The 72,089-nt window shown below is 39.3% G+C and overlaps 1 protein-coding gene across 4 annotated transcripts; it reads left to right on the forward strand.

Moving 5' to 3' along the window:
* The first annotated feature begins 25,676 nt into the window (after window positions 1-25,676).
* LOC148031511 (zinc finger (C3HC4-type RING finger) family protein / BRCT domain-containing protein) lies at window positions 25,677-54,596 on the forward strand. 4 transcript variants are annotated; one of them, XM_087685025.1, is made up of 7 exons: window positions 25,677-25,811; window positions 25,899-26,059; window positions 26,136-26,269; window positions 51,460-52,444; window positions 52,562-52,750; window positions 52,869-53,029; window positions 54,096-54,595. In XM_087685025.1, exons 2-7 carry the CDS (start codon window positions 25,907-25,909, stop codon window positions 54,148-54,150), a joined length of 1,677 nt encoding a protein of 558 aa, XP_087541151.1. In that variant the 5' UTR covers window positions 25,677-25,811; window positions 25,899-25,906; the 3' UTR covers window positions 54,151-54,595. The 4 variants fall into 4 exon arrangements, with proteins under 4 accessions (XP_087541151.1, XP_087541154.1, XP_087541155.1 ...); XM_087685028.1 differs by lacking the exons at window positions 25,677-25,811; window positions 25,899-26,059 and having other exon boundaries at window positions 51,452-52,444; XM_087685029.1 differs by lacking the exons at window positions 25,677-25,811; window positions 25,899-26,059; window positions 26,136-26,269 and adding an exon at window positions 41,841-42,124.
* Window positions 54,597-72,089: the final 17,493 nt, after the last annotated feature.

The following is a 72,089-nucleotide window of genomic DNA, read 5'->3' on the forward strand; positions in this document are numbered from 1 at the left end:
ATCCTAGGAAGGATTCTTCTCAATTCCAAAGGAGAGGGGGTAAGATGAATCAAACATGTAAGGTGAATGAAACATGCAATGAAAAAAGCCTCAATCAATGTCCAAAAGTGGAAAAGAGTGGATGAAAATCAACCTGTGATTGAGGAAAAAAGTCATAACTTTTTTAAAGTGAATGGACCGCTTGAAGGAAAATTATATTTTTGTACTTAAGCATTTTATTCTTTCCATAAAAGCATAATCAATTCATGCTTACCTTTTAGCAAGAAATCATCTTAAGGACACTAATGGTGAACTATGGTATCATGGCAATAACTCAAAATGGCAACACAACAAGATCAGGCCCATCAGCTTCCATTCACAAAAGAAAAAAGGGCAAGGTACCACATCTCCCTCACGAGAATCGTGCCTACAATCAGTAAAGTTCAGAACTATCCACAACATTGAAGAAGTTGTGGCCAAGGAGGAGGCTACCAAAAGAGTCGTAGAATAGTGTAAATTAGCAAAATACATCAAGAAATTTGGGCAAGAGACTGACCACACCAAATGCGTATAGTTCTTGAGAACCTACGATCCTGACAGAGAATGTGGTACGGTGACAGTCAGAAGAGGAGAAGGAGCCAAGCAAGTATAGGTCCAGTTGAGTAAAGCCTTAGTGAAGAAAGCACTAGGGTTGGAGCACAAAGTGGAAAGGAGGCCCAAAAAGGATATCTATGCCATGTTGAACATGAATCCATGTTGAACATAAAGAAGGACCAAGTTCTGACCAACGATGGCAGCATCCAAGACATCCTAGATCTAGAAGTAAGGCTTCAGGCACTCCCTATTCTTTAGCTAAACGTATAATTCGCTTATGCATAGAATCAGTGTGCCCATGTTGGAGAGCCTGGTAGCCCATTCATTGGAGGAGGTTGATTGGAATGGGTTTGTGAGAAAGATGATTGGCCAATCACCCAAGGCACTAGGCCTAGGGAGCAAACTAGTTGGTGGGGAATCCCCAGCATCAAAGGCAGGAGCTAAAAGAAAGAAACCATCATCGAAAGCCTCGTTCATTGGATATGGTGGTGTGTTAATTGCTCTTAACCAATAGGCAATGAAAGAGGCACAGAATGAAGAAGGAGAAGGAGCCAATGGATTGCCTCCCTACCATGAATGAGAGCAATCCAGTGAAAGAACAGTAAGTGATGAAGAGGATGAAAAGGAAACACAATCTAGCCATGGAAGGGGTAAGAAAGCAAAGAAAAATACCACATAGGAGAAGCAAGAAGAAGAGAGGAGGAAAAAGAAGAAAGCAGATCTGCAAAAGGCTCGAAAAGAGTCTAAGAAAGACTAGGAAAAAAGAAAGAAGAAAGAAAAAGAAGATTCTGACAAATTGAAAGAAGAGTCAAGAAGGGCCAAAGAAGAAAGAAGGAGGAAAGCAGTTGAAAAAGAGAAAGAATTGAGAAGAAAGGAAGAAGAGGACATCACGCTAACAAGGCTCATGTCAATAGAACAACAGTGCAAACAAGATGAGCTGGGTGCCATGAGCCCACCATGAGATGAAGGCCCAAGCTCAAGTGCCCAAGTTCCAGAGATCACATTGCCTCCGATGAAAGAAGGCAAGGGCAAGGGCCTAATGGATTCCATCCCTACTCACCTAGTGCTCACCACTCCCCCTACAACCACAACCACCCAAGGCTCCACACCTAAAATCGATGCCAACAATGACTTGGCCTAGGTGCAATTATTGGTGAATAAGGAAATGGCCCAAGGGGTAGGTGAAGGAACTCTTGAGGCAGGAATTAAGAGGCCGGCAATAGTAGATGCCAAGTCGAGACATAACTCTAAGAGGCAGAGGGTGAAGGCTCCATGACTTCCATTCCCACAATGATGATGCCACCTACAAAGTATGATGAGCACCACGTCCAAGAGCTTCTCTCGCAATTAGAGAAAGCAAAGGATGATAAGAAGGTAGCAGTGGTGGCTGAGTTGGAAACCCAAAAGGAATCTATGGCGGCATTCCAATTAGAGAAGATCAGCCAAGTAGCTATGTGCCAAAAAGACATACATGAGCTAAAGGTGAAGCTCGAAGCTAAGGAAGGAGAAGAAGGAAAGTGGGAAGCAATGCTGACTAGGGAGAGACAGAACATCATGAGGATGCAACAACATATTGACGAGATGTCAAGGTTGTATGAAAAGATGCAAGAGGAAATGGAGAATGTCCAAGACGCCAGAAAGATGCTAGAAGCAGCAAGAGAGGAAAGGGTACGCAGATATCAAAAGGAGATAGAAAATTTGGAAAAGGAGGCAGCCTTGGGGCAAGAGGAGCAAAAGAGATTGGAAAGAAAGATTGAAGATCAAGAGCAAATATTGATGGTCCTGGCTAAAAGGCAAGGGGAGAGTCTTAATGAAGGCCAATAATGGGCCAAAAAAAAAAACGAATATGAGATCCCAAGAAGAAAATCATAGGGGAAATGCACCATACATAGGTTACAGTCGCTACACCTAGGGGTCCTCTAGTTAGAAACATTTGGTGGCTTCGATCAGCCAGCTCTATCCCTAACCCCCTAGCCCATTTTGATTCCCCACATCACACTTAGGGCACATCAAGGACAGGACAACATACCTAGGGAGGTCACACTCACCTACAGTTAGACCTATCAAGTGTGAGACAACACCGCAAGCTCGACCCAACTTTCAAATCCACTGGCACCTACACCATGCACTACACGAAGAGATAGATACACCCCTTTAGGAAGTGCAAAACTTTGTCTTGTAGATTAAGATCACGTCGTATCGACCTTAGAGGGCACACGAGGAGGGATCCATCCAACACCATCTTCAATTTCAAAGAATAGATCTCTCATCCGCCATTCTCCAAGAAGGATCCGTCCAACACCATCTTCAATTTCAAAGGACAGATCCACCCACCATTGGTGTCAGGAGGGAGGAACCCGTCCCAACACCATCTTTAATTTCAAGGGCAGATCCATCCAACATCATCCTCAGCAAACAAGGGCTTATATACAAACTCAAAAAGCCATCCAGCTACACCCACCCCACCTTCCAGCTACTACCCATTAGTGCAATGGGATTGGCACTCGGCTAGGAGGGGATAATGTTAACCCTAGTTTGAGACAGAGAAAAAGAAGTCCAAGACAACTCCAAATGTGGACACAAAGGAAGAAGCGGAAAGGAAAATGGCCAAAAGTGCAAGAGCAGCCTCAAAAGCTAAGTCAAAGGCAAAAGTGCATTTTTAAATGTAAGGCACCCATAAAACTTTTGAAAAAGAGCACCAAGCTCCCTCTTATGCAAGTTCTAAAGTCTAAATGGACATGGGTGAAGGGCTAAGGCAACTAGAAGGGAATAGAGAAAGAGGACCTTGGCAAGATGCCCAGTCATGTAAAAAAAGGGGATGGATGCCCAAGGGATTTAGGGTTTTGTATATAAACTCAAAAAGTGAATGAAAGGCTCGTTCTTTGGTGTGGCTAAAGTAGACTCTTCTTCTTCCCTTCTTCTCTCCTTCTTGCTTGCTTGTGTGTGCTTGAGAGAGGGAGTGTGAGAGTGTGAGGGAGTGAGTGTGTGAGGGTAAGGAACCATGGAGAAGAAGCTCTCCATCATTTCCTCTCTTCTTCTTCTTCTTCTTCTTCTTCTTCTTCTTCTTCTCTTGCAAACGGCTATGGAGGATGGAGCTTGAAGGTAGAGGCTTGAAGTTGCTTGAGCTTCCATCTCAAATCGTGGAGCTACTGAGTTGCTTGAGGGAGGAGGCTACTCATTCCGGCATCAAGGTAAGCTCACTACACCCCCTCAGGATTAAAGGCATGTTGACTAAGTGAGAGATAGCCATTTGTGCTTGCTTGAAACGCTTGAAAGAATAAGTGGTCCATAGGTCTTGGCGGTTGAGTGTGAGCTCCCACTACAAAAAATGATAGTAAAACTGTGCTAAATATGCACTCAAATCAGCCCAAAAGCATTTCAATACATTGGTCAAACATTCCTCAAGTGTCTAGCATCAATTGAGCATCCTGGGAGCATCACATAAGCTAAGAACATGACATTTCCTAGATAAATAGTATTCAGGCCTGTTATGACAGCACTGATATCTATGAGAAAACTGTGCTAAAAGAGTGCTCAAATTAGTCCAATAGCATCTCAAACCAATGACATATGATCCCCCAAGTATCCAAAAACAAAACATAGGTATATGGGCACCCCAAGAAGCATATACAAAACGCTAAAGATATGGCTATCCCTATTTTATGGCAGCAAGCTATTGTGTTTGCACAATTAATAATTGAAGCTCGATGTTAATGGTGAATGTTGAGAGGAGTGGTAAACAATCCCAGAGCCTTTGTCCAATGCCGAGGAGTGCTTGAAAGTGGCCAAGTTCATTGTATTGCCCTCTTATGATCATCCTTGTCATCCAAGAAATGCAAGTCTATGGTTGCAATGGTGTGAATCCAATCATACTCTCCTCTCAACATGGGATGTATTTGGTGAGAGACCCATAGTTAGGCATGCTTTGCTAGTCTCCTTTTAGCATTGCAGAGATGGATTATGGATTGATTGGGAGGTCTTCAATGTGTCCATTTTGATGTGGACTACTTTTGTTTGATTTTCAAAGAACGTTGACTCATTACACCAATTCTCAATGACTCAAGTATTCCTCATCCAGAGTCTACATAGCCAGGTGTCATAATCCACTCCCTTTGTGATGTTGAAGTCATCACACCAATCCCCAATTACGTGATCATTCCTATCTAGGATCTGCTTGTCATAATCCACTCCCTTCATGATGATGAAGTTTACAAAATATTATATGCTTACAACTTTCATTAGTAAGTCTTTTAAAACTCCAAAAGGCCTAAAGTTTGTTCTATTGGCCAATGTAACAAAAATGTCTCCACAAGGGGATTGCCCCATGTTTGCAAGACCATGTGACACTGAATACTTACACTAACACCAATGTCTTGACAATTCCCATTGGATTTTGTCTCCTCACTTCACAAATAGTAGGTCTATATTGCATCTCTATTCCTTGCATGAATTTGCAAATTTCTAAGAATTGGGCTAGGTGTCGGGTGAGGTATGCATGTGTCAAAATTAAGCTCCTACATATTTGCATTAGTCCATTAGTTTTGTCGGTCCATCTATCCAAGCCTTGAAGGGCTACCACACCATTGGGTTTTGCTTCATCAATAAACTAAGAAGCAATGAGATTTGAATGGAAGCTAGGGTAACCACATTAGTCCTATATCTACCTAATCAAAATTATTTCTCCTATTGCTCTAAGTTGCATAACCTTGCCCTTGAAAATACATGGTTAGTTCTACTTAACAAGCAAACAAAATAGATTTTGGACACTTGACCGACCTACAATAAGTTAAGGATGATGGCAGTTCTACACTTGAAATTTTTTTAGTATGATCTTTACTAATCTATAGTAAATTAGGGATGATGGTGGAAAAAGTTTTGTGTATATTTATGTAAATCCATATATACAATTCTAAGGTATACTTGGGCCTATTCTACCCAATCATTGTCCTTTTCCATATTTTTCTTTTGATGGTTGGGGTCGTGATATTCTCTTATTTTAGCAATTCCATTCTTTTCAATTTTGGGGACTGAGTTTTTTGCCTGGGTATTCGTGGTATTTCACTTTTTGAGCATGGTAGCACTTGTTTGGTATGGAGCTCATGTGCATGACCAATAGGCTATGGTGGATGGAACTCAATGGAGTAGAGAGAGAGAGAGAGAGAGAGAGAGAGAGAGAGAGAGAGAGAGAGAGAGAGAGAGAGAGAGAGAGAGAGAGAGAGAGAGAGAGAGAGAGAACTCTTGCAAGTACACACTAATTGAAATATAGATTGATAATAATAGAGAGAGAGAGAGAACTCTTGCAAGTACACACAAATTGAAATATAGATTGATAATAATAAGTGGGATATTTAAGATATGAAAGTACAAGTGATAGGGCTTGAATATATAGGCTAGATTGTGTAGTTAACCCTTTGACCCTTATTTAATGCTAAGTGGTGTAAAAGGTATTCACATCTAAACACACATTTTCACACACAATAATGTGTGTTCATGCACAAGAATAAATAAAGATAATAAACCCCCCTTTAGGTCATGGGTGACTAAACCCATGGCATGAAACATATGAAAGAGAAAAGGGAATGTCTTAGCTCGAAGAGGCAATGTCTAATCCTGTACAAGGATTCTGGAAAGGAGATACATAAGTGAGAGAGATGCACAGTATGAGGAAAATCATGAGATGGTCTACCTAAAGTAAGGCATGGTTTAGTGGTATGTGGGCATGGCTCTGAGGCTGATCAAAAGCCTGCATGGCTTAGAGGCATTAGGTATATGACTAGAGGCCAAATACATGGGTATAACTTTCGGATGAACTCAAAAGTCACTAAAGAAGTGGTTACAATCCCCTCCCTTCTGAAATATAATCTCTTTGTGAATCCAAAGAAAATAAAATAAAAAGAAATACAATACAAATTGTTTTAAAATCCGAGCAAATGACCCCACACAATTCTTTAATAAGTGATGGAAAGGTCTTAACACCATGTGCGAGCATGGCCATTGTCTAATTCCAACCACACATTTGTATGTTTTACTTTTTTTTATTTTTAAAAAATCAAAATAAAAATCTACCCTCGATGTTGATGTCGAGGACATCGATTTCTTGCAATGGCATTGCCAAATCTTGAATACTTTGGTGAGTCATTTTTGGCCTGACATTCAAGGCACGAGCACTTGGGTGGTCTGTAATGTGTCATCAAAGGCCCCAAATTGATGGAGATAGGTGCTGATGTGAAAAGCTCCAAATTTTGGAGAAGAAATCTTGAGAATTTGGGCTCAATTTGAAAAAGGCCCAACCTTTATTCATAAACTTTGAAGGAATTTCAAGCAAATTGCAAAGCCCCAATTTCATATGAATTGCCCTTAAGGAGAAAGGAAATCTAAACCTTAATAGAGTAGATGTAATTAAAAGACCTTATTTTAATACCAAGCTTATCAAGACAAATCTAATGGGTTGATGTGATGGTAGAATTGACAAAAGCATGACCAAAATGGTAGACAAGCAGTATATTTTTTCACAACAAGTGGTCGATGCATCGATGGTCAACACAATGGGTAGGACACGCATGTCAGAGACAAGTGTAGGGCATGCAAGTGAAACATGCATATGGTGACAATGGGCTGGAGATTGCTGATTGGCTACAGCAATTGATGGGCAAACAAGCTAGGTGTAGGTCTCATGCCCACTTTTTTTTGCTTGCACTCAAGTCATGACATTAAGTGGAATTGGAGTTGCCTCTTTATAAGGGATTCTATTCTAAAGAAACCTAAAGGCATAAACAAGATGATTTCCTTATCAGTGGAAGCTTTTAATTTTAAGCAATCAACATATAGATGTTTGACGTCACACACTCATTGGATCATTGTTCTACCTTGCCTCTATTGGTTTCATCTTCTTCTTTTTTTGGCTTTTCCTATTTCTCACATTTGTCAAGAATTTTATTCACTCGCTACATATAGTGGCTCTCTCATGTTGTGAATCATGATAATGTTTATTCATTGAATAGTATATTGTTTCACTCCGGGAATAGGTCATCTACTCTCATGGCCTCTTCACATACATCTACCAATATGTCATGTCTCAAGCTAGAGCTGCTCACTAGAGCTTTGTATAGTTCTTTTTTAAATCCCATTTATGAATATCATTGATATAGCCTTCTAATCAAGTCATTGAGACATGGGGATTCTTTTATAAAACGATTATAGACATATGCAATGTAGTCTCAAATTTCCTCTTTGTCTTTTTTATTCACATTCATGAGTTTGACAATAAGGTTATATGTACATCCTATTTGAGCGTAGTGTTACTCCTAATCTATTTAAGATTGATGCAATCAGAGTGATGTTATTTCTTTCTACTATCACTATATTAAAAGTAGCTACTTAAGTAGGAGTTCTAAGGTCTATGGTTGATGGTCTAGTGCCCTCAAGTTGTTTCTCATGTGGTTTAGGTCCACTTGCTAGGTCTAGGATTCATTATATTTGTTCTATCTTCATTTCCTTTCTAAGTTCATCAAACCTCTATGCTTGTGTGAACCTAGCTAATTGTCGGAAGAGGTCCCTACCTATCCTTCTTTCTATTGCCATATCTATCAATATATCCTCCATTGATTTCCCCATGCTCTCGATTCTTATTTATTGATCATATTGTGTGATATGTTAGATGTTCTCAATGCCCCACTCTCATAAGGTGCCACCAATGATCCATGGTACTCTAAGTTGTAAGACCCCCATTATGAGGAGAAGCCATGTGTGAGCACGGGTGGGTCTTGACTTGTATATTAGATGAGGTCTATGTGACCAAATGGCAAAAAGATGACCTTCGTGGATCTAGCCTTTGGGTTAGATAGATTCCTTATGTTGGTAGCAACTCGAGGCACAATGCATCGAGTTGCATATATATCTAAGGTTGCTCCATTGTGGGAGTTTCTCTAGTTACCCCCCTTGGACGATTGAACTAGTTGGTATTATGTTAAGCTCTTATAGTGTTTAGCTATACTTGGCAAGGTGCTTGGTAATGTGTAGTTAGAAGAGTTTGCTTTTTTAGATCTAAGAGGTGATCCTAAGAACTAATTAATCCCAAGTGAGGTGAACCTTAGTGGAACCTATCCTAGATATATGTAGGTGTGTCAAAGGACATGGGTGAGTGCATATTCTAAGGTGATGTTTTTCATTGATATGGTCAGTAATCCTATCCTAAAAGTGGTGATAGAAATGTTATATGAGAAATAGGGATGACCTCCACACTATTAAAAGAGACATGACACATCAAACCACCATGTACATAGAGCTTGTCGATGAGTGCAATTAGACCATGTCTTTCTACATATGTTGTTTTGACACCTATAGGATTCCAATTTGTGATGGAGTGCTGCAACAAACAAGATAAAATAGTATTATTAGAATTAGGTTAGTACTATGATAAAAAATAGAGAACTTACAAAATCCTACAAGTAGTTCCTGTAGTGGCCATCACTCCCAAGGTGATGTGCGACTCTTGTCGTGCCCTGACTGCCTCTGACTACAGCCACCATCATTATGGAGGGAAAGTGTCCTTCTCTCTAAGCTTCCTCCAATCCTCTTGATCTAGCCACTCAGGCTTTTGAGTGTCATTTTTTACTACCTTTTCCATGTATTCGATCACTTGTGGGACATGTAGGTGCACATTTGCTCTATCATGCATCCCATAGAGAAATAATTGCAAAAGGTATAGGAAACTCCTCATGCAAGGATGCTACCAGATAGTCCTTACTAGCCTCTAGCACATTTTCCTTTTATCCAATACATTATGTCAAAAAACCTATTGGCATAACTCACACATGTGTGCTATGAGTCTCCTCCCCTTATAATTCATATACACAATACCAGTGGACGTCTCCATCACAAGCACCTAGAGCCTAGTAGGGTAGGTCTAGCATATGTCCTCTCCCACTTTGGGTGTAAATTCTTGAGCAAAACTAACATATACATATACATCTAGTGTACCTATAGGAGTGGCACCTACAAAAGTGCCACTTGTATATGGCTGAGCAAATCCAAGTGTCACAAGAGTGGCAGTGCTTATGTATAGTAAACATAGGCAACATGTACCTACTTGGTCGATGGGAGGGGGATATTGCATCTATATCTTTGCAACAAACACCAGAGCCACCCTCCCCAAAACATTGAGCGGAGTGAGGAGTACCAATTGGTAGGGTCATAGCATCTATATCTCCAAAACATCCTTGAGAACCAATCTGAGAACAATGAGGAGAGAAAGTCTTTGGCTCTCCATAGCATCCACCAAAGCCACCATCTCCACTTGAGCTACCTCCCTCTGTAGCCAACCTAGAGCATTGACTATTGTGCTAGAGAGTGTTGGAGTGTATCAAGGTAGAATTCAAGGACATCAATCAAGATAACTTTGTATTTGCTTTGCCTCTAGAGTGCACCATCAAATTTGAAGACATACATACAAAATGCCCTCCAACTTTTCATATGTAAAAAATGATCGGCTCATACTACTCTCTAGACCAAATGTGGTGACTTGCATAATAAAAAATAGATATCAATTAATTTAATGTAGAAATGAAAGTAAAGTACAATAATAACATATATGAGGACTTGCATAAAAGTTTAAAAACATGTAATAAAGCACAAACATAAGTAAGGGGTCAATGGGTTTGACAATAAACTATCATAAACATTATCAGCTCTATAGCTCCATAGTTTCAACTTGGCATGGATCGGCATATATTGAAAGGTCTATGTAGAGGTCTCCACAAAAAGAAAATTTTAATTTGCTCCCAAAAAATTCTTATACGCTTGTATCCTCCACTAGTTGTGCTAGATTTACCAATCTTATCTTCTTCATATCTTGCAAGCCCTCCTCATCCTCCACTTCTTGCAAGTCTTTCTTCCCCACTTGTATACTCCCATTGTGCACACTAGGGACATTACTTTCATTATACACTCAAGCTATCTGAGGTGTTACAAGCATAACATACAACCAATGAGGTTATTTTAGGTTAGGATAAAAGATCACATGTATGAAAATAATTAAGAACTAATCACTAATAAAATATATTTGTGGCTTTCAATTTGCTAAATTTATTTTTAAAAAAGGGCCTACACCTACATCATAGTGACTCAACAAGACAAATGTGTCTCACAAATCATTTTACTTCTTTTCAAAATTTGCCTTAAAGAATCCAAAAAGCCCTCATTGAACGGTGGCCCTTGCTCCTTTCAACACCACTTTAAACCGCTGCACATCAAATATGATCTATTAAGAAGAATCAGAGTGGAAGCACACATTGAAATGTGTGTACAAGAGGGAGAGGAGAGCTCAGATTACAAGAACAAGAGTGGAAGCAACATTGAGATGTGTGCACAAGAGGGAGATGAGAGCTCAAAGTACAAGAACAAGAGTGGAAGCAATATTGAGATGTGTGCACAAGAGGGAAAGGAGAGCTCAAAGTACAAGAACAAATCTCACTTATTAAGTTACTTATGAAAGTACAGCTTGAGTCGCCTCACTCAATCAAATGATGTAGATCCATGGGCTATTTATATAGCCCCAAATGGCTAGGTTTAGGGTTTCCCTTCCCCTCATGACCATTCACACTCAGCTACTCCCCTTATCCTCTCTAGCATAAGGAGGATTCACATGCTTACACTCTCAACACCCCCCTCAATGCCAAGTGGCATTGAATTACAAAGCATGAAAGGATGCCCCCCTTAATTCACAATGAGATGCCTTTATAAATCAGGCTACAAAGATGGTTATAGGTAGAGAGTTTACAAGACTTAAAAAGAGCCAATCATCAAATAATTGAGAGGCAAAGTTAGCCTCCAATTATTTAGGTGGTTCTGGCACACTAGGACACTTATTGGTAATATGCCCAGTCTTCTTGCATTTATTGCATTTCATCTTTTTCAGGTACTTCTTCTAGCAATAACTTACAATATGCCCTTTTTTGGGACAGAAATAACATTTTGTAGAAGTTGTATGGATCAATAGTTGATCACAAGAAGTAAATGTTGCAGTGCCCTCCTTATGCTTTCTCTTCTTTTCATTATATTGTTGATCACAAGAAGTAAATTTTCCCAGATCCTCCCCTTGATTATATTGTTGATTGAAAAACTCAATTTAAAGAAAATTTTGTGAATTTTTTCCATGGGCACCATAGAAATTTTCCAACTCATCCCATTTGTCCTTGGCAATAGAGTGTTGATCTACATGTTGTATTAAGGATTCATCAAGGTGAAGCATGATAATAGCTTGAGCTAGTTGATCATCTTTCACATCATTTGGGTGGGAAGGATCAACAGATCTAGTCCTCATAGTAAGAGACCAGTAATCCCTCTCCATCGTCTTGTATTTTATAAGCACTTGCCATGGATGGAAGTCATTTCCAACAAATTTCTGAATTTGTGGACAAATGTTAGCATAGGCTAAGACCATAGGAAGGTCTTAATCCTTGTTAAATGCAAGTAGTTGTCTAATCATTTACAATAAGGGCCAATAGATGCAAACCAAATGAAGAAAATGGTTTATGTGTTCATAGATGCCACATAGCCCCACAACAGTGTAGACTTAACAATTAAAACTACAATGATGAGAAAGGCTGAAAGCCATACATGTGGAGTACTTCAAAATAAGACTTTGTGGTCCTTTCCTTTGAACAACCCTTTTTTTAGGTTTGATTTTCTTCTTGGGCTTCAGTGAAGTGAACTTGGATTGAACTTTTGGCTCCTCCCAATCTTGTGGTCTAGTGAACGAGTATTTGGTTGAACAAGGTCAATCGAGAACCTCAATACTTGAAGAGGGGTCCAACGAGATTTCAATCAATTAATATTTGGTTGAAAAAGGTCAATCAAGAACTTCAATACTTGTAGAGGAGGCTGAGCAGATTTCAATTACATTTATACTTCTATTTTATCATAAAACAACAACAAATAATGACAACCAAATGCATTTTAGTACTAAGAAGCACTCATCTCAAAGTGGAGACCACTTGAGATGATAAGTATCCATCCTTGCAAGCTTAATGATGCCCACCAAATGAAGAATCACCATTGAAATGAAGACCATAGATCATTAATTGACTCTAGAGGCACTGACTCAATGATTAAAATCAATGTTAATGACATCAAAAGGTGAAAAAAGCAAGAATGTCAAGCTTTCAAGCTTGTGGCTATGGTTGCCACTATGACCCACAATTAGGGTTTTGTCAGCATGTAATAGGAAGAGAGTTAAGCCAAGCCCTTTTAGGGGGAGATGGCCCACTAGGGGAGCTAACAAAGCCCCACCATGGCCATTGAGATTGTGCCGCCTCTACTGCATGCACACTCGTACGAATTTGCACGATGTCTCAGACTGTGCTTGTCCGCACTTTTCAGTAATGCCATCTTCTACTATTGACAATGTCAATGTTTTAAGTGATGGACGGCTACATGAGTAGCTAATGAGCAACTCCACAGAAGAATACAAAGCCCAATATGGCTTCTATTGCCCACACCAAGTCCTCTAAGCATTACTAGTCAAAAAATGGCTATGGTGAAGAAGAGGATAAGATGGAGTGACAACTCATGTGCACTTAGTTGAGATGTGGATAATGGAAGCTGAAAGGATCAAAGGAGGCTCTGATACCATGTTAAGAATATGAGTGGAAGCAACATTGAGATGTGTGTACAAGAGGGAGAGGAGAGATCAAAGTACAAGAACAAATCTTATTTATTAAGTTGCTTATGAAAGGACAACTCGAGTCACCTCACTCAATCAAATGATGTAGACCCACCCATGGGCTATTTATATAGCCCTAGATGGCTAGGGTTAGGGTTCCCCTTCCCCTCAGGACCATTCTCACTTAGCTACCCTTATCCTCTCTAGCATAAGGAGGATTCACATGCTTACACTCTCAACATGATCATGGTGGAAAAGCTACAATAATATGTTGATATCACACTTTGCCATTTGTCAAAGTACTCCATCTCATCCACTACAAAATTTAGCATGTGGCATGCAATCGACTTTCTTGCTCAAACTTTGCCATGATACCACAATTCATCATTGATAACAAGTTATCAATGTGCTCTACTCAAAAAGATTGCCCATGTGACCATGCTATGTTGTAGACTTTGTACTATATATTAAAACTTTAGGGTTAGTTGTCACTTATACTTACTAAATACAATAATGACAAAAGCACACATTTCCCTTTGGACTTCATCCCTTAAAGAACTCCCACTCCTCTCGTGTGACTACCTCACCTTTATGTGATGCTTTTCTTAATGTATAAAGCAACAATCTCACATGCATGAAATGTGGCAACTCCTCTAAGCACTTGGGATATTGAATAGGTTGCTAACGTGTACTACACCAAAATTTTGACCACCATTGAACTTTATCCCTTAAAGAACTCCCACTCCTCTCATGTGACTACCTCACCTTTATGTGATTCTTTTCTTAATGTATAAAGCAACAATCTCACATGCATGAAGATATTGAATAGGTCGCTAATGTGTACTACACCAAAATTTTGACTACCATTGCCTCTCGTTACCATTCGGGAACCTCATATATATGAAGTCACTTCTCCATGGATGTATGGTATAGCATACAAAAACCATTCACCTTGTCCTCCATGTTTCCAATTATCATCTTCTCTATCCCATTTCTAAGTGCCTTGTCTCTAGTTAGTCTATCATCATCCTTAAGGGTCCATAGGAATCTATTGTCTGTATCCACTATCACAAGCCACTCAGAAATATATACTAAGGCCTTTGACACTAGCCATCATTCAACCATGCTACTCTCCGAATGAGCCCATTGTTGCACAAAGCCTTTCAAGGTTTTTATGAAGCACTCAAAAACAACATCCAGTAGTGGAAATTGACTTGCAGCCTCCACTTCATCCACAATATGTACTAGGAGGTAGGTCTATATCATGAGATTGGTTGTGGGTAAGTACTTCTTAAAAAACAAACTATTTCCACCACTCCTTGCCTTGTTGATTGAATTAACGATGTCTGTATCTTCTTCTGTGAGATCCATTATACTAAGATAGACAAGTTATAAATGACCAAACATATTTTGGGAGTAAGACAACTTGTGATCATGATTGGTAGTACGAACAGTCACAATTCAAATGCATATATATATTACAATTGATGTAAAAAAAAAAATACAAGGAAGACTTAATCAAATCACTAACTATTTTGGCCAAGACAAACCCGGCATATCTTATAACAATCATGGGATTTGAGTCATATTGGCTAGGCATCTTTAGAAAATGTGGTCTTGAGAGAGCACATCATATCCATTGACATGTGGATAGACTTAATGATTTGCTTTGTTGTGTGCTCCTCTTTTGTGGACATGACCCAAGGAGCATGCAATAGTTGTACATGACCAGTAGAGCAAGTTTGTGGCCACTATGCCTCCATCTTACCTATCTATTTCAAGTCCATCCTTGCCCCCAAAGTGTCTCTCTTTATTGCAAGATGGTCCCATAATAAGCTACCAACATTCTAAAAAAATATGTATGGGATCCAAAAGATGATTGATTTGCAAATGAGTACAATATGGTAACTCGTGGAAATCTGAGAACTGTCACATTCCACTTGGAAGTGATTCTTTGTGGACTATCTTCCACTAATGCCTAATTTAGGTATTCATCCTTGCAAGAGGTCGTCCAAGGAATCATTCTGTCAAATCATGGCCCTCTATGAGAAGGTTGCATGCCTTTTATAGTCTATCTTCTTTATCATTTGAGACCTTTAGGAGTGTAGCTTTGGTCCACATACGAGACGTCTATACATGGTAACTTGAGGTGACTAGTCCTACAACAACCATTGTATCGAGTCAACATGAATATGAAAGCATGATATTAGAGAAAGCAATGACAATGGAGATTCATTTACCTAAGAATTATTTGAAACCCAAAAAGTCATACATAGTTCACGTAAGAATGGCTCTTATATCCATGGACTGCATCCCAAAGTCCTTGCTCATATCTTCCACTATTATTCCATCCTCCCACACATCTTAAGCTCATCAATCAATTGACAGGGATAGACATCCATATTTTTGACTTCATAGCATCCAAGCATGAGCAAGTTAAGGATAGGGTGTCCTTAATTGTTGGAAAGCAATGATATAATGTTGTAGTTAATAAGAACTACTATCCACACATTGCAAGAGGTCAGGCATGATTCAAATGGATTCATGCAATCCACAACAAGACCAAACCAAAGATTCATTACTCTCGCAAAGTCCAAAAACATTGAATCAATGTGATCCATGCTTGCGAGTCTACCAATATTTGTTGGATACCATCCATGGATCTATTTTGTGCATGCTATGTTGTCAAGCTTTCCATGCTTGATATCTAAAATATATGATGGGCATGCCTTCTCGGATGGCAATATGACATTTCAATATTCTAAAAAAACACAAAAGCATTGAAGAAATTAGTATATGTCTTTATACAATTAGAAAATCAATGTATTACGTTTCGAAATAGCTTGATCACACTTGCATTACTCTATTTGTACTTTGCTTATATACTCAGGATCACAAGAAACATCTTTAAGCAAGATATTGGACACCCATCATACAATGGTATAGAAGCCTCCCCTCTTAATGAGTCAAAGGACTCACCATCCATCGATAGTAATGTCTCGATTATCACTTCCATCTCAAGCTTGAATATTTGAGGGAGGTCCATTTGGTCCACATTTTTTTTTCCAATGGATGGCACATTAGAAGAAGCGTCTTTTAGAGGATGTATTTGCTCAGGTGCTCCTTGTATAGTATGCCCATGAACTCTACTTATTGGTTGCATAACATCCATTGCTTGTGATGTACCAATATCCCCCTATGAAATTTTTCATAGACAAACAATATATTGAAGAATATTACAATTAGAGCTTGATTATGTACCACAATTAGTGTACAATTTACTCACCACTAACTCATAGTCCAAGATCACTTGATCAATGATTTATAGTTTGTACTTGCCATAGCGTTGTAATTGGTCTATGGATAACAATTTTTTTTGTGAATCGCAAACTTGTACAAAGTGCAAGAATATGAGACGTGTTGATTGAGATATCCCTCTCAATCTCTTGCATTGTAATTGCCACCATTGGTCATTTTTGCTATAGTACAAACAATATATCATCCTCCATGATGCTATATTATGCTCGCACTCTCATTCTCTTAATTTATATTTCTCTCTCCTTCCCCTTCTTCACTTCTCATTTTCACTCTCTCTATTTCTCTCTCTCTCTCTCTCTCTCTCTATATATATATATATATATATATATATATATATATATGTATGTATATATATATATATATGTATGTATATATATATATATATATGTATATATATATATATATATAATTTATCACAACCACTCTCTCTTTCCCTTTGACTTTCTCCTTCTTTGTCCATCTTTCTCTCCCTCACTCTTTTTCTTTAAGATTTTCTATTTTTCTCTCTCCCCTCTCTCTCTTATATTGAAAATAAATCTTTAAATATTTAATCTCATATATTAAAAATAAGTCTTCAAGTATATTTTTAAACAAATAACTATTTTAATTCAATCAACTACCTATCTTTTTATTCAATCAAGTTTCTCTCTCTCTCTCTCCCTCCCTCCCTCCCTCCCTCTCTCCTATAAAAATTACACGGCGTGCGCAACAAAATCTGAGAAAGAGATAAAGATAGAGAGTACACAGCAGATAAGAGGAGAATTAAAAAATTTCTTTAGCTCCAAACAACTAATACATAGATGGCTCTATCCACCCATGCGCTTCCACAGTGAAGCTTAGATGGCGATCTAGATAGAAGATAGGTAAAGAGGTTAAGGCTAGCTGGAACAACTCTAACTGGGTGAAAGATAGATAATCGATGGTTGTGAAGGGGTTTAGCTTTTATAGCCCGTGAAGGCGGTTAGGTTGGCATGATCGACCTACAATATGAGCCTCCACTAGTTGGCCAGGGAATAGGGGCCCCTCTTAACTCCCTTACCTCGCAACTCGATACAATATGCCTCGAGTTGCTACCAGCTTAACTACTCAGTCCAACCCAAATATTAGACCCACAATGGTTACCTTTTTGCCATCTAGTCACATAGACCTCATCTAATATACAAGTTAGGACTCAACCAATGTCTGGGTCTCACATTTGGCTTCTCCTCATAATGGGGGCCTTACAACTTTGAGCACCATGGATCATTGGTGGCATCTTATGAGGGTGGGGCATTGAGCATAATTAACACTCCCCCTCAATGTCCGCCCATAGATGAACTATCTCCTCGGCCCAATGTCGAGTCTCTAAAGATGAACTTGAAGCAGATCCTTCGTAAGTACTTTGGTGAAGATATCTGCTCCATTCTCCTCTGTTGGATCAGTTCCACTATCCCATCCTTCATCAAATCATACACATAGTGATACTGGATCTCTATATGTTTGGTGCGTGCATGAAACACTGGATTTTTGGCAATGGCAATGCAACTCTGATTGTCACATCTCAACACAATTGGTTCTTCATCCTGCACTCCCATATGCCATAGGATCCTTCTCAACCATACTGCTTCACATGCAGTAAAACAAGCTACCTTGTACTCTACTTCGGTAGAAGACAATGCCATTGTTGGCTGCTTCTTACTAATCCAAGAGAAAATTCTTGAATCCAAATAGAAACAATAACAAAAAACTGACTTCCTGGAATCATTGTCTCCTGCCCAATCTGAGTCACAATTCGCCACAAGAGAAGGTTTAGAACTGTATATGATACCATAGTCAAGAGTTTCCTTCAAGTATCTGAGCACCCGCTTCCCAGCCTTCTAATGACTCTCATGAGGTTTTTTTGAGAACCTGCTCAAAATACCAACAGCAAAACCGATATCTGGTCTGGTATTACACAAGTAGATCAGACTGCTGACCATGCTCATGTACCTCCCAATGTCTGCCAGTGATGATGTATCCTCAACGGATAACTTTGCATTCATCTCCATAGGTGTAGCTATCTCCTTGCACTCGGTCATGCCAAATGCCTTCAAGATCTCCCATGCATACTTCTTTTGAGAGATGAAGATCTTTCCTAGCTCTTGCCAAACTTCAATTCCCAAACAATAGTACAACAAGCCCAAGTCTGTCATTTCAAACTTAGAACTCAAAGCCTTTCGATTTTGGTTGATCATATCTTCATAGTCACATGTAATAAGAAGGCCGTCCACATATAGGACAATCACTACAGACTTTTCACCATCCCTGTAAACATACAAGTTAGCATCTGAGGCACATCTTTTGAAGTTTAAGCTTAAAAAGAACTTATATATCCGCTAGTATCATGCTCTGGGGGCTTGTTTCAGCCCATACAATGCCTTCTTCAGCTTACACTTTTTGTTCTCAGAATGGGGAGCCTCGAACCCTGGTGGCTGAGCCACGTACACCTTCTCCTTGAGGTCACCATTTAAGAATGCCGACTTAACATCCATTTGGTAAACTGGCCACTACTTGTGGGTGGCCACTGCAAGTATTGTGCGAATAGTGGTCATTCTAGCAGTTGGGGCAAATGACACTTGAAAATCAAACCCTTCAACCTGTCAAAATCCTTGTGTAACCAATCTAGCTTTGTACTTTTCTAAGGTACCATCAGCCTTGTACCTTCCAGAGCCACTTGGTGCCAACCACTTTGCTGACCGATCCACTAGCTCCTAAGTGTCATTCTTCATTATGCTGTCACACTCGGCTTGCATAGCTGCCTTCCATGCTGGATCTGCAAGTGCTTCTTCTAAGTCAGTTGGCTCCTTTACTTCTCTCATAATCTCAATCGTCAAGGCCATATTGACTATGTGAGCAGAAGCCCTCCTTTGCTCCTCTATTCTCTGAGACCTCCTTGGTCCATCTACCTTCTCCTCAACAGATATGGATATAGGATTATTGTGGTCATAGAGCTGCTTCACCCAATGCGGCAATGGCTTTTTCGGTGGGGTGATGTCAGGTTAGTGAACTTTTTCTTCATCATCTGAAGATGATGCTTCCTCCTCCTTAAGGATAGGGATAGCTCTCGGGACGGGTTCATAGTGGACTACTTCTTCGTTTGATGATAAAGTGGAAGAACTTGCATTCTCCTCCTCCACTGTATGTAGTTGCTCCTTGAACACCACATCATGGCTTGCGATGATCTTCTTTGCCTCTTGGTCATATAATTTGTAAGCCTTCTACTCATCACTATAACCCAAGAAGATACATTTTCTGCTTTTTGGTTGTAACTTGTTTCTCTTCTCATCTGGAATATGTGCATAACATTCACATCCAAAAATTCTGAAGTGTGAGATAGATGGTTTCTTACCAGTGTAAGCCTCATGAGGTGTTTTTCCCTTGAAAGCCTTTGTGTAGCTCCGATTTAAAATGTAGACTGCAGTATTAACAGCTTCAGCCCAAAAATGGTTAGGCAATCCCTTACCCTTTAGCATGCATCTTGCCATCTCCACAATGGTGTGATTCATGCGTTCCACAACACCATTTTGCTGAGGTGTGTGAGGCGTCGTCAATTGACGCTTGATCCCTTTGCTCTTGCAAAAGTCTTCAAACTGCTTTGAGTTGAACTCACCACCACCATCTATTCTAAATTTCTTCACACTTTTCCTTGTTTCATTCTCAACAAGTGTTAGCCATTCTTTAAACTTACCAAAAGCTTGAGCCTTATCACAAAGGAACTACACCCACATCTTCCTACTGTAGTTGTCGACAATCAACATAAAATAAGAAGATCCCCAAGGCCCATGTAGGCATCTTTCCGCACAAGTCAACATGCACCAACTCTAGAGAAGCCTGTACTCTATGCTTGCTTTCTTGTGGAAATATCTTTCTTTGTTGCTTGTCCATCATACAAGCTTCACATGGTTCCTTCAATTCAGTCTCATTGCAGGTAGGTGAGCAACCATACCTTGCTTGTGCATCTCCTTTAACACTGCAAATCCAATGTGTCCAAACCTTTCATGCCAAAGCTTACTTGTGCCCACTCCAACGGTGGCTGTAAGAGTACTTAGCTCATATAGATTGTTCCTTCTTTCTCCTTTGCCAACAACTTTGCCATCATTGTCAAGAATTTCTGCACCTATCTTCTTGAACCTCACTTCATGACCAAGATCAATTATGGCAACAAATTGATAATAGATTTCTCCTAATTTCGAGAACATACAACACATTTGAAAGCTTTTTGACATAACCATTTGCAGCAACAAATGAAATAGTACATGTGCCCACAGTAGAGCATTTTGCATTATTTCCAACCATCACAGCGATGGATTCTTGTAGAGGCTACATAGAATTGTATAGACCTTTCTTGTTGGTCATGTGATGGGAGACCCCACTATCCAACACCCATGAGTCAGTGGTAGATCCTTCTTGCGCCGAGATGAGGAGCACACCTCCTCAATGGTCGCCATGAATAACTTCAACTTTGCTTCAACCATATTGGCTGTCTCTTTCCCTTTATTTTTAAGGGTGCCATTCTTTTCATCTCCCTTCTTGACACAACAATCTGCGATTGCATGTTCTTTCTTCTTGCAGTAGAAGCACTCTCCTTGAAACTTCTTCTTACCGCCCCTCTTCTTTTTGTCACCATCATTTTTTGTGGAGGAATCACCTTTGCCTTTTGCATTGGCAGAGAATGCAGCATCTCCATTGTTGCTTCCTTCTCGGGCTTTCAGCCTCAACTCCTCCTCCAGCAATAATGCACAAAACTCCTCAAAACTCAAAGCTTGAGGTCTCACTTAAGTATTAAGGGCAATTACTAGTCCATCAAACTTTTGTGGACAAATCCAAAGACACCTCTGAGCTGGCTCCTCGTGCTAGTCTTTAGTATCCTAGCACCAGCTATCTTGTCGCGCAGATTCTTAATCCGAGTGATGAATGCTTCAGTTATCTCTCCTTCAGCAAACTTCTCCGCTGCTAGTTGATTCTCCAAGTTTTGAATCCTTGTTTGGTTGTATGTTGAATCAAAGTTAGAACACTGTCAGAACAGCTTGTAACTAAGGCACACAATGCATTTGCATTTCTTCGTTTCCAAGCTCGTAGAAGATCTGCATTCGGAGGAATCATCACATTAGGATTTGATGGGTCAGGGTAGGTTGTGGTTCTACATCAGTCCCCAGCACAATCTCCAAAAGCTCATAAGAATCAAGGATAGTTGTAATTTTGAACTTCCACAATGTATAGTTTGTACCATCTAACTTTCCTTCATTGAAGGTTGGTGGATGAATCCTTAGTGTTTGAATAGCTGGTACAGCAGTACCACCTCCTGCACCGCTTCCTAATGCACCAGAACTGCTTCCGAAAGATGACATTGTTTCTCTTTGCTATTGAAGCCTTTGCCTCTTGCACACTCTTCGATCCCTAGAGCCCCCTGGGCTCTGATACCATGTAAAAATTACACGGCGCAGGGAACAGAATCTGAGAAAGAGATAGAGATAGAGGGTACACAATAGATAAGAGGAGAATTAGAAAATTTCTTTAGCTCCAAACAACTAATACAGAGATGGCTCTCTCCACCCGTGCGCTTCCACAATGAAGCTTAGATGGCGATCTAGATAGAAGATAGGTAAAGAGCTTAAGGATAGTTGGAACAACTCTAATTGGGTGAAAGATATATAATCGATAGCTGTGAAGGGGTTTAGCTTTTATAGCCCGTGAAGGCAATTAGGTCGGCATGACCAACCTACCATATGAGCCTCCACTAGTTGACTAGGTAATATTTTAGAGAATATTTCCCTTACTATCGGGCCGGGGGTGCTGCCCTCCAACCCCCGTCAGGGGGGCCAGCCAAGGGCCGCTTTTCGCGGCCCTCGAACCCCAAAATAGGGGCCTCTTTTAACTCCCTTACCCCGCAACTTGATGCAATGTGCCTCAAGTTGCTACCAGTTTAACTACTTTGTCCAACCCAAAGATTAGACCCACAATGGTCACCTTTTTGCCATCCGGTCACATAGACCTCATTTGATATACAAGTCAAGACTCAACCAATGTCCAGGCTCACATTTGGCTTCTCCTCATAATGGGGGCCTTACAACTTTGAGCACCATGGATCATTGGTAGCACCTTAAGAGGGTTGGGCATTGAGCAGAATTAACATCTCCCTTCCTCTCCCTCCCTCTCTCTCTCTCTCTCTCTCTCTCTCTCTCTCTCTCTCTCTCTCTCTCTCTCAATTTTCTTATTTTTTTCTCATTCTTTTCATATCTATCTCTATCTCTCTCTCTTTACAACTCCCTATCCCTCTCTCCCCCCTTTCCCTATGTGTCTTCCCTTCCCCCTTCTTCTTCTACTCTATCCTTTCTTTTTTCTCTCCCTCTTTATTTTTTAAATTTTTTATTTTCTCTCTCCTTTTCCCTTTCACTCTTTCCCTCTCCACCCCTATTCCTCTCCCCTCTTCATCTCCCTTCTCCTTTCCTCTTCCTCTTTCTATTTTCTAAAATTATTAAATTTCTCTCTCAATCTCTCAATCTCTCCCCCTCTCCCCTCTCCCTCTCTCTCTTTTCCTACCTCCATACCCCTTTTTTTCTTTCCCTCTCCCCCCTCTTCATGCCCCCTCTCCCTCTTTCTTTTTTTCAACATTTTAAACATTTTCCTCTCTCTCTCTCTCTCTCTCTCTCTCTCTCTCTCCGCTTCTCTTTCTCTTTTCCTCTCCCTCTTTCCCTACTTCCATATCCCTCTCTTGCTTTCTCTCTCTTTTCCTCTCCCTCTTTCCCTACTTCCATATCCCTCTCTTGCTTTCTCTCTCTTTTCCTCTCTCTATCCCTCTTCTCCTTCTCTTTATTTTCCAATATTTTTTATTTGTTTCTCTCCTCTCCACCTCTCCCCCCTCTCTCTCTCTCTCTCTCTCTCTCTCTCTCTCTCTCATATGGGCACAATGCACAAAGAAAAATAATGAATGAAGAAAATAAAGGGCTTATCTCAAGGCTTGAAGAAGACTGGGTGCTCCTTTGAAGCTCTCCTTTGTGTTGGTCTTTTGCTTCTCCTTTGCTCTCTCTCTCTCTCTCTCTCTCTCTCTCTCTCTCTCTCTCTCTCTCTCTCTCTCTCTCTCTCTCTCTCTCTCTCTCTCTCTCTCTCTCTCTCTCATCCAAACAATCCACGGCAAAAATGTAGCGAGCAGTTTCAACATTTTCCCTCCCCATAGTAAGAGTCGCTATTAGTGTCATTAATTATGTCAGTATATAGCATCGCATATAGCAATGCATATAGTGACATTGAAAGATAACATTGCTATACAACCAATCCCTTGTAGCATAACAATTTTACAAGCAAAACTTGCCTACAAAGGAATATTGACAACTATAGGCACACAAACAATAACAATTCCAATGAGGAGGTTGTTAGACACATCCTCCGCTACAATGTTCCCACTTCAACACTGGGATCCCCGTCTTAGCACTAACATAACTTGAAGGACCTTATCACAATGGTTGATATATGGGGCATGTCTTACTTCTTCCTTACATTCATTATAGACAAGGTCAGCAGTACAAGGTGGGTCGAGATCAACAAGTTGGAATGCATTACAAAGGAGTTCAATCCTGAAATCTCATGGAAAGACTACATCGTTGAGTGTGCCATCCTCTTCCACACCAGGTTCCACATTTTCTTTAACCAATACATTCTTGGTAGAGCTGCTTGCATTGGGCGCATCCACCAACACCATGTCATTAGGTATGAGATCTAACATAGGGGCTCCTTACATGCACACATGATCCTATGGTTACACAAGGCAGACGACATTGCAAATACAACAAATGATATATGTGTATACATTCCATCCAATGATGATTAGTGCAATTTGATAAGAAAATTAGGAGCCCTTGTCATGGCAAAGCAAATTCATAGGTGCTGTCATGCCTGCTATATAGGCAAAAGTAATAGCCACGATAAATGCAACTATGGATTTCCATATGCCTCATGTGACGATCCGGAATCAACAATAGACCCTAAAACTCACGATCATTGACTCAAACTATATAAGTATACATATTCCCCTTTCGAGATTCTCAATGTATTTAAACAACACTAAATCTTATCTACAAACATACTTCACTTTAAAACACATCGCATGTCTAAACACCATCAGTAAACTGCTACATAACAAATATGCAAGAATTGCATATGGAACTTCATACTCCTTAGCTAAACATGTCAACCTGGTTTATGCTTTTGTAAATTGCAGATGCTAATCTTTAGGTTTGGGAGAAATTCCATAGCCTGTTGTGTGCCATTTCTCTAGGTACCAATTTTATGCTAACATAAGCAATAGTTATGTCTTGAAAAGTAGTAAGGTCAACTTAAGCATTAGGTTACTTGCATGTAAAAAATGTTCAATAATGGATAGTGAAATTTGGTAAAATGGATGCTTTATCCTTCACATCATTGTGATCAATCTAGTTGACGACTGAATGGTTTTTGTAAGTTTGAGCTATAGAGCAATAATGGGCAATTAGCAAGGGCATCAATGGAGATGGCCACCTCAGTCTCATGTCCACTTACTCCAACACAAGGGACATATGGTGAGCAACATGACTGCTTGACTTGACTAGGCCAACATCTTAGATCTGCGCGCATGGTGTCATGGTTGTGCCACATGATGTCTTGGATCTAATCGTGCATCACAACGATGTGGAAATCGTCTATTCTTGTGTAGGAGGTGTTGGACACTATAGAGAAGCCATATGTGGTTTTTGGGGATGGGGGGGGCAAGCAAGTGAGCACGAGCAGGATGATTGCAGAAACGATTCAATAAATTGGTTGAATTTTGATGAATGCATATCTCAAACGTTGCAAAAGCCGCGGATATTTGAAACAATAAGATAAAAATAAATTTATTTTTTCTCATTTTTCTTATTTTATGTGGTAAGAAAAATTATCATTCAAGGTGATCACCACATGGGCATAGGGAAGGCCTAAAAACTTGTTAGATAATAGGAAACGTCGATTTTCCTTGGGCATTGACACGTTGCAAGGACATATTAGCTCGGACCGAGAGTGCGTGTGAACAGGTGCTTAAAGGTAGAGGATATTCAAATTCAAAGAGGGCGGCATCTCTCTCTCTCTCTCTCTCACACACACACACACACACACACACACACACACACACACAAATAGTATCAGGCCTATTATCGGTATTACCAGGAGGCGTCAATCCATCCCGGAGGATGCAGTAGGGTTTCGATTCTTCAGGTCCTTCGTAACGCAGAAGGTAATGACGATGCTCTCGTTTGCTTCTCCCAAGCCTCATCTTCTGACTTTCCATTCTGAATATCATCGTTCCTGTCAAAAACTTCAGGAGCAGATATGGATCTTGCTGGCTGCCACATTCCTGAAATGGATACTGTCATAGCTACCGTGACAGGATACACTGGGGTTGAACGCTCCAACCTCATCAAACTCATCAACTCGTCTGGAGCATTCTTTGTCGGAAGCTTAAGGAAATCAATCACGCATGTGGTAACATCCTTTCTTTTCAGGTAACCTAGTAGAAGTTTTCCAAACAAGTGAGGTAATCGCAGTTTTCTGTCTCCAGGTCTGTTGGAAGTTTGAAGGGGAAAAGTACGAGCTGGCAAAGAAATGGGGAACCATAATCATCAACCACAGATGGTTTGAAGATTGCATAAAAGCAGGGAAACGGATATCTGAAGGCCCGTACACATCATTAAGGTAAGACACGTTGATCAACGATATCTTTTCCTCCAAATAATTTTATCCTGTGCTCACGGTAGGGAATGTGCTGTCTCGTTTCTTATCCGATTTGTTAATTAGTAGCTTCTTGAGGTTTGCCCAACATTATTAGGATCAAGTCCTTGTTGTTCAATTTCATTTCCATTCAAATGCCCCCACCACTTTAGACGATCAGGCTTAAGATTTTGGGTTATAGGGATATTATTTAGGGAAGCAATGGCTTACAATCTTGTAAGGCCAGCCGATTTTACCTAATTTGGGAGACTGCGGGATGAAGATCTTGATGCACACATACAAAGATTTGAAGTAACTTGTGTTGCAAATGAGATAGTCGACGATGATCAAAAACTTCACGTTTTTTCTACAATGTTAAATGATGAAGTAGTGAGGTGGTACGATAACCTAGATGGTCAACATAAAGGGATTTCTTAGTAAAATTTTGACGGCAAGGTTTCCAAGAGCATTATTAGTAAAATTTTGATGGCAAGGTTTCCAAGATAGGTTAGCCCTTCAATTGGACTGCGTATCTCAAGGATTGATTGAGAGTGTTGAGCATTTTATTGAGCTAATGGAAATGATTATTCGAAAGATGAATCCAGTCTTTGACGAGCCTACCCAAAAGCATAAATTTATCGATAGGCTTAAGTAATCCCAAGTCCATTAGTATGTTAGTCTACAAAGGCCAGTATGCTAGTCTACAAAGGTCAGCTACACTAGTAGATGCTAGAACATCTACTAGATGGTGGGAAGAGGTGCAACTTTGCCAACAATAACGGAATGATCTATTCAAGGAACCTCAAATAAAATATCCAAGTACTTTAAGTGGGCTATGTAAGAGCGTGTCATGTGTGACCGTTTCCTTAAATCCATATGCAATTGTAAGTTCTAATGTGCCAAATGTAATAAGAGGTGAGAGTGTTATGCAAAGTCATTGTCAAAATAATCTTGCACGATATTCTTGCTACAATTCCTTAGGAGGGAACTTGTCATATGGATTTTTGTAGTTGCCCTTTTCGATTGCAATCAATGAAATCCACTAGTTCAGCTTGGGAAGCAAATATACCGTCTCATTCAAATGACATCTCATTAATAAAGAGGTTCAGAGGGAGGGTAGAGTTTACAAGGAAAGAAATTAAAATGAAATTCGAAAAAACCATAGGAAAAAATGTCGTGTTTGAGGGAGGCCGTTGAAAAACGTACAGCGAAGGGGCCCAATGGAGGAGAGGTCATCTTCATGTCGTGTTTGCGGGAGGCCGTTGAAAATTGGGAGAGGGAGGAGATCGGGAAGAGGCGCCATCTTCCAAGACTAAAGGGGAGAGAGAGAATGTCATGATTGTCCCGATCATCGCCATGACTATGAATATAAATCATCGTCGCCACCCATTCTTGAGCATTAATAATCTTTGTCATCATCAATTGATCTCCTCATTTCTCCTCTTCAATTTCACCATTTCATCACAAGACATGGTGATAGAATAACGACGCAATTTGTGGCTCATGGCAGCTTGTTATGTGAGGAGAGAGAATTAACGTTCTTTAAACCTTTGGTTAAAAGGCCAGTTAAAAGAAACCTTCACAAAGCTAGTTTATGCGTGGGAAGCTATAATATATTTCGTAGTAAGTATGGAGTTCATCTCAAAGCGGAAATTCAAGAGGATTGATTTGAAGAATTGGCTGATCAAGATATCTTTGCTACTTTGCATAAGATATGAACTTTAAAGGCGCAACTACTAGCACAATATGTAAAATTCCAAGCAGATGTTCGATCGTCTTTATTTAATATGAAAGACATGATGGTTCAACTTTCTAAAATTATAATTTTTCTGCAATGCATTAAGGGTTATCTCCTCATTGCGATTAGTTGTTAACACTTATTAATTTTTGAATTAATTTATAAAAATATAAAAAATACAAAAATTTCTATAGAAATACAAAATGAATATTTACTAAGTTTGATATTTTTTTGATAAAATTTGTATTGTGAAAAGTCTACTAAACTTTTCCAAAATTTTTAAGAGAAGGCTAATTATGACATTTTGGGGAGATGTGAAAAAAATGAATTTTCTTAAAATTTTGGAGTTTTTATAAAGAGAAAAACTAATAAAAATATATTTTAAAAGCAATATTTATTGAAAATCTTTACATTTTAATTGCATGTCAAATTAAAATTATATCCATTCTTAAGACTTATGGCACATGAAGATGAAGGGCTTGCTGAAAATCCTTCAGTAGTATTACTGTTGATATAACTTTATTTATTTTCTAATCAAAAGAAATAATATAGAAACAACTATGCTTACAAATTAAACATAGTATTTTATAAATAAAATTTGATCTTATCTTTAACCAATGTGGTTGTATGAGGATTAAGCCTTAGCATTAATATTGAAATTTAATAATTAATTTACCTATATAAGCATCACTTGGTTGTTTGAGGAAGCTCAAGAGAGGAGGGTCAATAGATTAAGTTATTAATTTAGGGAAAAATCTAGATTCTAAGAATAAATTTTGTTTATACAAGCATGAATGTAACAAAGGAGATTGTTTTATGATGTTTGCTATGTAGTGAAATGAAGGGAGAGAAGGGGTGTTTTTGTTGAAACTTAAAATAAATTAATTATTTGAATATTCAAAGTGCAACGATGAATTATCACTTACAGAGTGGGGTAATGCTTTTGAAAGGGAATTAAGATTTATGGGTATTACTAGGCATTAGATTTGTCTCTTTTGAATGCTTATTTATTAACTTTATTAAAGCCAATTAAATCATATTAGAGGAGAAGATGAAAATATTTAAAAATGAATTGAAACTATGAACTTATAGATTAAACAGATCTATACTTTGAAATAATCTTTTCGAAAGTTAAACAAACAAATTCTTGGATAAGCCATTGCAAAGTGATAGGAGAAAAATTATGAGTAGCCATCCTTGTAAGATGGAGAGAAGCCATAGTTAGCTTAGGGTTAGAATTTTAGTGTCTATCTAGAGATCCAGTTGTGAGTTATGATGAAAAGTGACGTAAATGGAACTAAGTAGCTTTACTCGAGTCCACAAACATTGGGCATTGGTTGTTAGACTATTATGGAAGAGCGCATTGAATACTTGAAAAGTTTGTTAAGTTAATTGAACTTAGCGCTAAACCTTAGCTATCTAGTGAAACAACTCTTAGGAGTTGGCTTGAAAATTTGATTTAAAGTGGCTTGGTCTTTCATTGGTCATAATAGGTTGCCATGAGCCACGAATTGCGTCGTTATGTTGTCTTTATGTCTTGTGATGAAATTGTGAGGAAGGAATGATGAGTTGAAGAGGAGAAATGAGGAGATAAATTGATGATGTTAGAGATGATTAATGTTGAGGAACAAGTGGTGATGATGATCATGGAGAAAAAGATGATGCTCATAGTCATGGTGATGATCAAGACAATCATGGCATTCTCTCTCTCCATTTAGTCTTCCAAGATGGTGCCTCTTCTTGATCTCCTCATGCCCCCTCCTAATTTTCTTTCCTTTTTTCTCTCCCTTATGTCATGAAGATGACGTCCCTCTCCTTCATGGTGCCTCTTCGCTCCATGTTTTTCAATGGCCTTTCCATTAACACATTATTTTTTTCTATGGTTTCTTTAAATTTCATTTAAATTTTTTTCCTTGTAAACTCTACTCCTTGAACCCTTTTATTGGGTGGTAATTTCTTGATTACAACTTAATTAAAGCGCTAGGCATTTATTCAAAAATTGAAAATACTATTAAATGAGAGATGGCAGCTATTAGCTCAACACATAGAGTGTAGATAGTAGAGAGTGAAAGTGTGATCATTGCATTGCTTGATTAGTTAGAAAGTGTGTAAGAAAGAGTACAAAGGACAACCCTTAGACTTTAGGGTTGTGTAAGTACCTTAAGGCGCGTTCATACACATCAGTGTGTAATGTGTAATAAGTGATCGAACTGTGTAACATAAATATACAAATAAAGAGTAATATGACTAGGGGAAAAAACCTCTCTTACGGAGAGTAAAAATTGCCCTAGTGTTTCATGCTAAAAAGTTTAGTCTTTGCGTTCTCACGCGTTCAATTGTAGTAGTGAAAGCTGCCTTGTATTCAACTTCATAAGACAATGTGGCAACAGTGGATTATTTTTTACTAAGCCAATAAATGTAAGAAGAGCCAAGAAAGAAACAATTTCCACTTGTAGAGTGATGAGAATCAAAATCTCTAGCACAATCAGAACCCTTGGTTGAGTAAGAAGACAACAAATTTGGCACATCAAGCTCATGGAGCTTGCTTCAAACCATAAAAAGCCTTTTTTAGCTTGCATACCAAGTGTTCAGATCCTTCAACTACAAAATCCATGGGTTGCTGAACATACACTTTTTCTTGAAATTCCCCATGTAAAAATGCAGTTTTAATGTCAAGTTGGTGCACAATCCGACCATAATGGGCAGCCAATGCAACCATACACCGGATAGTAGCCATATGGAATGTAGGAGCAAATGTCTCCCCATAATCAATGCCTTTCTTTTGCGCATAGCGTTTTGCCACAAGCTTGGACTTGCACTTATCAATGGATCCATCGGCTTTTCATTTCAGCTTATAGATCCAATTAGTACCAATGGCTTTCTTTTCAACAAGCAATGTAACTAAATTTCATGTTTGATTCTCCATGATAGAATCAAATAATCATAATTACAAGTGTAAAAATAGTAGTTACGGTCAATGATGAACGATGCAAACTTTGTAGCAATAGAATAGCATCTGAAATAGACATCCTAGACTTGTTTTCTCCTTGGTAATGCATTTTTTGCATTGTGTAATGTAATGACCTGGTTTTTTATAATGCCCCCTGCTTCTTGTTGTTCTGTGAAGTTCCTAAACTTTCAAAACTCTACGGAGCATTCTTGGACTGATTCCCCTTACCCTTTTGTCTTGCCATAAAAGCTTGTTTAGAGGCTATAACATCCATCCCACTTCTTTCTAACTAAAGGAAGATAAGTGGCTATGGAGAAATTCACATTGTGAGATTTAATGCCGCATGAAAGGTTAAATAAGAAGGTGGCAAAGAGTTCAAAGTAGTAGAGATAATTTGAGCATCAGAATAATATTCATCTACATTCATCAATTGCTTGTGCAAGTCTTGAATTTTATTAAGATGATCGTGGATAGCATCACCTTCTTCCATCTTCACATTTTCAAGCTCCTTTAAGAAAGAAATGCAAGTATCATTTTTTCTAGCAGATATAAGCTCAAGTGTAAGCCATGCTACTCGTGAAGTAGCAGCAGACTGAATATGCCAGATTCAAACTCTTTGAACCACTAGAATATCCATCAAATCCCAAATGACTAGTAGATGGATCATTACCATCAGACACTTTTTTATTTCCTTTGTCTTTACCTGTAACACCTGTAGATACACCCGGGGGGGTACTTCTCAGTCTCCCAGACCAAGGGCTAACTGTAAATGTAGTACTAGATGATGTTTTTGGTCCACTAAAGCTTTGTGATTCTTGCTTTTCTTTCTCCATACAACTATCATGATCATTATCATCATCCAATGCATCATAAGTAGATGCATATCAACTACTCATCTCATAAAAAAATAACATTCCTACTCACTCTGAACTCACTATGATAGGGTTATAACAATGATACCCTTTCTGCTCTAAAGAATATCCAATTTCGTGAATTGCCAATGCAATAAGTGACAATGCTTGGGCATCCTTAGTGTCCGAAGCCTTTTGTGCAGTTGTTCTTTGGGTGGTGGCTGAATCAGAGCTTGCCTTTGACCACGACCTCCTTGTGGAGCAGCAGGAGTTATATCTCCAAGACAAACTTCTTCCCTATGGACAGTCTCAAAGATTTTTTGCAACAAGTTATTCTTTCTGCATCATGAAGGACCATAGAGGATAGTTATTGCCATCCAATCTATCCTCTGTAGATACATAAGTGAATAGATTACTCTGTCCTTGATTTGCCATGATAAATGTCACTCTTCCAAAAGAAATGAGAAAAAACAAAAGCTAGCTTGACTTGGAAATCTGCAAATTTCTAGAAAGTATGGCAAATGCCAAGTTGTAATCAACTAAATTGTGTCACACTTGACCACTGCTATCTCAATGTGCTGAAATTTTTACAGATTTCAGCAAGTAGCATGTTGTCCAATGCAAGAACAATGCTTAGCAGTAAAAAAAACACAAAAGCCTTAAAATTTGATCATCCAATGTGTATGATTTTTTGTCAATTTGAGATTGAAACTTCACTACATATGCCAATGCTTGCGAAACATATAAAAGCCCTAAAATTTTTGACCCAAATTCTAACAAATTTCTGCAATTCGTGCATAAAAGCACTTGTTGTAGCAGAAATAGACATTTCTTTGCAAAAGTCCCTTATTGTGGCTTTGATATTTTGAATAAAATGATAAGATATATTTGTGACAATCGAGAACAAGTCAAAGATAAGGTGAGCATGATCTGTGGGTGTGATTGGGAGTGTAGGCGGGATTGCCTAGGGTGGTGGGTGGCACTGTTAGTATGCAGGCAAGCTTGGCGGAGCTGAACAAGACCATGTGGCAAGCTTGGCAGAGGTGGTGTCCTAGGTGGTGGGTAGATGATTGAATAGGGAAGTAACAACGGTTATTAGGGTAGACAGGTGGTGCAGCTTGAACATGTGATAGGTGAGGTATGGCAACAATGTTGCAAGACAGGTCAGGGATGGTTGTGGTAGCTGCTTGAATAGGGCGATTGGTATTGTAGTTGGTGGAGCAGCCGCTGGTTGGAAATATCGAGCTTTGATACCAAATGTTAAATCAGAGATTGGTATAAGCTCAACACAGAGAGTGTAGTCGATAGAGAGTAAAAAGTGCCCTAGTGTCCTACTGTAGATCACTGATACTCCTATGTGAGTGTAGGCGTGAGTAAAACCCAACAAACACAATTTTATGTACTAACCTTTAGACAATGGACATTGCTCCTTTTGGTATTTTTTAAGCTTCATTGAAGTAGAAGTTAATTTACAATGGTGCTCTCCCAATTGCCTTTGCAATTTAAATTCCCCTTGCTGTCCAAAGTGACCAACAGGTCTTCAATCTAGTTTTGCTCCTTGATTCAGCTAGTCCATTGGCCTTGACCCACTTCGAGAAGAGTATAAATGCCCTAAATTTGATGGTTGGCTGGTCCTCCACTTGAGTTTAGTTGAAAATCACCTTCAGCCTTGAATAATTGAGGCCTTGGAGTCTTCAATGTTTGGCATGCTTCCTGAGCTAGATGTTAAATCCTAATTTTTGTTGTGTAAATTAGGGTTTATAATAGAGAAAACTGAAATTCCTTAGTCTTTAAGGGTCCAAGTGTTGAGATTCTCGAAGCAAGATTGTGAAATGGTTGGGGAATGAAAGAGAATGCTAAGAAGAGAGAAAATTTAGAGTTTTGTTTGTGAGAAATGATTGAAAATAAATCAAATGTAGTTGTTGCCCTGTAACAATAGCAATAAATGTTGTCGCTTATATTGGAAGATCCCAAATCTACTAGCACCTTCAGCTTGGGGTTGTCCACTAGTTGCCTAGGATCTTGTGCAACTATCAGCTGCTCCAAATTTGCAAACCCTTGCTGCTAATGGCTGAAACTTAGCTCATGATGGTTGCTTGAACTTCTCATGATGTGTTTCCAACAAGAATGAACGACTCTCTTCCTTTTTAAGCCTTTATTTTTGTTCTCCTAGTCTTTTTTATGTTTTTTCTAGCCTTTGTTTGGAAAATTTAGTGAATGACATTGCTTCATTTGTACATTTAGAGTTATGTGGATAGTGAAGAGTTCTTTATTGCTCTTTTGGAAGGATGTGATGTCTTGCTTGGTATACCCTGGTGCCATCATGTGCATCCAATGATTCATGTTCATGATAAGATTTTGACCCTCTTTCATAGAGGTAAAGTTTATACTTTCAATGAATTTGGGGCATTTTTCATCTCCATCAAAATGGGTGAAGGTAATTTGTTAAAAGATGACGTACCGGTGAGGCAGTAGGGTTTGTGGGGAGAAACATGGAGTGAACTCGGCAAACATGGAGAAGAGAAGTGAAGAGAGAAGAAACTCTCGTGAATGGAATGATGATGTTTTGAATCATGGAGTGAATGTGATAGGGAACAAGGGTGCCAATTGTTGATTATTGTAGATAAGTGTTTGATTAGAGAATTACTTTCCTTTCCAAGAAGGAATGTAGGTTTCATGGTTCCATTGTTGTCAAGATTTCTTTTATCGTATATTGCAAATGGAAGGAGTACAATTGAGATCCTTTGATCTTCTTCGCTATTCAAAGTGCCTCTTGCTGTTAAAATTGACCAATAATTGTTCCCATCAATTTGCCCTTTGATTTGCTTGGAAATTGGCTTTTACCTTGCTTCTTGAATGACAAATTTAGCCCCAAATGTGATATTGATTGGTCGGTCTCTTGAATCTTCTTGAAATTTCTCAATTTCAGCTATTGGAATTTAAGTCCTAGGTTTCTATTTTGAGTATCATTCCTAGATAGCTGTCAAAATCCCAAATTTTGATGTAAATTAGGTTTACAATGGAGATTGATTGAAATCTCTTTCTTTGATGGCTCAAATTGTTGGGAAATGTTGAGCTAACTCAAGAGATAGTTGGGGGATAAGAAAGAATGCTGTAGAGAGAGAAATTAGAGTTTCATCGCAAGAAATATTGAAAAACTATTGTTGTATTGCTCAAACAGCCATGGAAGCTATCACCTATAGTTGAGGACTACTAGAAAGATAGCCATCTTCTCTTTATACTGTCACCTACAACAGAAGGACCTTGGGTTGTTGTCACTTGTTCTTGGAGGGCTCTAAATTGCTATCAGTTATTGTAGTATTGGTTTATTTGGCTGCAAATCACATCGACAACATCTCCTTGCTCTCTAACAGCCTTATTTTCTCACAATGGTTGGAATAGACTCCATTAGCCTCTAAAAACGTATTTTTCACTTGTATGGGTAAGTTTTGCCAAGTAGTAGACAGTCTTTTAATCCCATTTTTCAACATTATCTAGTTTATAAAGTTAATTTTTAAAATATTAATTTTAAAAATTAATTTAATAATTATTTTAGTACTCAAAATAATAATTCTAAGTATCCTTGAGCAGTTATTGGTCCTTAGACCGCCGACATTAATTAATCAATTATAGTCTTTAATGTCACCATTGATATTAGTGGTCAATAAACTCGTTTAGGTTCAAATCTGACATTGAGTATTAGTTTGTATTTGTCAAATATAACTTATCGCAACTTTTGCCTTTGATACCCATTGCATCCTTGGGATCCTTTGCTCATTACCATGAAATAATTGCCATGTGCATCACATGTGCTAAACAACCTTGCATATTTGATTAATAAATTAAATAGATATTATCGGCAAGATTAAAGCATCTTAAAATTTCACGTTTTTGTGATAGACCTCTCCCTTGAAATCCTTGTAATTGTCCTCTATTGGAATTTTCATAAGGCATCATAGTCACAACATTAGCCATTGTTGTCTAATTGTGCCACATGTCCCAAAGCTGTAGAAAAATTTCAGCTAGCTTATATATAACATAAAACTGAAAATTAGCCAAGAATTGTTGCGTTTACAATAGAGATTAGGGTTTTACAACTACCTCGGGGCCTCTACGAATTGGTGAAGGCATTGCACACATTGAATTCAGCACCTTAAATTTGTGTAGTTGTTAGGGCATTCAAATGCTAGTCCATTCATTGTAATTTAGGGCAACATTTGGGCAGTTGGTGGTTTCATTAATGCAAGTCTCGGGTGAAAAAAAATCAAGGGGAAATCGGCGGGAATTGATTGTTGATTGTTGCTACGACAAAGAGGCTTTTTGGGATAGCAAAGGAGATTGTATATTTGAGCTAGTATCTATATCATTGATATTAGTGGCTAGTAAATTGGTCTAGGCTCAAATTTGACATTGAGCACCACCTAGTACTTGTTAGATATAACTTATTACAACTTTTGGCTTTGACATCCATTGTATTCTTAGGATCCTTGGCTTATTACTATGAAATAACTACCATGTGCATCACATGTGCTAAATAATTTTGCACATTTGATAAATAACTCAATCAAATGTTATTGGCAACATTAAAGTATATTAAAATTTCATGTGCCTGTGATAGACATTTTTCTTGAAATTCTTGCAATCGTACTCGATTGCACTGCATTGTATTAACAAAAAACATATTGCAGTAGAATTCCCATAAGGTATCAAGGTCACAACATTAGCCATCATTATCCAACCATGCTATTTGCCTAAACTTGTAGAAAATTTCCAACTAATATATACATAATATAAAATTAACAATTAGCCCAAAATTGTTGCGTTTACAATAGAGATAAGGGTTTTGACAACTACCTTGGGACTTGTGCCAATTGATAAAGGCATTGTGCATTGAATTCAACACTTGATATTTGTGTAATTGTTAGGGCATTCAGATGTGAGTCCACTCATTGTAATTTGGGGCAACATTTGGCAAATTAGTAGTTGCATTTGTGCGAGTCTTGGGTGAAAAAAAATCAAGGACCAATTGATCTGAATTAATTGTTGATTGTTGCTACAATAAAGAGACTTTTTGGAATAGCAAAGGAGATTGTGAATTCGAGCTTGTATCCACTCCATTAGCAATCGAGTTAAAGAAATACCAAAAGGGGTGTCAGTTTTGGAGCCAATAGGGTGTCAAATATTCGAGATTATTAAGGTAATTTGTGCATTTCAAGTTTTATATTCATTTACTGATTATTATAGTTAAGTGCTTGATTAGGGAATTATTGCTCTTTCTAAGAAGGAATGTTGGTTTCATGGTTTCATTATCAGGATTTTTAAATCTTATATTGCAAATGAAAGGAGTATAATTGAGATCCTTTGATCTTTTCCTCTATTTCAAGTACCTTTTGTTGTCAAAATTGACCGGCAAGCCTCCAAACCAATTTGCATTTTGATTTCCTTGGAGATTCACTTTCACATTGTTTCTTGAAAGACAAATTGAGTCCCAGACTTAACATTGGTTGGTTGATCTCTTGAATCTCCTTGAAATTCCTCAATTTCAAATGTTGGAATTGAAGTTCTAGGTTTGCAATTTTGAGCATGTATCTTGACACAGTTATCAAAATGTTGTAAATTAGGGTTCACATTAGAGATTGATTGAAATCTTTCTTTGATGGCTCAAACTGTTGGGTAGATAACCTGAGAGATAGTTGGGGGATGAGAAAGAATACTCTAGAGAGAGAAATCTTAGAGTTTCATAATAAGAAATGTTGAAAAATTGTTGTTGCCTTGCTCAAACAACCATGGAAGCTGTCATCTACAGCTTAGAACCACCAGAATAGCTACTATCCTCTCTTGACTATCCTCTCTTGTATGCTGTTATCTACATCAGAAGGACCTTGGCCTGCTATGACTTGCTCTTGGAGGGCTTTAGATTGTTGTCACTTGCTCTAGGGTTGGTCCGTAGTGGCTGCAAATCAGATGAACAACATCTCCTTGTCCCCTAATAGTCTCCTTTTGACTCACAATGGTTTGAATAGACTTCAATAACTCCTAAAAACACTTTTTTGCACTTGCATGGGCAAGTTTTGCCAAGTGGGAGCTTTCTAATTTCGAGTGGCAGCTTTCCTATTTCATTTATTAGCATTATCCAGCTATTAAATTTATTTTTAGAATATTATACTCAAAAAATTAATTTCATTAGCCAATAATTAAATTGACTAAGTTGCTTTGTCTTCCAAGTATCTTGAGCAGTTATTAGTCCTTAGACAAGCATTAATTAATTAATTAATACCTAGTCTCTAATGTCACCATTGACATTAGTGGCCAATAAATTTTTCTAGGCCTAAATGTAACACTGAGTACCACCTAGTACTTGTCAAACATAACTTATCACAACTTTTGTCTTTGACAACCATTGTATACTTGGGGCCCTTGGCTTGCTATTATGAAATAATTGCCATGTGCATCACATGTGCTTAACAATCTTACACATTTGATCAATAACTTAATCTAATGTTATTGAAAATATTAAAGCAGCTCAAAATTTCATGTCGCGGTGATATTGTAAACCCTCAGTAAGTTGTTCAAATTGACTAAAATCAGGTGCATTTTGTTGAAACAATGCTAACAAACTGATAAACATAACCATAGGCTCTACATTGGGCTGATTTTTGCAGTTCATGAAGGTTTGACCAGCATGTTCCACAACTACTATATCTCTACTAATAAAAAATCTTGTTGGGTGGAGGGTTGGTACAAGTGATACTCTTTACTTTCCACACTAAAACCAATTAAAATGCATTTGACAGCCTTGTCTTGCTGTTCATGTCCTCGTGGCAATGGCACCAAAGCATATGCTAAACAACCAAATACACGAATATGTAACACCATTGGTTTCTCGCCATTCTAGTCCTCATAAAGTGTACATTAAGTCAATGCTTTAGTTGGGCTATGATTTAGCACTTACATTGCATATATGATAGCATTAAGCCAAAACTTTGGGGGTAGCTTATTGTGTGATAGTCATTTCTATCAAAGTTTGATTTTTTCTTTCAGCCACATTGTTTTGTTGAGATGTGTGAGATGTAATATATTGATGTATAATGCCCCTTTCAATCAAAAAAGAGTTGAACTCCTGTGACATGTATTTTTCCCCTCGATCGGTATGTTGTGTAATCAGCTTGCATCCATTGTCATTTTCATCCAAGGCCAAGAAGGTTTAAAGCATGCGAATGCAAACACTTTTGATTTGTGCCTCAAAGCATATGCCCAACAATGACGAGTCATGCCATCAATGAAGGTAACAAAGTATGAGTATTCTTTGATGCATTTCATACGCATGGACCCACAAACATCACTATGCAGAAGCTGTAATTTTTGATCATTACGTATAGATTCACCTTCGGGAAACAAAGCACGATGCATTTTGCCATGTCTACACCTTTCACATACATTATGAGTAGGTGCTTTTAACGGAGGGAGATTAAGCATAATTTTTTAAACTTTTCAAGTGAAGTAAATTGCTATAATCAAGATGACCAAACCGAGCATGCCATACTCAGTGATTTCCACAATGGTGGCATCAACCTGTAATGCATCCTTTGATGCTTTTTTCTCATATAAATCAAGTTGATAGAGTGCATTGTACAATGTACTGTTGACAATGACGACATCTCTATCACTATAGTCAGACATTGCGTTGATCCATGTGGAATTTAACCACAAAACCAGTATATGTAATGGTTGAAACTGAAAGAAAATTATTGTTTATGCTTGGCACATACAAGATCTTTTTAAGCATGATAGTTTTTCCATTCATTGTAATATGGGAATTTGACCAATGCCTTGAGTTGCATATGAAGCATTGTTTGTACATACAACGGATCCCTCCTTTTGTACATTTGCATACGATACAAATAAGTTAGGAGAGGATGTTATATGCTTGGAAGCTTCGTTGTCAAAAAACCATGTGCTGCCCATTCAGTAACTAAAATACCATGCTCATGTGAAGAAGGATTATACAAACAACACACAACAAAGGCATAAGACTAACCTTGCCAAATGTGTAGTTATATCCCTTGCATTTGTTGAATTTTCAATAACACTAATGTTCGATTGTTTTTTCTTTTCACTTGCCATCCTCCTTTTGTATGCTTCAACAAGATGCCCCTTTTTTTTGCAATAATTACACCTCTTGTTCTTTGCATCGTCATCATTGGTGCTTGAAGAGTCTGTAGAAGAAGTTGCTTTGTCTTTACCCTTTGAGTTTGAGGGTTGCCTTGAATTTCCTTTCTTTTGAGGGTTGACTACAAATGCTTGATTGTTTATACTTATGTTAGAGCAATTTAGCCTTGATTGCTCTTCTTGCAACACTAGTGATACCAACACGTCAAATGTGTATGCATTAGCATCTTTTGCAAGGAAATGAAGTGTAGTGACAAAACTCTGATAAGTATCAAGTAGACGTGCAAGATTGTAGATACAAGAGAGACATTGAGAATTATTTCATCAATATCAACAAGTTGCTTCGTCATATCCTTGACACGTGTAATGTATGCATCCATAGAATCACCCTTTGTCATGTGCTCTATGTGAAGTTGCTTATGCAAATAGGTTGCACGAGCCTCATTACACATGTGATACAAGGAAGCAAAGCTTATTCCAAGTATCCTTGGTTGTTGTACATGACTTGATATGTGGGATAACTTGTCTCTTACATGAGAGTGCAATTAAAGCATGAGCTTGGGCATCATGCATATCCCATCTCAAAAATCGATTTGCTGTGGGAGATGTACGAGTAGCTGGAGTAGAAGATCCATTGGTTGTAGTGGATGAGCTAGAAAAACTTGTAGCAATCTGTGTAATCGGGCTTGGAGGGCTAACTTTTAAACCTTATTAATAACTTGAAAGTTTCTTGGCAACAAGAAGATTCTTCATCATGTATGCCCACATGGGATAATTAGTGCCATGCAATTTGTCTGAGTTTCCAAACATATTGAGCAAATCATTTTGCCTTGCCATTGCTTGTTGAAATTGTCGGCATTTGGACAAGCGGCTATCTAAAGTACAAATGTTGGGGTAGTATAAAAATAAAGCAACAAAAAGACAAAAACTTAAAATTTTTTGGAAAATTGATGGCTTTGATGAACAATTTTCTGTTTAAAGAGCTCTGATATATGCAAATGTTGATATAGAAGGTGTAATTGGTCTCAATGTTGATGAATTTAGGAAAATTTCACAAAAGCCCTTAGAAATTTAATTAGTGAAATTTGAGCTTGAACATAAAAAGCCCCAAATTTTGGTTTAAAATCGAGCAATTTTTGAGAACGGAATGCAAAATTTTCAAAATTTTGGTGAGATTTGGGATTTTTAGCAAAAGCCCTAAAATTCTTGAAGAAAATTGGGAAAAATTGATATTTGCTATAATCACATAAATGTTTGCAAGCAGTAAGTACGTAGTACGTAGCTGCATCTTCTTGATTTATCTGAACAAGTTGCTGAAAACATGTTTGTCCCAACTCTACTTTACCATACATTTTGCATCCAATAAGAAGAGCTGTTAAGATCTCCTTGCAAGGAGGGCATCGCATAGCTTCAATAAATCTCTCTACCTCATGAATGTAACCTGATCGTGCAATCATATCAACCATGCAGGTGCAGTGTTCCAACATTGGCTCAATTTCATGCTCCTTTGTGTTTCGATGTTAAGGTTATTTGTATTTGAGGGCTGCCCCATGGTGGGAGAACTATGGATTTGAGGGGCTTTAGTTGCAAGTCTTGGCTATTCAATATTTGAGTTTTGTTGTGAGCTTCTCTTGTTTGGAGTAGTTATTGAGCTCTTGTTTGTATATTGCATGAAAAAAGTGAAATTGTTTAGGGGTGCAAAAAGTAAGTGACTTGGTAGAGCCAATTTGCGCATGTTATGAAAGACATATGATTACACTTGCAGACCCATTTGTGGTATGAGAGAAATTATGGATTTGAGGGGCTTTAGTTGCAAGTCTTGGCTATTCAATATTTGAGTTTTGTTGTGAGCTTCTCTTGTTTGGAGTAGTTATTGAGCTCTTGTTTATATATTGTATGAAAAAAGTGAAATTGTTTAGGTGTGCGAAAAGTAAGTGACTTGGTAGAGCCAATTTGCGGATGTTATGAAAGACATACGATTACACTTGCAGACCCATTTGTGGTATGAGAGAAGCAATAGGATGGGGAGGACAAGTGGTGAGCTCACCGTGCCTAGTGAAGAGATCTTGAGAATGGTGATTATGTCATGCATGAGATGAAGCGTCCCCTTATGGGTTGATCAGGAGCTAGAGGTAGAGACTCGATTATTGAGTGTACATGGTACACTATATACTCCTTGCCGGTCTTAATTTTTGACAGTTCTTAGTTTTGTGTCATTACTTAGTTTGATTATGTCATGCATGAGATGGAGCATCCTCTTGTAGATTGATCATGATCTAGAGGAAAAGACTTGATTATTGAGTGTACATGCTACACTATATACTCCTTGCGAGTCTTGATTTTTGGCAGTTCCTAGTTTTGTGTCATTACTCAGTTTTATTGTGTCTGCTAGTCGTTAATTTGAGCAGCGAGTATTCATTTCGAATATTACTTCTACTTATCCTTTTTTCTTATATAGTTTTCAAGTTTTACTTATCGTTTTGAAATTTGAACTTTTATGTGAGATTTCAAGAAGGTTTTTAAGTTAATGTGTCATATTTATTTAGTCTCTTTATAGATCATCTCAAGAATGTTTAGAAAACATATAGTTTTTATGTTTGCGTCCGGTCCCTATCCTTCGTTTTCTATTTTTCTTCATTTTTTGTTCCCTACATGTGGTGACTATGGATATAATCTTTAGGGCCTTCATACCTTTTGTTTTGGGTAGTCCTCATGCATCTTTGCGGAGGCCAAGCCTCCACCTTATGCACTTCGGGGATATTCCTAGCATGGGCTCTCTACCCTTGCTTACCTAGGTGTGGACTAGTTGATACCACAATTCGCCTCCATGTTAATTCGTAGTGGGCCATCTGGTTATGCTATTGTGCTACTACATGGGCGCCTATGAATAATAAGCGTCTTTGGTATTATTGCTTTGGACATCTTGGATACGACGCACTCTATGAGCTATTATGTTGTTAGGTGATTGTGAGCATGGTATGTCTCAAACTATCCAAGGACATTTCTCTAATGTGTTAGCTCACGAAACAACACTGAACTTTGTTTCCTCATTAGATCACACAGAGCTAAGGTGTCTCTAAGATTGATTTATGTGGATCTTTGTCGACAGATACCCATTGCCACCTTTAATTGTGTGATGCACTTCTTTTTGATAGTGGATGATTTTTCAAGATACATGTGGGATTATTTTTTGAAGCATTAATATGATGAATTGACTTACTTTTCTTTGTGGGTGCTTTTGGTGGATAATCAAATGAATGTCATACAAGGGAACAAGGGCGCCGTAACACAAGGAAGATGATGAAGACAACCACGAACCACGAACCACAATGTCCTCCTGAAAGGGTGTGAGAGTAGTGAAGAGGTTGGAGAGAAGAGGTGACAAACTGAATGAATTAGTCGTAAGGAATGAATGAGAGAGTGGCCTATAAATAGACAGAGTCAGTCTAGGATGGCGCTTCTTTTTGGGGCTGCAAACCCTAAACACAAAATGCAAAAACGCAAAAAATGCAAATTGTGGGTGAAGGGTTTCTCAACAATTGGTACCAATAGACCGTGTGATATTTGGAGATTCTCTCTTGGGGTTTCACTTTTGAGGGCCTTGGAAGATTTGCTCAGCTTGCACCTAGTGTTTAATTTGTGTCTATCTTTACAGTAGATTATATAGTGTATTTTGTGCCGGAGAGTCGATAGGAGGCTCTAAAAGTATCTCCAATGGCGAGAGGCCAATGAAAAGGAGCTTGTGAGCATTGACTGTAACAAGACTTGGACCTTGATGGATTGTTAGAGCCATAAGAAAGTCATTGAGACCAAGTGGATCTTTAGAACTAAATTGAAAGCTGATGGAACTTTGGATAAATGCAAGGCTCATCTTGTAATGCAAGGTTTGAAAGCTGATGGAAGTTTAGATAAATGCAAGGTTTTTGGCAAAAATATGGCATTGATTATGATGATACCTTTGCACCTACTACGCGGTTGATATCATTCCATTCGTTTGTTGCACTAGCCGCTCACTCACCATGGTTGGTTGGTCTATTAGATGGATGCGAAAAGTGCTTTCATGAATGGTTATTTGCAGAAGGAAGTCTATGTGGAGCAGCCTCCTAGATTTTCTTTGCAGACCATAGGGGATAAGCTTCATCGTCGAGGGGGAGACTGTTAGCGATTATCAGAGTCTGGTCGGACTGACCAGTCGGTCACCACGTGGCAGTCCAGTCGGACTGATCAGTCGACTGTATTTAATGCAGCCGACTTGCTTTTTCTGGGCGCATGCTTTCTGGCTATATATAGCCGACATTCTGCACAGTTTTCCACACTTCTGTTTGCAGATTACAGGCTGGAGATTCGTGCAGATTGCAGCGTACTTCGAGGTGAACAGCAGGTTGCATCGTCGAGGTGGAGACACGCAGTCCCGCGCACTGCGCCCATGTACATATCTGCATATCTTTGTATACAGCACACTTTATACAGCAGATCTTCATCTTCCACTGTCTCTTTCTCTCTCTCTCTCTTCTCTTTGCGTTCACTCTCTCTCAGTCTTGGTCCCACGCTTTTGCATCGTTGCACTCTGACATGGTATCAGAGCAGTGAAGAAGGGCTGACTGAGTCAAGAACCTACTTGAAGAGGAGATTCCATCGTGACACAAGGCTGCGTTTCCAGCATTCGAGGGCGAGCGGCAGGGCTGCGCATAGGAACAAGGCTGAAGCGAGCGTGGGCGCGCGGGAAAGGAGTCCAGTTGGTGGATTTGCTGCTGTTTACTGCTGTTTGAAGAGGAGGAAGGCTGTTTTCAGCTTTCAAGTGCAGGTTTTACTTTTTCATCGCCTCTGGCGGGTGAAGAAGGTTCGGGACGTGGAAGAAAGAGCCCTAGTAGGCTGCGTTTTCACAGTCAGAGGGGGTTGCTTTTGCGTTTGTGAAGGCATTACAGGTGAAGATGTCTACAGAGATTGACTTGGAGTTCCAGACGATCATGGATCGGAAGGTGCCTGTCTTACCGGCTCTTCCCTCAGATCAAAATCTCGATGGCGACAATTACTGCATTTGGGGCGTGATGTTGGCCATCGCTGAGTCTTACGATTTGGCAGAGCTTGTACAGGAGGAGATCGACCGGCCCTCGGTGAGAGATGAGTCCAAACTCTCTTCCAATGCTCGTGCGGAGTTGGCCAAGGCATAGTCTCATTGGGACAAACTGAATGCCGAGATTCGTTCTTTTCTTTTTCTGTCTTGTACTACAGTCGTGATAGCCCACATCGAGCACTTGACGGTGGCTCGGGAGATATGGCTGGAGCTTGATCAGATGTATAACCGGATGACCCTTATGAAGTGGGTTTCTTTGGAGGTACAGATGCAGACTTTGTCCATGAACAAGTCTGCTTCGTTGCGGGAGCACATCAATAAGCTTAGACAGCTTCAGATGCAGGTTTAGAATGCGGGGAAGCCGATTTCCTTCGAAGACATGGCGATTAGACTCTTGTTGCAGTTGCCGCCACGATTCGGTACTTTCTACTCCGTCCTTATTGCTTCGGGGCGTGAGTCTACTCTTCGGTGGGAAGATCTAGTTCCTATGGTCTTGGACCAAGAGGAACAATTGAAGGGACTGCATGCTTCCAAATCGGAAGCTTTGACAGGTCAAGCCTCTCAGAAGAAGGGGAAGGACCAAAAGAAGGAGGACAACAAGTCAAAGAAGGACAAGAAAAAAGAATCCACATGTCATATTTGTGGTAAGACCGGCCATTGGAAGAAGGATTGCCCCGACAAAGACAAGAAGGACACCAACAAGAAGGACTCGAAGGATTCTAGAGCGGTAGCTGCACCCTCATCAGCTGCGTTTCTTCATCTAGCAATCATTGAGGACTCTACACCGAAGGCTTCTGATGCTGCGATGATAGCTCCCCAGGCTCGAGAGTGGATCGTTGACAGTGGTGCCTCCCGGTACATGACTCCTTCATTAGTTGGTGTTGCCCAGTTGCGACCTTCGCGTGGGCAGATTCTCATTTGAGATAGCTCTTTGGTGTCTATTGCAGGACGGGGTGAGATGCAGCTTATTCCAGATGGACGTGGTGATACCCATACCTCAGAGGTGTTGCATGTGCTAGGTTTAGGGTATTATCTACTTTCGGTTCATAAGATTTGTTCACTGGGACTTTTGGTGGAGTTTGACAGTGATTTGGTGCGAGTCCTTGATCGTGGGTCAAGGAAGATTCTCTCATCAGGATATGAGGAGAACGGCATCTACAAATTGACGCCTTCTATTGCTCTTCCTACTCTTCTTCTTACCTCTCAGACACAGTCAAAGCTATGGCATGCTCGGTTTGGTCACCTCCACTATGATTATCTTCGGAGGGCGTCACGTGGACAGCTTGTTCTAGGGTTGCCAGACATAGTGGTGAGCCAGCAGCCATGCGTCTCCTGCATTCGTGGAAAGCAGCATAGGGATGCGATTCCCAACAAAGCTTCGCGGCGGTCTACTTCACCGATGGAGCTTGTATCTACGGATCTTTGTGGCCCTATGCGGAACGAGTCCTTGAAAGGGAGCTCATACTTCATGTTGATCGTAGATGACTACAGCATGATGACTTGGGCCTATTTCTTAGCGTTGAAGTTGGAGGCTTTCTCTCACTTCAAGGATTGGCTTCTCTTTGAGGAGAACCGATCGGACCGGCAATTGAAGACCTTGCGCTCAGACAAGGGTGGTGAATTTGTTTCTAATGAGTTTGCTCGTTTTTGTGCAGATAAAAGCATTCATCAGGAGTTTGCTAACACCAACACTCCTCAAGAAAATGACATTCTTGAACGGAAGAACCGAAGTGTGATCGAGATGGCGCGTACCATGATGGAGCACCGGACAGACACCTCAGTTTCTGTGGGCCGAGGCTATGGCTAGTGCAGTCCACATCCTTAACCGATCCCCCACTTCGGCCGTTGATGGGATGACACCTTTTGAGGCTTACTTTGGGACTAAGCCCGATGTTTCTTATTTCAGGGTTTTTGGGTGTGATGTCTATGTTCACATTTCCAAGACTCATCGTGATAAATTGAAGCGGCTTCCCGAAGACAGGTGTTTGTTGGCTACAGCTCTCAGTCCCAAGGCTATCGCTTGTATGATCCTGTAAAGCGGGATGTGTACACCAGTCGAGATGTGCGGTTCGTGGAGGTTCCGGCCATAGCAGTGGGTGAGAAGCATTCCGTTCTTGGAGATCCAGGGGAGAGTTGGGCTCCCGAGACAGTTCCTTTGGAGCCCGCGTCTTTTGATTCTAATTTTGTTTTCGATACAACGTCTACTGTTCCACCGGTCACCCTCGTGGAGTTACCACCGGTGGATATCCTAGAGTCTTCAGTTGATGGAGAGAGACGAGGAGAGGTCTGGCCTCCTCCTCGTTGGGCCTGTAACACACTCTGAGATTCAGGGATTGAGGGGGTCCCTGAGGAGTGGGGATCGCATGATGGTTCGCAGCGGTTACGGAGGCACCAAGCACATTCTACGGAGCTTGTTTGCCCTAACTACTGTTTGATGATCTGTGTTATACAGGATCGAGAGCCCACCTCCGTGAAGGAGGCTTTACAGTCCGCACCATGGAAGAAAGCTATGGAAGCCGAGTTGGAGGCTATTGAGAGGAATGGCACTTGGTACCTCGTGCCTCGTCCCTCTCATAAGAAGGTGATTGGCGTCAAATGGGTCTTCAAGACCAAGTACCTTAGCGATGGTTCTTTGGACAAGCACAAGGCTCGCCTTGTTGCTAAAGGTTTTGCACAGCACCCAATGATTGATTGTCATGATACTTTGCCCCCACTGCTCGTATGGCGACTATTCGAGCTGTTCTTGCCTTGGGTGGCCATAGGAGATGGCTTGTCTACCAGTTGGATGTGAAGTCAGCCTTCCTCAATGGTGATTTGAAGGAGGAGATCTATGTAGAGCAGCCTCCTGGCTTTGGATATTTAGATGGGCAAGTCTACAGGTTAAAGAAGGCCTTGTATGGTCTCAAGGAGGCTCCGCGTGCATGGAACGAGAAGATTGACTCGTTCCTTCAGTCACAGTTGGGATATCGGTGTTCCAAGGCCGATCCGCAGCTTTATGTACACACTTCCAAGGCCGGTTGTGTGCTTTTTGCGTTGTATGTTGACGATTTGATTGTCACAGGTGATCATGTACAGAAGGTCAAAGAGACGAAGGCAGCTTTACATTAGGCGTTCGAGATGACGGACTTGGGTCTCCTCCACTTCTTCTTGGGCCATGAGATTTATCAGTCTCAAAGGGGGATTTTTATCTCTCAGCAGAGATATGTACAGGAGCTCTTGGTTTCTTTTGCGGTGGAGGATTGTCGGACCATTTCTACTCCTATGGATCCGAACTGGAAGGCCACTTCACATTCAGATTCTCCCTTGGCGAATGCTTCCCGCTATCGTCAGTTGATTGGATCATTGATTTGGCTTCTCAACACTCGTGTTGATCTTTGTTTTGTTGTTGGTCTCTTGGCGAGGTTCATGAGTGAACCTCAGACGGTGCATTGGCAAGCTGCCCAGAGGATACTTCGGTATTTGAGGGGGACATTTGACTTAGGGATTCATTATCCAGCAGGCACAGGTGGTTCAGATCTTGTACTTGCAGGTTGGAGCGACTCGGATTGGGCTGGCGATGTGGACCACAGGCGGTCTACTACAAGCTATTGTTTTACCTTGGGTGCAGGTGTTATCTCATGGAGTAGCAAGAAGCAGCCCATGGTAACCCTTTCGTCTACTGAGGCGGAGTATCGGGCCGCGTCTTCCACCACATGTGAGGTTGTGTGGCTTCGGAGATTGTTGGAGGAGCTTGGCTGCCCCCAGACTCGTCCTACTTTGTTGCAATGTGACAATGAGAGTTGCATTGCCTTGGCACGGAATCCTGTTTTCCATGCCCGGACGAAGCACATAGAGATCCAGTACCACTTCATTAGAGAGAAGCTTCTGGATGAGACCATAGCTGTGGAGTACTGCAAGACGGAGGACAATCTTGCAGATTTGTTTACGAAGGCGCTTCCCCAGGATCTACTTCGGAGACATGCTAGATCCCTCAGGCTTTTGCCCCGTCTAGGCTCTGAGAGGGGGTGTTAGCGATTATCAGAGTTTGGTCAGACTGACCAGTCGGTCAGCCACGTGGCAGTCCAGTCGGACTGATCAGTCGGCTGCATTTAATGCAGCCCTGCTTTTTCTGGGCGCATGCTTTCTGGCTATATATAGCCGACATTCTGCACAGTTTTCCACACTTCTGTTTGCAGATTACAGGCTGGAGATTCGTGCAGACTGCAGCGTACTTCGAGATGAACAGCAGGTTGCATCGTCGAGGTGGAGACATGCAGCCCCGCGCACTGCGCCCGTGTACATATCTGCATATCTTTGTATACAGCACACTTTATACAGCAGATCTTCATCTTCCACTGTCTCTTTCTCTCTCTCTCTCCTCTCTGCGTTCACTCTCTCTCTCAGTCTTGGTCCCACGCTTCCGCATCGTTGCACTCTGACAGAGACAACCCGGATCGCCAGATAAGGACCCTAAATGATGGCTTAGTGGTAAAGGAGGTAAGAGTGTAGAGACAGCCAAGAGGTTTGCCTTAAAGCAGCCACCTATTGCCGATTTGACGTATTTTGACCTGTTGTTGCCTGGTTATGGCTTACGAGCATTTTTGGGGACAATCAAATTTGGCTGACTAGTTCATGATCTTGTCCTATTTATAGTACTGTTGACTCCCTCCTCATTTAGCATTGTACATACATACTTCTAGAGCAGGTTTTGCTTCAGAGAGGGAGCTAGTGCCGATGCCCACACAGTTGGTGACTCATTGTTGTTTCTGAAACCAGCCTTCCTTCTCCGAAAGTGTGGTAACTAACGTGATTAAGCACTAATTACGGCAAGCAGAAAATTCACATAAGCCGAAAATACAAATGTTACCATTAATCTTGGACGAGCATGCAATTTCTGCACCCACTCTCTTGTAGACTCTCTTCAATAGATCATCAGCAAGTAGTTTTGATTTTGAAATGTAGGCACTTGTATCATAAAGGAGTCCCCTCATGTAGGTGATCTGGATACTGCATAATCTGCTTAAATCAATATGCATAGAGACACTGGAAATTTTTTCGTAAGGTGGAGATCTGGCAATGCTGTTTTCTTTTTACTCTTTTGTGAACTGCATAACTCTGTCTTCGCCTTCTTTAGCTGTAGGTAACAGCATGGATTGGCTTCCTGCCAAATACAGTGTACTTGTCTAGTTTCCATGTTTTGTACTTCTAAGACCAGAAGCTGAACAATGACAAAAGTATGTGAGGTGGATGGCCATGCACACATTATTTAACAGGATCATAATTGGATAAGCTTCCTGCTCAGTTGAGGGTCTTGGAGACCAGAGTCTCTGGTTACTTAGATTTAGCAATGGAGTCTCTGAGCTATTATGGGGTTATGGTATTGCTAGGGTGTTTTCTGAGTGATAACTGGTATCTCTCATTGTCTTATTTTGTGGCCCTTCTGTGTGATTTGCGTCCCTTGAATTTGTGTGGTCTCAGTGAAGTGGAAACTATGTGAAAATTGATTCAAATCACCTAAATTTCGAAAAGCATCTGTTACAAAAGTTTTTGTTCTATAGATTGAGGGCTGGTAGATCCATCCCAAACTATTCTAATCTGGACTAAGCCTAACTAGCACTAGAAACCAAAATGCAAGTGCCAGCTTAGGAATCTTATTCACAGTACGTGGTGACAAAAGTGGCTAGGTGTAGGCTAGAGCTTGGATGAGGGAAGGATAGCAAGACTAGAGGGATCTGTGAACTAGCAAGCAGAATAGTTTATGCTTAAAAAATCAAACATGAGAATTAATTTGACATTCTTGTATTAACTAGCAGAAAGAGAGTAGAAGTCTTATTGTTTGAATGTTCCGTCACTTGTTTTTTAGCAGTAATATGTTAGAGCTCTATGTAAATGTTTCTTGTAGGTCAAATAAATTCTTTCATTTCTTTTGTAGTGTTGGCATGATTGTGATCGCACTGAGACAGAGCTCTATTAAGGAGCACTCACCTGTGTAGAGTTTCTGTCGAGGCTGTTTTGAGAATTTTTTATGAGTGCATGATTTTTGTATCAGGAATATTGTGCATCATGCAATTGATATATCTGTATGGGCCCTTCCATGATGCACGACATTAACAGTGCTGGATTGCTTCTTTGATGGCATGCATCTCTGAAGGACAGATTTGCATTGAATTGTGGGATATTTTTAGCCATCAAAGTTGGATATGCAGATGCTTGTATGTGGGAACTCCACTGCATGTCTTACTGGAAAAATGATCTGCAGTACAATTGTCTAAACTCTACACTTTTCAACTAAAATAGTGCACACTTAGACGAGTATTGTTTATTGCATCTAAGTTTGCATCCTTGCTCTTTTCAACTATTACATGTTATTGTTTATGACATATTTTTGTGGTGGTGGGTTTGGGAGGATGTCAGTGGAATGGCTGCTGGAACATTATTGTGGAGAGAGCCTAAGTTGGAGGCATTTAATCCTACCAAAAATGATATAGAAATAAACAGTGGGCATGTAAATAATGGGGTAGCAGATAGCTTTTCAAAGCAGGCTGAATCTTCGTCCTCAAAGAGCAGGGAAAAGTCAAAGAAAACAGAAAAACTGAAGTTTCCTGTGCAGAACAGGACAGATTGTAATCTTGAAAGCATTGATCAAAGTCTTGTCAGTAAGGAAAAAATGTTAGCTTCAACTACATCAAAACAAGCTGGTCAAAAGCTAGAAAGATCATCAAGCATTCTGAATGAAGGAGTACTAAAAATCAGAAGTCCAAAGAAAACTGTACTGTTGCCTCGATACAGGCCTAATAAGAAAGTGAAGCTTCCAGCATCAAGAAAAAAAACGTCTTGTAGTATTCTGGACTATGTGTCTCTTTTGGAAGACATTGAAGCTCCAGAGTATGGTGGCAGATCATGTCTTTCCCAAGACCCTAATTTTGGGTCGTCTGCTATTATAAGTATTGCAGGTGACACGCAGGAGGAAATAGAAGATTGTGTGGAATTAGCTCCTACTCTGAAACATGGGAAGAAAACACAGCTATCATTGTCAAGATATGATGTGATGAGACAAAGGAAAAGGTGCAGGCTGATGAAAAGATCAGACAGTGGTACCGATTTAAAATGGGATGACGAAGATAATGAAACTGCTGAATGCCAGCTAAGAGTCTGTACTGGGTCTGCACAATGTTTAGAAAAGGGCGAAGATAATGAAACTGCTTCTCAAGTCCCACGATGTGCTTCTGGACAGATTTTGCACGGCGATAAATCTCTGACGAATCCTGTGGCATCACTCCCACATTATGACATTGCATGCGTGATTTGCCACACAGAAAAAATACTGTCATCAGAAGGAATCCTGACATGCGGTCATCGTTTCTGCTTTCCCTGCATAAGAAAATGGGCTTCAGAATCGGTAATAAACATTTCAAGATTTGTGTTTATTTGCATGTGCTTTTAATTGTGAAGTTGTAATATGATCTGTAAAAATGTTGGATGGTTGGTTTGACTGTCTTGCTTTTGCGTTTCTCAGATATCAAAATTGCCAACTTGCCCATTGTGTAAAGCATCATTTGATATAATTACAAAAAGAGAGAAGGTGATTGGATTGGCCAATATTGAAGATTGCTCACAAAGCTCCGCAAGTCAGTATGAAGAATCCTTGGTTACGCTTAACTGTGCTGAACAGTGTGACCAAGAACACATGGCAGAGAACATCAATGTGAGGCCTGGTTATATGGTTTATCTTCAGGCTTCAGCCACTTTTAGTGCTTGATATTGTCCATTACAATCTGATTTGTCCTTATATTGTCTTTTTTACTGTGTTAATCTTATTCTAGAGTGCAACTTGTGTAATGTGTGGTATTGGAGATATGGATGAGCTTTTGCTTAACTGCAATGGATGCGGAAGGCGTTCTGCTCATACATTTTGTCTTGATCCACCTTTGCCACCAGTTCCACATACACCCTGGTTCTGTGGACGTTGCACCCAACGACGAAGGTAAATAAATTTTTCTGTTGTATTATTCAAAGGACTGCAAAGACATTGCCTCAAGCTACAATTTGCCATGTTTGAATTTTGCAGCTCACTGTAGGAACTTAGAGATCAATGGCCAACAGTGATGTAATGGTCTGTGAAGATAGAGGTTGTCATTTTGATTGTCAGCTTTTTGCATATGTTAAATGTGGTCATGTAGCTTGGTTCTTTTGTCCCTTGGAAGTTGTATCTTCCACTATGAGTGCTGGAAACTTATACTCAAGGTTGTGGGCGTTTCAACTGCTCCAAATTTCTTGACTTAAATGAACTTTCATGCTCTGATATTATGTATTCTATGCAGAGCTTCCTTGTTGATCTCCTTTGCCATATCGTCTTTTGGAATCTTATTTTTAGTGTATCTTTTTCAATCCATGCATGTTATTGATAGTTAAGTTCCAATGGCGTCAAGCATGAAAACAATTTCGCATTTGAGAATGTCTCTACAGTGATGTGCAAGGCAGGTGAGTGTTTTGGAATCTGCGTGTGTTCCTTGGGAAGGCATTCTGTTGATTCGAGCACTATCGACAACCTGAGGGTGCAATCATGGAAATAGCAATCGAACTTGAATTTGATCTTGAAGTACATGGGCTGCTGGTTAGAAGGTTTCTGAGTAGGCAGGTTTGTGCTTTTGTGTTTATCTGGGTTGGGGCCACATACTTCTTGTCCCATCAAAACGAAAACCTTGTTAGTTATCCTGCTTTCGGATGATCTATGAGACCATCATAAGATGAAGATCAGCTGATAACATTTTCCAGATGCACTCTTATTGAGGTGTCTGGGCTTCCTGACTTAAAATTTCACTGATGCCCTCTACTTCAAAGAGTGCACTTCATTGTGCTCTGGATAGAGTAATCACGTATTCATTTAGTCTTCAGCTTCTTTTCAGGTCGATGCATAGATTTTGCAGGCTGTCAGAATCTTAGCCATTTTCGCTAAATATCATCTACATGCTGTTGTAAGATGGAAAAGGATAAGTATGGAAGTTCACGTAATTGTTTCTTATATGATCCTCTTTTGTGTGATTTGTCAGGGTGGATACTAGCTGGTGGTATCAGCTCCATGCGTTTGGAAGAAGGTTGGATTGAGTATTTGCAGTGAGAAGGAAAGGTCATGCTGTTCAAGAGAGCTTGAAATGCGAGAATCTTTAGGCAGGAGAGCAGATTTCACCTGCAGGAGCTAAGGAATCATAAAGATAGAATGTGCTGTTCAAGAAAAGGTCATACAGAACATGCTGTCCAAGAAAAGGTCAAAAGGAAAGAGTGAAAACATAGTGAAACAACACACTTTACACGTCTAGTTCAACTAATACAATGACATCTATTAGTGGCATGTGCGTTCTTTCTCACAAATGTGTTGTGGGTTTCCTTTATCTTGATTAAAAAAAAAAAGAAAGCTTTATTTTGGATTTTGTTTACTTATTTATTTCTATTACTATGGGTGAAATTCATTTTTCTTACACCCTAAAACAAAGTTTCTCATTTTTGCTTAACCAACCTACAAACTAAGCAAAATTTTGGCTTTTGGAACAAGCAAGCTACAACCTAAGCAAAATTTTCCCCTCATACTAACATTAACAAGAGTATGTACAATAATTAAAAAACTTGATTCATTTCATATACAATGTTTGTACAACTAATGATTATAGAAATATTAGTCTCGAGCTCTTCTAGCAATTGAACAGTCGTTTGTCATGCATTGTCTCTTTTTGTGTGAGCATGAGTAGCTTCCTATCTCATGTCTTTGGTAAGATCTCTAAGGGGATTGACCTCATTGTAAGAAATGATTCATGGTGCTCTTTTATTGTTGTGATTGGCATAGGTGCTTAGTTTTCCCTCTTTAATTTATCTTGAAACTTTTTATTAGTTGTAGCTACCTCTATTGCTTTCTTTCCCTCTAGCTCCATCAAGCATATAAATACTTTGACAAGTGGGTCTTTCAAAAGTATATTTTATACTTTGGAATAACAAACTCATTGATGTATACATCCTTTCGTGGACTTGCTCTGGCGTCAGCTTGGGTGATGATGCCAAGATCACAGAGAAAGACCTTGGGTACATTTGCTTGATGAAAGAGCTTAAGTTGAACCATTGCGCCTATGTGCTACCTTATATTGTAGGGCAAGGTGATGAGAAAGATTAGAAATGATCTAAGCTTGTATAAATGGATAAACCTTTATTTTTAAGGGGAAGATATAGTGTGAAATGAATCATTGATGAAAAAATTAAAAACATAAAAATTAGTGTTGAAAATGTAGAGAGCTATCCCATTGGAGAAACAAGCAATGGATTGCTAGACCTAACTCTTAGTAGAGAATGACACTAGAAGAAGTTAGAGAAACAAGCATTGGATTGCTAGAGCTAACTTTTTGAGAGAATGCCATTGGAAGAAGAAATAAGCTTTGCCTCTTAGTGCAAACTATTAGTGGAGATTGTAGCTAGAAAGAGAGATGAGTCACATTATGTAATGACTAGTGTAGAGAGAGAGAGAGAGAGGGAGGGAGAACTTATAATTGTTTAGGGCCATATCACAATTTTCAATGGTCCATTTCCTTTCCAAATAAACATTTGAAGAAAAATTTCTTTCTCATTATGGAGATTCAAGCCTACATGAGGGACATCAATTTATCTAGTGAAAGAGGCAAAGATGGTTGCACATAAATAAGGTGATGTAATAACAAGTGCCTACTAAAAGTAAGAGTGGATGTTAGTTTGGAAATGACATTTGGAATTTAGAATGAGTGTTACCATCATGGAACAAAAGAGTGGTATATAATGAGTCCCCTATTTGAGTATTCCATTTTTCTTCAAAGTTTGTAGTAGAAGGTGACAAGGATGTGCTTATCGTATTCATACCAATATTATGATCATGAGTTTCAATTCACAAGATTGATTAGCCTATGCTAACATAGAATAGATTTACACCCAAATACTATTGATAGTAAAAGTTAAGTTTGGGGAGCAAATATATACAAATGTTTTTCGTTATTATTATTATTATTATTATTAGAGGTAAAATTATTGTGGAGTTACCAACATGAAAAGCTACACAATTGAAAAGTCTTAATGTGAGAAACATAGTTGTTTGCTTGTGCTTGATAGGTCTTTCTCATCTCCAACCATACTTTTGAAAAAAAAATATTGGAGCAATTTTTGTTGATGGAAATCATAATTGTTGGTGAAGATTTGTGTTCCTAATGGAGCAAGTTGCACAACCTTTTGAGAAGGTAGATGAGCCGGTTAAGGACAAGTTATGCTTGTTTGATGAAGCTAGGGCCTCAATGCTTATGATTCTTATGTATCTTTGAATATTATTGAGGCTCACTTTATCTTGTAGCATACTTCATAACTCATCCACTTGAGTGTTGTAGGGGGTAACACTCTTGTTCCATGTGTGGCTTCATTAGCTCACTTTATCTTAGGAGGAGGAAGCCAACTAGTAAGCTCCTTCATTCCAAGAGAAGTAATACTAAGTGGCTTCCATTTTTTCTCTTGCACCTTAAACATTTCTTAGGCACCTTCTCGCTATCCTCACTAGGTTTTGTGGTTGACTTAGATGTGCCTTTTCTTTGGAAAAAAGCAAGATTTTCCTTATTGAAAGTTGTAATAATCTTGGCACTTCGTAAACTCAAGTATTTCCATTGTAGTTTATAATCAACATTACATTTAGTCCAATGTCCTTTAAAGTTCTTCCAAGTAAGATTTCTTTTCCTATATCTCCATGATTAGGAGCACACAAAACATGATTGATATGCTCTCAATTTGCTAGTCACAAGGATTTCATATTTACATAGGAGGGAATATGGAGATCCTCCATAAGGGTTTGACAATTATGTTTGTCGGTATAAGATCTAGTTGTTTTGATGTATGGTACACTAGGATATTCAAATTCACAATTTCATCAGTGAGAGCATCAATGATGTGCTCTCTTTTAACAATAAGTTTGTTGACCTTAAGAAATGTCAATGAAATTATCTCTTCATATTCAAGGTCAACCTTTGTGGCCTTAATCTTTTGAATTGAAATGTTAGGTCCTAGTAATATTGCACTCATGACATCTTGTGTCAACTTGATCTTTTGGTAGAGGTTCTTGCATTTTTGGATAGTTGCTTATGTTGATTCCAATTCCACCACTCAATTGTTCCTAGTGGGTTGTTCATGTTCATGCCTCTTCCTTTTATGCATCCTAGCATCATGATTGGATTGGTAGTAATCCATGAGGATTGCATTACCTTCTTCATTGTAAATGATGTAAGGACTTGTGTAATCCTCTATGGTTGTAGGAACCTCCAATGGTATATGTAGATCAGCCAACAATCAGTGCAACCATACACATTCCACTATTGTTGTGAAGGTCTTGTATTTAGCCTCACCAGACAAGGTTGCCACTATAGGATGTTTCTTGCTTATCCATGAAATGTATGAACAATCCAAAAAGAAACAGTGTCCACTAGTAGATTGCTTAGTGTATGAATCATTAGTTCAATCTAAATCATTGTAAGCATGTAGATGTAAGTCTACCCCCTTGGAAAATAATAATGCATGCCATGGAGTACCTTGCAAATATTTGAAGATCTGCTTAATAGCTTGCCAATGTATGGTCCATGGGCTATGCATATTGTATTGTCATCAATAAGATGTGCGGGGGGATCATTAGGAGTATATGTTACGATTGACTTTAGAGTTTTCAATATCCCTAAAAAATTAATATCGGCCCTCAAAATAGTTTTCCCTTTATTAGGTGGGGCTTAGTAATAGTAAAACTGAGGGGTTCTATGATAGGAAGTCTCTTTTGGTTGTTGGAATCCAATATTTTGTTAGGAGGGTATGTTATAAATGGCCTTGGATTCTTTAGTATCACTAAAACCCTTAGAATGATTGGTCTTTGATTAGGCTGGTTTTGGAATATTAAGAAAGGTTATATGTTAGGAAGTGTCTCTATTGGGTTGCTAGGATCCAACATTTAAATGTGGAGAAAGATATTGGAGCCTTCTAGGGGCTTAGTAACGAGCTACGACAAGATTGAAGGTTTTGCAATCAAAGCACAATCAATTAGGTATAGGCAAGCAGTCTACATTGCAATGTATGGAATATATGTTTGGTCTCCAAGTTCTTACTACCTATCTCATAGCTTCCATCATGCACTCTATGAGCTAAAGTTGTTGCTGAAAAGCAATATGGAGTTCCTTCGTCACATTTATTTGTCCACTACTTTGGCTTGATAAGGATTCTTGAGTTTCTATTCCCTTTCTGCCTTTGATTCTCTCTTTGAAGAGGTCATGGCTTCATAGAACCTCTCATCTAGGATGCCATTAGCGAAGGCCTTAGTCATAGTTTTTGCACTTGGCATTTCATTAGCAATGCCTTTAGTGAAGGCCTTGGTCATAGGTCTCATTTGAGACCTCAGTCATAGTTTTTGGACTTGACCTTTCTAGAAGTGGGATTCTTTAGTATAGATTCACAATTTGGCCACAATCTTTCACTCTCTCCTTCATGTTGCTCTATATTCATTAACCACATGATGAGGTTGTCCCCATAATTGGATTCAACAAAGTGCATAATGAAGAGGTCTTTTAGTGTAGAGAAATGCAACGTTTTTGCAGCATCTAAGTCGATAAATCAAGTTTTCCCTTTCTTGCCTATGCACAATACAAAGACTTGCACTTTCCTTGAGTTTGATGTGAGACTCTTGGCCTCACATGCTTGCTCAAATTGATTTAGGAAGCTAAAGGAAAGTCTCTCACTCTTTGTATTTCTCCACTTGTTTGCCAATAAGAGAAAATTTGGCTTTCTCTTGAGTTTGAAGCATTCTACTTAGTCTTGTCAACAAGGTATTGGCAATGTGCATTCTTGCTTGGAGCATTTGGAGTTATCAAGAAGTTAATGCTTCACTACATTTGATAGGGAATCATTAGAGGGTCTTGTTGTTATTGCATTTAGATCAATCTCTTGATGTCATTAATTTCCTTTGCCATCAATTTGATAGGGAAGCATTAGAGGATCTTGTTGTTATTGAATTTAGAATCAACCTCTTGATGTTGTTAGTTTCTCTTTATATTTTGACTCATTCTTTTGTTGTGAGTATGTTTAGTTCTAACAAAGCAATTGAGAATGTCTTTGCCTTGGGTTTGAAGAATTTGTAATTTGTTATCATAGCTTCATTAGTGAGTTGGCTAATGTCAAAATTTGAGCGATTTTGGAGTTTTGGATGGGCTTGCCTATGTCTTGTGGGACATCCTTTCAAGGTTTTTTTGTTGCCATCCTATCAGCTAGTCATTGAATCTTTTCTAGGTCTAGTAGCTTAACTGTCTTGTTGATGAATTATCTAGGTCTAGATCTTTTGATGAAATTTAGGAGCTTGTGTCTTTAAGTCTCTTGAGTTAATCACCATAAGTATATAGTTTAGTGTCTTTTCCTTGTATGAACATTCCTTTTGATTTTTTGTTTAGATTGTGATATATTGAAGTACACTTGTGCGTGACCTTCCTATGTTCATGCAAATTGTGTACTTGTACATCTCTACCCTCTAACCTTCATACTCAATAGCATGTGGCTAACTTGGCTGTATGGAGTGAGATCATTGTGGCACTTTAATAGCACTAGTGATTTTATGTTAACTTGATTTTGCTTTTGATTTCTGAGATCATTTTTGGTGCAACTATTAAGAAATTCGGTTAATGAGCACAAACTTTGCTTGATAGGCTACTCAAAGTAAGCTAGTTTTATGTTAAACAAGAGTGCTAAGGTTGAATCACTTAATAGGTCTCGATTGAATTGAGTAAAACTCACTTGAGTTTGGTCCTTCATTAAGAAAGCCTCCTACTGGAAGAAAATGTACCCTCATACAAAGCTAAAGACATGGAGGAGAAGGATTAGGAACCCTTGGAGGAGGATTCTCAAAAATTGAACTTGATTTTATGGAGAGTCATAATGAACAAACTTCCCAGTGTAGATAAGCTAGGGAGGGCTATGAAGACATCACCGAAGTGCGTATTTTGCAAGAGGAAAGAGGGAAATATCATGCATATTTTTTTTGGGAGTGTAGAGGGTAGACCAATGTGGAAGGTGGTAGTTCTTCATTAAATTAATGGGTTAAGGGGTGGTTCACATGATGCAAGTATTAGAGTCAAAACTAGGTTTTCTCATGCATTGATAGAGTGTTGTTGCTGACCAATTGGGCATCAATTGAATCTAGAGAAAGACAAGTATTAACTAAATTGTGAAATGGTATTTTACATCTTAATCATAACTAAATCACAAGGGTTAGTTCCCATGGGATAAGAGATATTGATGAAAAGATGACTTGGCACAACAATCACTAATCATGTGAGACACGATAGTTTAATGGCCATCTTCTCAACCTTCAGAGACCACAAGCTTGACAAGATGAAGTATTTTCTTTGGAGATGTAAAGACGATGTCATCCTACTATGGATCTATTCATGGGTACTTTGAAAAATTGGGCAACTCTCTAGGATAGGTTCAATACTTATGCATGTTCTTTCTTTTTATGAAATGCAATGATGTGGTTGTCATGCATATATGATGCATTTACAATGCATGGAATTGGCTCAACACTCATGCATGTTTTTTCTTCTCTTCTTTTGAATTGCAATGATGTGGTTCTTTCTTCTCTAGGATAGGTTCAATATTTATGCATGTTCTTTCTTCTCTTCTTTTGAATTGCAATGATGCGGTTCTTTCTTCTCTAGGACAGGTTCAATACTTATGCATGTTCTTTCTTTTATGAAATGCAATGACATGGTTGGCATTTACAATGCATGGAATTGGCTCAACACTCATGCATGTTCTTTCTTCTCTTCTTTGGAATTGCAATGATGTGGTTCTCATGCATATACAACACATTTACATTTCCTTTATTGCCTAGACTTGATCGTCAAAGCTTTAGCACATCCAAACCTTTTCCCAATGATACCTTGCATGCATGACCTACTGTGGTATGTCCTTAATGGCCTGATAGTCCCACCCTAATAATAACATAGTCATATCAGAATTCTACCCTAACACATAAGACCAATGGAGTTACTAGCCATTGTAAGTGGTTTAGGTACATTAGAGTGTGGAAACCAGTAGTTTAAAATGTGAAGATATTTAGCCCAAAACACCAATGCTTCCTCCCTCTCCTTGAATACTAGTCTACATCTCCTCCTAGTCTCCCACTATCATCTATTCTGCCTTAATCCTCCACTCCTCCCATTGCCACATTTTATCCTAGTCCTCTGACCCCCCTGTTAAGCTTTGACCTTTGTCATTATTCCTCTAAAGCCTCTCAACTTTAGGCATTGTCATAAATCCTCTAGACCACAATCCTCTATATAGCTTGAGTCTTCCCCTTAGACCTCAAAAGCATTAGCCCAAACCTTAATCCCAAAAAGACTTAATAGCCTCCAAGGCCTCCTACTCACACATCTCCTTTGCCCTTGGGCATTCACATTGATAAAAGCATAGCATGGACCACAAATTGGAAATCCTATGCATGCACATTGTGCCAAAGTACATTGTTAAGTTCTATGTTCTGCATAATATGCTTGTACAAAATATACACAAGGAGAATCAAGATGAGGACTTTGATCCTTATCTCGATAATATTATGCACAATGTCACTAGGTTTGAGAGTGTCGAGGTTCTTACTAATTACGTTTCATATTCTAATACAAAGGAAAGTTCTATTTTTGGGATTAGTGATTAGTTTCCATAATTAGTAGTTTCACCATAAGCTATAGCAATTCCTTTAATGTTTTTTCTTGAGCCCATAGCAATATGAAAGCAATCATGTGAAATAATCAAAATTCCACTAAATCCATGATAATGCCATGCTAGGGTATAGACCCATAAGCATATCAAGAGAGGATATCATGATTCGAACACTAAACCCTAAACTCTAAACTTTGCTAAATCCCTACACTATGAGATTCAAAGCAAAGAAAATGATAATTATTGAATCCATATGCACATGAATGTGCAATAGATTAATCTACTCCTTTTGCGCATTCATCGTATGGTTCTTACAAGGAATAAGGAGCTGTGAATTTAAAATTGCACCTCCAAACACTTCTCCTCCAGCTCCATGTGATATAGGTCCACTTGCTCAAAACCCATGACAAATGATTCCACACTATGCTCCAATGCTAAACCTAATTCATAGGGGGCCAAAACCCTAATCCTAATTTTCATGTATAAAAGGTATAAAAGTGAATGGAGCACCCTATTCATGTGTGTGCAAACTTTGAGCAACTATGCTTCTTGCTTCTATTCTTCTATCTTGTGTAACCATAGCTTGAGAGTGAGGGAGATAGGGTGAGAGTATGCGCATGAAGGAGGGACTTGTTGAAGTGAAGCTTTGTACCATCTCTTGCTTCCCCTGTCTTCTTTCCATCTTGGTAAGAGGTTGAGTTTGGAGTTGTTTGTAAGGGAGAGTTTGTGAGAGAGTGAGGGACCCTTGTCTTCTTTCCATCTTTCCCCCTCTTGGCAAGAGGTTGAGTTTAGAGTAATTTTGGAGCATGCCCACCATTCTCTATCTTCTTCTCTCAATGGTGGGAATGCTCAATGAGGATGCAAAGGAATTGAGGTGTTTGCTTACCCAGAACATCACTTGGGTCATGAACCTATCTTTGAGCCTTTAAGCTTTTGACTACAATGGGGGAAGATATGTTGGTGAGTTCATTACACCTCAAATCTAGTCTTTCATTCTTTGCTTTCTTGGAGTAGAGAGAAAGGATGCATGATTGGTTTAGAATTGGAATGTATGATAACTAAATGAGAGAGAGTTGATTTAAGGAGGTTACAGCTCTTGAAAGAATAGTGGTGCTATCCAATATCCTGTTGTTGAGTGTCGAGGCTAACATTTTGGTTTCATTATTGAGACAAAGGAGAAATCAACTACCAAGGTTCTCATAATCTTACCATGTGGCAAACAAGGAGTCTTGTCCTCTTGAATGTGGGGTGGAACGATAAGGAGTCAATCTCTCATGCTTGTGACTTGGTTACCCCAAAACATACATGGCTAGTTTAGGATGTCCGAACCAATGGAAAATTGATTTATTCAATTGTGATTGAGTATGATAGAATAGAATCAAGAGAAGACACAAAACGTAAAACTCGAAATCACAAGGAAACACAAAAAACACAAAAAAATCCAAACGAATAGAAACTCAAAAATGGAAAACTCAAACTCTTCTTGCTCAACCAATTTATGCATCATAATTGTGCTTAGAAGATTCATTATTGTTTGTCATGCATCTCGTGGCCTAATGTTCTATGTGCATTGAAAAAAAGAGGGTGTGAAACTCAAGAGTCAAAATGCAAATATGCAAAAATTAAAGCATGAAACTCAAAAGCTCAAACTCTTCTTGTTCATTGGTTAGTGTGGCATCATTGTGACTAGGAGATTCATTTTTGTGGTTGCACCCTTTCTAATCCTTTTGTTGTGTGCATTGATTTAAGGAAACAGAACAACACAATACACAAAGATTTTAGTTTCTCTCACACAACACACAAAGTGGTAATGACTATCTTGAGCCAAATAGTGCTACTTTTATGTTAGGAATAGCATGAAGAATGCTAATCTACAACATGAAATTAACTAGAAGCAAGCTCCTAATGGAAATAAAGGCTCCATAAATGAGGTTACCTACAAGATATGGGCTATCATGAGAGTTGTCTAGACATGTAGGAGCAACATAATTTTTGGTAATGTTAGATATTTGTGTCTTGGTTAGCTCTTATGTACTTAGCTACCTTAGAAGTTGGCTCTTTTTGATCTTCCTAGTTGGCTAAGAGCTCTAGCATTTTCAAGCTAGTGAAGAAGAAGCTTATGAAGAGATGCTTATTAAGGTGAAGACATCTTTGTAGGGATGACATACATGTTATTTTCTTTACTATAAATATAAATATCTCGATCGCATTTATTTTTAAAAGAAAGTAAGATTTTATTGGAGGATACGGTAGGGGATGTTTGCAATCATTGGGTCTATTGCAATAAGAGGCCCTTGATGCCAAGACAAAGCCTAACACGATTGCTGATAAAGTTAATGCTTGTCTAGCAAATGCCAAGGGCGCGCTTCCATGTCTAAAGCAGCTGTAAACACAAACATGGGGGGGGGGGGGGGGGACACTCCACTAAACTTGCAAGAAAACCCAATCCCTTATTGATTTCTAGGCCATTAGTAGTCCATTGGGAGACCCACATGTCTCTACTTTCCTTTACTCCAAGTTGGCCTTCTGAGAGTCAACCTCCTTGATTGGCTACAAGCCTTTAAGAACACCTCGCTTCCAAATATCCTCACATCATGTTTTACAAAAAACATATGTTTGTGCTTGGTTGGGCAAAGCTTCTCTCACAAGTCAGCAAGCACCCATCAGCCCTTAGGTAAGCCTCAAGCCTTTCTTTTGCATGTCTAATGCCTTCCTTTTGCATGCCTATCTACTTCCATGTGGTGTCACAAGGATGAAAGCCCTATTGCTACTATAGTTGCACAAATTCATACATCAAAATGAAGCCTTCTTCATCTTACTTTTGCATTTCTCACACACTTACAATCCCCTAAGCAGAGTTTTGAAATTTATGCTTTAGTATCAAATTGAACCGTGTGTGAAAGGCTTTTAACATTGTCTAGCACGAGCTTGATTTTGTGAGTTACATAGCTGGAAGTTAGTATTTTCCCCCTCAAGCCCCACACTCTAACTTCTCACTCAAATCTTTCCACTTATGGTCACTTCTACTAGGATGCACTCATCAATTGACAAGGCATACTTTTCTCAACCAAAACCTTTAGCAAACTTAAAGCCTAAGCTAATCAAGAGATGCCTTTCTCAACCAAATCCTTTAACAAACTTAAAACCTAGGTTAATTGAGAGATTTATCATGGAGATGGTACAAAAAGAGAATCAACCAGTAAATGAAGTACCACAAGGCACTTGAGACAAAGATAATGTGGTGTGCCCAAGTGTATTTTCATAAGGACATTGAAGATCTAGTGAAAGAATGTGAAAAGTTCCTGACATGGAAAGAGTTAGAGCACATTGCTCACATTATCCAATGATTATAGGTGAATTGGAGCACATGTTTAAAGTTGAATCTAAGAAGCACCTTGATTCTATTTTTCCACATTGAGCATTATGAGAGAAGCATAGAAGAAGTACAAGTAATGGAATGAAAAGTAGAAGGATAATGTTAGGTTGACAAGAAATGGTATATTGCGTGGGCTTCAACCTCTAGACTTAGAGCTTGACTAATGACTATCCTAAGCAAAGACAAGCCATATAGAATTCCATGAATGATTTGATGGGTGTAGGTCTAGACTCTAACTCCCACTTCCCTATGAATGCTTGCGATTGTATAAGATATCGAGCTAGTTGAATCAGCCCACTGCTTCCCTTTGCTAGACAAACTCTTTGCAAAGGAAGAGCTCTACATGTTGCTAGCAGAATAGGCTAATGAGATATATTACTTGATGTCATTACATAGGCATCCTTTTTTGCAGAGGTGCTATAATCACTTGATATCTATGCTTCATTATTGGAGTACAATCCAACTTCTATGAATGGCTTATTCCAAGGTTAAGTGACATTGTACATAGTCCTTCCTCTACTTTCTCCACTGCACAACACATATCCTGTTGGGATATAAAGGCCCGGTAACCTCCGTGTATAGTACACACACATTACACATGTGAACGCACCCTTTACATGCCCTAAGTATAAATACATTTTATTCTTTGTGTACCAACACATTGTTGGTACACTCTAATAGACTCATACCTTTCACTCTACTTACACTCTCTCTAGCTATCACACTCTCACGCTCACTCTTGCTCGACCTCCATCTCTCTCAATTGTGCCCCTCTTGGTCCAACAACTGGTATGAGAGCAAAGGGTTATGTGCATGCTTTCCAACTCGAACACGGCCTTTAGATAGTTCGAGCCCATTGCGACCAGTGTGTCAGGCAATTGATGTGACAGGTCCAGCGACGGGCATGCATAGTGGTCGTGTGATGGGCGACAAGGCAGTCACGCAAGCTGAAGCGTGTTGGTCAACGGGAACATGGACCTGGCGACAGCTGTTGTTCGTGACTGGGCAGCGGGTGTGGACCACGCGCCGTGTCGTGATGAAGGAGACCACTGACCATCGTGGCGAACTGCCGATGAGCAAGCGATGACCGGCAAACGACCCAGTGACAGGTGCTGCGTCACTCACGACGGGACCGCGGGTCAACGGACCCCCTCCTTTTGTTTTTTGAAAATCAAAAATTTGTTTTTCTTTAAATCCCTTTATCCTCTTCCTTGACGGGAGTTCACATGCCAGAAGCACAGATCCCAGATCTGTGAGGATTCGAGCCAGAAAATTGGGGCTCTTACCAGATTGGACATAGTTCATGCCTGTCAGTGACTATCGAGTCAAAAATTGCAGACATTGCGAGTGGTGACCCAAATTAATTTGAGGATTTTGCCAAATTAGTCAAAATTTTGCCTCTTTAAGCAAAATTTCTTAACATTGGACCCTAGAAACTTGGGGCTTTTCATGTATTGTCAAAGTTTTGCCAGCTGGGTTAGATTGACTGCCATTTATGCAAATTTGGACTTTGATGGTAAGTTGAAGGCGATCTTTTTGATCGTTACATTGCTTAACTCTTGGGCGACCTTGGTGGTTTCACTCAGCAATAATCCCAATCTCTCATATGATGGGTTGAGGGGTTCTATCTTGAATGAAGAAATTAGATGTATGTCTAGTGGAGAAGGCAGCAACTCAGCTTATAATGTAAGAGGCAAGGCTAAAAAGAAAAATGCAAATGCAGGGCAATGGAAAGGAAAATAGTGACATTACTTGCTATCACTGTGGTCGGAAGGGCCACAAGAAACCTAATTGTAGGTATTACAAGAAGGAACAAGAGAGAAAGAAGAATGTAGGAGATAAAAAGAAGAAGGAAGAAAAGACAGATGCATCGGAGACAACCAAAGGCAAAGAGAAGGCCAATATGGCCTCTAGCGTGGTCATAGAAGAGCTTTCAGATACAGAGGCTGATGTATTATGTGCAGTTGATTATGATGCCCTTGTATGTCACATGCAAGATATGCATATTACCAAGGCTAATGTGATTGATGCACTCTTGTCAGTTGATGATGGTGTCACTCAGACTTGGATTGTAGACTCTGGTGCCTCTTTCCATGTAACTCCTTGCTTGGAGTGTTTTGCTATGTTCAATGTAGGCAGTTATGGAAAGGTGTATCTTGGAAATAACCATGCTTGCAACATTGATGGGATTGGCATAGTACACTTGTCTTTAGAAAATGGTCAAGAGCTTGTGTTGAAAGATGTTAGATATGTGCCTGACATTAAAAAGAGTTATATGTTGGTCAGCTTGACTTGCATTGCTACATCACACTGTTTGGTGGGGGTTTGTGGAAAGTGAAAAAGGGTTCCATGTGTTGATTGCAAAAGGAACCAAGAAGGACACTTTGCATTGTTTGCACTGTAAAGTCTTGAATGGGAAGTTTCTTGCAATTGTTGAAATTTGCAGCCACTTGGAGTTATAGCATAAGAGATTAGGCCATATGAGCCAAAAATGACTTGATGTCCTTACCTCTCTGAAGAGGGTTGATGGAAAAGGATCTAAACTTGATTTTTGTAATGAGTATCAATTTGGAAAGCAAATAAAAAAATCCTTTTACTCTGGTGTCTCACGTAAGTCCAATGTCTTGGACTTAGTGCATTCTGATGTATGTAGTAGGCCCATGAAATCGTTGGGTGGTGTTGCATATTTTGTCTCCTTTATTGATGACTGTTCCAAAAAGATTTGGGTGTATTTGGTGAAAAAGAAAAGTGAAGTGTTTGCTGTTTTTAAAACTTTTCATGCATTTGTGACCACTCAGATAGGTAGAAAGTTGAAATGCTTGAGAACTGATAATGGGGGTGAGTTCACATCAGCTGAATTTAAGTCATTTTGTGACTTGCATGGTATTAAGAGGGAGCTTGCAACCCCTTACAGCCCTTCTTCAAATGGGGTGGCTGAAAGATATAACATGACTTTATGTGAAAGAGTGTAGTGCATGCTGTCCACTGCTAATCTCCCTCCTGCATTTTGGGGAGAAGCACTCAAAACCGCGTTTCACATTTGCAACCGCTCTCCAAATAGGTCCTTAAATAATGGTATCCCTAAGGAGGTTTGGTCTGGCAAATCGGCCTCATATGAGCATTTATGCATATTTGGTTGTGATGCTTTTGTGCATGTTAAGGATGAGTTGAGAAACAAACTTGACCCAAAATCCACCAAAGGCGTCTTCATGGGCTATGGTAATGAGGGTGAATTTGGCTGCAAAGTGTGGTTACCTTAATCCAAGAAAATTATTCACAGCCCTAATGTTGTGTTTAATGAGGCAAAATTGCTGAAAATGCACTTTAGCCTCTAATGAAGATGCGAAAAAGGTGAAGTTTTAGAGTTTGTAGCCACCTATTACTTCAGAAAATGAGCCTCAAGGTGCTGTACCAGAGGCAGAAACTAATGATTAGCTGGTTATTTTTGAGCCAGATGATGATGGACAACAAATAGAAGCACAAGGAGGTTATGGACAGCAATATAGGCTTGCTGATTATGAAAATGCAGGTGCTGGAAATGAAAATGAAGGTGTTGTACATCATGAACAACATGCTAAAAATAATATACCTCTAGATGTAGACCCAATTCTTGAAAATGTTGATCATTGGGTCCGTAGGTCTACATGCGTAAGAAGGCAGCCACATAGGTTTGACCCCTCCTTGCATTATGCGATGCTTACAGATGAGGGTGAGCCTCTTACATACAACGAGGCCAAGTCATGTGAGTTCAACAGAGTAAGTGGGAGCTAGCTATGTAGGAAGATATTAAATATCTATATGAAAATGATACTTGGGATCTTGTGTCATTGGCCAAGGGAAGAAAGCCAGTTCCAAACAAATGGGTGTACAAAGTCAAGACAGTTGATAGGAAACCAAAGTACAAGGCAAGGCTAGTTGCCAAAGGGTATGCACAAAAGGAAGGGATTGAATTCCAAGAGGTTTTCTCACTTGTTGTGAGGATGACTACTTTACGTGTGCTTTTTGCTCTTACTATTGTTTTGGATTTAAAGCTATATCAAATGGATGTAAAAACAACTTTCTTGCATGGTGACATTGATGAGGAAATCTACACGAAACAGCCCGAGGGCTTTGTAGTCCTAGAAAAGAGCAAATGGTGTGTAAGCTAAAACGCAACCTGTATGGGCTGAAGCAAGCACCACGGCAGTGGTACAAAAAGTTTGACACTTTTATGCTATCTCATGAGTTTACACGCAGCCATGCAGATCATTGCTTGTACATGAAAAAGGATATAGATGGCAGCCCCATCATACTTGTTTTGTATGTGGATGATATGTTGTTAGTTGGAAAAAGAAAGACTAGCTTGGATGCTCTAAAAAATAAGCTGAAATCAGCTTTCTCCATGAAAGATTTGGGGAACGCATAGCATATTTTGGGCATGAGGATTCGTAGAGATAGAATGCAGAGATTGCTGTTTTTATCTCAAGAAAAGTACATTGGCAATGTACTGGACATATTTCACATGGCTGAAGCTAAGCCTTTTGGGGTACCCTTACCTCCTTATCTCAAGCTTAGCAAAGCCAACAGCCCGAAAGATGATGTGGAAGCAAATGCTATGAAGAGAGTTCCTTATGCATCAGCTTGTGGCTCTCTTATGTATGCTATGGTTGCTACTCATCCAGACATTACTCATGCAGTGGGAGTTTTTAGGAGGTTTATGTCAAATCCTGGCAAAGCACATTGGAAGGCTGTCAAGTGTATTCGTTGATACCTCAAGGGTACACAAAGAAAAAGTATTTGCTATGGGAAGGGTGCACTTAGTTTGCAGGGTTATTGTGATGTAGACATGGCAGGTGACTTGGACACTCGTAGGTCCGCCAGTAGGTATGTCTTTACAGTTGCTGGTGGGGCTGTTTCTTGGTGTTCCAGGTTGCAGAACATTGTTGCACTGAGTACCACTGAAGCTGAATACATATCAACTTACTGAAGCTTCTAAGGAAGCTATATGGTTGAGCAGACTTGCAAATGATCTCGACATGTCTATGGGTACTGCAGTTTTGGGATGTGATAGCTAGAGTGCTGTGTATCTGGCTAAGAATGCCATGTATCATTCATGCACAAAGCATATAGATGTGCGATATCACTTCATCAGACAGATTCTGGAAGATGGACAAATCACATTGACCAAGATTAAAACACAAGATAACTTTGCAGATTTTCTCACTAAAAGTCTAAGTAAAGCTTAGCATGAGCATTGCATTCGACTAGTGGGAGTTGGTTAGCTAGAGGTTCATATCGGACCTTTAAGTGGGAGGTTGTTGGGATATAAAGGCCGGGTAACCTCCGTGTATGCCTAAGTATAAATACATTTTATTCTTTGTGTACCAACACATTGTTGGTACACTCTAATCGACTCATACCTTTCACTCTGCTTACACTCTCTCCAGCCGTCACACTCTCACGCTCACTCTTGCTCGACCTCCATCTCTCTCAGTTGTGCCCCTCTTGGTCCAACACATCCTCACCCACTACCACAAAGAAAAGTGATGTACCTAAAATTACAACTAACAAGAACATAGAGTCAAAAAAAGTAGTATGCATGAGATCTCAAATTCTATACCCATAGCCATTGCAACCATTTTCTCTATCTATCCACCAACTAGACGAAGCTAAATGAGAACAACTCCCTCAAGCTCTAGAGGTCCTAAACCAAAGCCACCTTCAAACCAATGCTTCTAAGCCATTACCCCTAAGTATTCTAAAGCCCAAATGTCATCATTAATAAATTTGATAAATAGCCATTGATGTGTCTAAGTAGACTAATTTTTCTAACTCGGAATGCTTCATCTAAATAGACTCAACATTTAGAACCTTTGCTAAAGTTTTCTCAAGGTTAGACATGGGTCTCATTAATGATGAAACGGTCAAGCTTGTTTCCCAATGGTACTCATCAGTGTGGGAGGAGAATGAGCGTCTCCTATGTAAAAGCATTCTAGTGTAGGAGGAATTCTCTAAAATCTTTCCAAAAGACAAATGCAATCATATAGACTTATTCCATCATGGACCTTTGTCACAATAAAAGCAAGGATCAATCAAAGATTGATGAGTTTAAATAGAAATGTGACTCATCAAGTCCTCTTCTAAAGAGGTTATGTGCACACAAGATGAGATCACCTATATCAAAAGTCAACTTATAACAACAACTAATTAGCACCATGTCATAAGGACACTTCAATACGACCCTACTCGCTATGAAATTACATCCCTTCAATCCAATTGACTCTCCATGAACATCGCAACACCATTCCCTTTTAGACAAAGTTCTGATTGAGGGAGAATTGCACATTGCTAGTCACTTTGCAAGTCCTTCGTTACTTTGTGATCTTACTAATCTTTGTGGATTGGGCATTAGAATAGGTGATTTTGATGCTCTTTTAGAGTTAGAGTATAACCCCAACATTTACAAATTGGTGGGTTCCTAAAATTGTAAAATCTTAACCTTTGTACAACAAGCAAGATACAGTGGTAAGCATCTCAATTTATCATTAAATTTTCCAATGTTTTGAGCTAGAACTAATTGCATGATGCTCTCAAGGATTCCACCAAGTGAATGCAGGATAAAGTTAATGATAAGAAATGCAAGATCAAGCTTGAAAATGTAGTAACAATAAGAGAATCCCTTAAGCTATGAAAACATCAAGACCTCATATCATTCTAGAGCCTTAAATGAGAGTTGAAGATATGCGATAACCATCAACAACAAGGCCCCAACTTCTTCAAGCAAGATATACCTTGACTTCTATATCAATGGTCTTTTACTTTCTCTAGAGAAGTTGCAACTAGTTTCAACAATACAAGTCTTAATTGACAACCACAATTCTTCTTCAACAACATTTGCATAAGCAACAAGATGTTGTGCTTCAATTATCTTCGGCTCAATCTTCATTGTACACACTTG

This window comes from Lygodium microphyllum, chromosome 9 (assembly GCF_053477565.2).
Source record: "Lygodium microphyllum isolate KBCC chromosome 9, Lygodium_microphyllum_v1.1.10, whole genome shotgun sequence".
Classification (NCBI taxonomy): domain Eukaryota; kingdom Viridiplantae; phylum Streptophyta; class Polypodiopsida; order Schizaeales; family Lygodiaceae; genus Lygodium; species Lygodium microphyllum.

Excerpts from the sequence above, each read along its gene's own strand:
- LOC148031511 (XM_087685025.1), top strand. The coding sequence starts at position 25,907 with ATGGATCTTGCTGGCTGCCACATTCCTGAAATGGATACTGTCATAGCT. Across the intron at positions 26,060-26,135 it reads GGAAATCAATCACGCATGTG|GTCTGTTGGAAGTTTGAAGG; the intron begins GTAACATCCTTT and ends TTCTGTCTCCAG. Across the intron at positions 52,751-52,868 it reads ACATGGCAGAGAACATCAAT|AGTGCAACTTGTGTAATGTG; the intron begins GTGAGGCCTGGT and ends ATCTTATTCTAG.